This window comes from Indicator indicator, chromosome 27 (genome assembly GCF_027791375.1).
Source record: "Indicator indicator isolate 239-I01 chromosome 27, UM_Iind_1.1, whole genome shotgun sequence".
In the NCBI taxonomy this organism is placed as follows: Eukaryota; Metazoa; Chordata; class Aves; order Piciformes; family Indicatoridae; genus Indicator; species Indicator indicator.
This window is the reverse complement of record NC_072036.1, coordinates 11,475,460-11,547,214: the sequence shown is the minus strand read 5'-3', so window position 1 is coordinate 11,547,214 and position 71,755 is coordinate 11,475,460. Positions and strand designations below refer to the sequence as shown.

The following is a 71,755-nucleotide window of genomic DNA, read 5'->3' as shown; positions in this document are numbered from 1 at the left end:
TTCCTCTTGCATGCGCTCACTAATCTCAGATCTGAGCAAACACTCTGTTGACCTCAGTTAGAAGCGGATCAGGCTCCTAAAGAGGCACGTTTGGGGTTTTTTCTTTCTCTTCCCCGCCCCCCCCCCCCCCCCCATCAGTAACTCAGAAATGAAGCTGCACTGATCTTGCTTTGTTATGAACCTTTTTTCTCTGTATCTCTCTGACCACAGAAATTAGACAGATCTTGGATGTGCCTATATTTAGTGTATTTTTTTTTTTAGTGTATATATTTTTTAGTGTATTTTAGTCTAAGAGGGTGGGAGGGAGAAATGCATTTCAAGAAGGAGACATTGTGATGAGTAAGAACTTAAATCTAAAATCACAAGTTTTAAGAAAATAATCAATTTATAAGAAATACATTTCTTTAACCTTGAAGTATGGTTCCTTTAAGAGCAACAAGAAAGGCTGTAAACCACTCAATGTGATTCAGCCCTGCTTTAAATCCACGTTCAGCCCCAAACGCTACCTTCTCTTATTTTACACAGTGCTGACACACTTGTTTATGTTTAGTTCTCCCTGCTGTTCCCAAGCATCCCTTGTGCTCAGGTAATGATGGAAAAAGCCAAGAGGGGATTTCTGGACCAAAGATAGTCTGCAATCTAAAGAGCTGTCAGTTAGACCTGAAAAATAATTTCTAAACAGTGCAACTTATGCCTAGAAATGGAAATCAGTAGGAGAGAAAACTTTGCTGGGGAAACTTTGAAGGGAAGGAGAGAGCAGTTTTCTTCAGTCTGTCAAGTGGGGACGTGTGCCTGTTGCACAAAGCAAGTGAGGTTCTCAATGTGAGCTTCCTTTCTATCACTTGTGTGCTTGCTCCAGCCCGAGGCATGTATGTCCCCACCCACCTTGTGGCAGCAGGAGCCCTTTCTCCAGCGGCAGCAGCCCTGGTTTCTCTATCGCTTTTCCAGCAGTGCCAGCACTTCTCCTTCCTCTTCCCCTCCCCCCGGCTTTTTTTTTTTTTTCTTTAAAAGAGAAAAGTGTCAGTTTGATCTTCCTGCTCAACAGACCCCCATCAAGAAACTGATATGGACCTGATAAGGTGGTATTTATTTTTTCTGCTGTGAGGCTTTACAAGTCCTGCTTCCCCTGCCCAGCTTTCAATACTTCCCGGATACTTCCCCAAGCTGATAGCGGCACCGGGAATGTTTGCTCTGAGATGCTGGTGTGGTGACAGGCAGCTGATAAGATGTAGATAATATTATCCACAGTGCCATTGTGAACCTAGCAGGCCCTCTATACCCCAAAATCTGGGTGGACATTTAGAAAATGAGTTACCACTTTACAGAAGGACCAAAGAAAGGAGTTGATTTTTAATGCCAAAGACTGCAACATGTTCTTAATTTATTTTTGAAAATATACAAACTGCCCACATATCTTAAACTACATTCGCTTGCTGCTAGCCTGATGCTTGTTTGAGAAAGGATGCTGCTGTAAAAGGCAGTTGCTGTGAGCACAAGCATGCTTTGAAAGCAGCTGTTTTCTTAGGTACAGTTAGTAAATGGCTGTTTCTTTGCCTTATAGGGTAATGTTGCCAAAGGATAGATTCCATTAGGGCAGTGAATAGTGAAGCAAAGAATCCATGCTGAAAGCTCTGTGGTTGCTGCTTCTTCCCATCTTCCTTGCTGAGTTCAACTGGTCAAAAAAAAAAAAAAAATGTTTTTTTTACCTCAGCTAGTGAAGTGAGGACAGTCGGTCACAAAAGGAGAAGTTTGGCTAAGGGGCTGCAACACTTTCAAGTCACAAACCTATTGGCTTGTACCCCCTAATGGAAAACCTTGCGCATAACTAACCACAACAATATGAAACCTTCTTGTAGTTTTCCCTCTATAATAAAATATCTTAAAAGTCATCATTTCAAGATTATATAACTATTACCCCTAAGAGATTAGATAAAAGCAGGCTTCTTTTTCTATTGAAGACATCTCTCAGTGTCTTGTTTCTGTTATGCCTAGATAAGAAGGTAGAATCCTTCAATACAGTGTGTGTGTGCCCTGAACTGAGCCAAATGGATGCTAGCTTCTGTTTCCTTCTAAATACATATTTCTCCCCTCCACTAACTCCCCTTATTTTTTAAAGTACATTTCATTTTCAGCTGGAGCCAACCAGTCTTCCTTTCTTTTGCTTTGCTTCAGCATTTTTTTATAAAGCACAGCTGTAAGCAGAGGAGTTTTGCATAGAGCTAATGCCACAGAAATCTGCAGTAAATAGCCTGCTTTGTTGTAGATGTTCCTAAGCAGTATATTTAATGAGTAATGATCTGTTTACTGATGGAGAATACCTTCTCTTTGAAGAAGGCTTTCATCCTAGCCAGCCATGGGGTTTTTGGTACTGTAAGTAATTGAACTGGCTGGTGAAGTGACTGCTGCGGTTTGGCAAAAGCTGATTTGTCATGCCTTGTTACTTTACTGAGGAACATTTCTGGGAGCCTGCCTTCTGCAGAGTCCTCCTGTTAAACTTGCCTTGTGAACAAATGCTCCTCAACTGCAGTTATTAGCAGTTATTAGCAAAACAGGTTACTTGTAAGGGGAAAGAAAGGTGAAATCAATTTGCAAAGTGGAAGCTAGCACTCTGCAGATGACTCAGTATCCCATCGATTAACAACGCTTTTATTAACACTTAACACCAACAGGCATTTCTTCACTCAGAAATTCGTTTTTGGGGGGAGATAAATGGCTGCTCATCTCTGAGAGTGGCCTTTCCTTCCCACTAAACTGGTAGGAGTCAGATTGTGTTTTGAAAAGAGATAATGACAGTGGCCTATGGCCTATCTAATCATTACCTTGTCTTTATGTTTCAGCACAAACCCACGTGAATCCAAAGCAGCACAGCACTGATAAAGATGAGCTTTATCAGAAAAGCGTCCCAAAGAAGGAGCACAGCGTGAAAGAAATCCTGAAAATGGAATCCAATCCTCCAAAGGGAAAAGACTTCTTCCAGACCAACATTTCACCAGTTACTCCAGAGAAAGACTTGGACGATTTGCGTAAGAACTATAGCCCGGAGAGGTGTTTCTTCCCTCGAGTTGTTTACCCGATCCGACCTCACATTCCAGATGACTATCTGAAAGCTTCCCTAGCATATGGGATGGACAGACCCAGCTACATTACTCACTCGCCCATCCAGACGTCTACCACGCCAAGTCCTTCCGGGAGGAGCAGCCCAGACCAAAGTTTAAAAAGTTCAAGCCCTCACAGCAGTCCAGGGGTCACGGTTTCCCCTCTGGCACCCACTTCCCAAGAGCACAGAGAGCCGTACTCGTACTTGAACGGATCCTATGGCTCAGAAGGATTGGGGTCTTACCCTGGATATGCACCCCCTGGCCACCTCCCACCTGCCTTCCTGCCATCCTATAACCCTCACTATCCCAAATTCCTGTTACCTCCGTTCAATATGAGCTGTAATAACCTGAGCGCTTTGAACAATATCAACGGCATCAACAATTTCAATCTCTTCCCGAGGATGTATCCTCTTTATGGCAACCTGCTCAGCGGGGGTAGCCTTTCCCACCACATGCTGAACCCCACCACCCTCCCCAGCTCCCTGCCCAGCGAAGGAGGCCGTCGCCTGCTGCAGCCTGATCATCCCAGAGACTTCCTCATCCCAGCCCCTAACAGTGCCTTCTCTATCACGGGCGCTGCTGCCAGCATGAAGGACAAGCCATGCAGCCCCACCAGCGGCTCACCCACGGCTGGCACAGCAGCCAGTTCAGAACACATAATGCAACCTAAACCTACCTCAGTGGTGTTGGCTGCCACGGGCGGTGAAGAAGCCATGAATCTCATTAAAAGCAAGAGGAATGTGACTGGGTACAAGACCCTCCCATACCCACTGAAGAAGCAGAACGGGAAGATCAAGTACGAATGCAACGTTTGCTCCAAGACCTTCGGCCAGCTCTCCAACCTCAAGGTAGGCAGTGGAGAATGAGGCAGCAGCCACCTTGAAGGGCAGGCTGCTAGGAGTCTGGGCTTGGGACAGCACCCAAAAGCATGGCTGTAAAGACAGTTTTAATTCTGATGCCACCTAATGAACTAAATGTTGTGTCTTGGCAATGGAAGCCTTCTGCTAACTTCAGGGAAGCATTTTTGTTACAGTTCTGGAAACTGCAAGTTGTTAATTGCTTTGCTTCTCCCTAGGTGCACCTCCGAGTACACAGCGGGGAGAGACCATTTAAATGCCAGACTTGCAATAAAGGCTTCACGCAGCTGGCTCACCTCCAGAAGCACTATCTGGTACACACGGGAGAAAAGCCTCACGAGTGTCAGGTAGGTAGCACCCTGCAGAGACCTCCTCTCCCGGGAGGCTTAAGGGCTGCCAGGGCTCACACATACCCCTGGTGGTACGTGGGGAGGGCTGTGACAAACCGGTGACTGTTCAGAGCTGAAGTCTGTCCTGCAGCTGTTCCCAGCCTTGCTGCAGCAGCCTCTGCGAGACAGCAGGGCTGCCTCCAGCCTGTGAAAGACATCTGCTGGTGGAGTTTTGCCCTGGGCCACACTCACAAAGCTGCTCAGCAATATTTAAATAAAAGAGGAGGGGATTTTTTTCCCCTATGTGAGAAAGCACGAAGATACATAAAGCTGCTGCTTCATCCTCTTCTATCCTCCTAGCTGTCTGCCATTTAAACCATCAAATCCCCTCCCACTCATTCACTCTTTCTCTGCCAACCCCCCTCCCCATATCAGGTTTGTCACAAGCGGTTTAGCAGCACCAGCAACCTCAAAACCCACCTGCGGCTCCACTCTGGAGAGAAGCCTTACCAGTGCAAGCTCTGCCCAGCCAAATTCACCCAGTTCGTGCACCTGAAGCTGCACAAGCGGCTCCACACCCGGGAACGGCCCCATAAGTGCATCCACTGCCACAAGAGCTACATTCACCTCTGCAGCCTCCAGGTCCACCTGAAGGGCAACTGTCCTGCCGCCCCTGCCTCCGGCCTCTCCGTGGAGGACCTGAACCGCATCAACGAGGAGATCGAGAAGTTCGACATCAGCGACAATGCCGACAAGCTGGAAGAGGTGGAGGACAATATCGACTTGACAGCCATCGTGGAGAAGGACATACTGACCGTGCTCAGGAGGGAGATGGAAGGAGCCAACCTGAAAGTGTCTCTGCAGAGGAACCTGGGAAACGGACTTCTCTCCTCAGGGTGCAACCTTTACGAGTCGTCGGATATGTCAATTATGAAGTTGCCTCACGGTCACCCACTACCTCTGTTACCTGTAAAGGTCAAGCAAGAAACAGTTGAACCAATGGACCCTTAAGGACTTTTTTTTTTTTTTTTTGGTGGCAAAAATGATTTTTTTTTTTTTTTTAATTTATGACTTGGCAAGTCAGGGTGCCTGTAGCAGTTGCTTGTACATAGGTTCAATGCTGCAAAGCAATCTTGGCTTACAGTAGTTTCCCTACGCTCTCCAGCTGAAAAGAAGGAACTCCAAAGTTACTGTTTTCTCAGGGCATATAAAAAAAAAGGGGGCAAAGGACTTTGCATTGCCTCACCAGTTACTAAAAGACAATCCTATCCATAATTATTTTTACAATGATAGTACTTCGTAATTTATTATGCAATTAATCATTCGAAAAAGCAATAATTAGGAAAATGTTTACAATGACTGGAAAATTCATTGTAATTTTGACTTTAAGTGTTTTTATTTTTCCTTTAATGGCCATTCTTTGTAGAGGTTGTGTTTTTTTCTTTTCTTTTTTTTTCCTGCACATCTGTTTTAAGAACCTAAGATTGGGGTTTCAGTAAATGTGTTTTATGTACCGATGTCTTTTAAACAAATGTGGGTTTGTTTTTTTTTTCTCTTGCCAAAGTTGGACATTTGACACACAGAATCCTACATCTGTCAGTTTGAAAATACTTTTATGTGCAAATCATCCCAAAGGAAAAAAAAAAAAAAAACAACAAAAAACCAAAACCAAACCAACCAACCAGGAGTAGCAGCAAGCAGGGAAGACACTGCTACCCCAGCCTCTACTGAGGGTAGGAGAAGGATTCTCCTACCTGCAGCTCTCCCTGGAGCAGCTGTGGCACAGCAAACACCTCCCTGCCATGGATAATGTTTAAGAAAGAAAAAACTACAGCCCCACACATTATCCTGCAACTTTATGACCAAAGCAATGCATCAGCTCAAAGTGGCTCTTCCAAAAGAAAAAATCTCACTTTACATTCTTTTGTTTCCAAAACCAAAACCCAAGCATATTCATATTCTGCCTAAAAGGAGGTTTGGGGCAGGCTTCTTTCTTCCTATTCTTTTTTTCCCTTTTAATGGCCAGAGCCTTCTAGGGATAAAAGAGAGATGGTCAGCAGAAGAGGTTCAGTTTTACTTGTATTTTCCTCTCCCACTTTGCCTGGGTAGAAGTGGGGACCAAAAGTCCTTTCCTGGCACATACATTTATATATATATTTTTTCCCTTCCTGTACAACTCAGATTTATTTTTTTTCCTGTTTCCTCAGTATTTGTGTTTGTACATTTTGTGGTTAATTTAATTAAAGAAGAAAGAAAGAAAGAAAAAAAAAAGGGCATTGCAAAAGTTGTTGAACAACAATTACCTCAGTGCTTGTGTCCAGTGGTGCAGACAATGCTGGTTTTTTTTTTTTTTTAATCTAAAGGCTTTGCTACTTCAGAGAAGAAACCAAAATGTGCACAGGGAAAGATAGAATGCACGTCCTTTTAGCTTTTTTTTTTGTTCTGCTAAGCCCAAAGATGATGTGGTGATGTTTGAGGTGTAGCAAAGAGTACGTGTATATTTATAGATATATTTATACCACTATACTATATATGTATATGTATATATATTTATACCACTTAAGTTGTGAGCCAAACCGTGTAATAAAACCTATTTTTCATCTAAGTGTGAAAATCCAATCTTAATCCACTTCTGCATATACTACCAGTGACCTCGAAAAACCAAAAGGTTGTGCTAAAGGCATTGTTTTTATCACTTGCACAGCTCCCCAGGGAAAAGCCTGAACTGGCAAACACCTATCATAAAAATCATAGAATTGTCAGGGTTGGAAGGGACCACAAGGATCATCCAGTTCCAACCCCCCTGCCAGGGACAGGGACACCTCACACTAGAGTAGGTTGCTCAGAGCCACATCTAGCCTGGCCTTAAAAACCTCCAGGGATGAGGCTTCCACCACCTCCCTGGGCAACCTGTGCCAGTGTCTCACCAACCTGATGTCACCAACATCACCTACACCAACTCGGTGGGAATCACCCTGTCTGCAGCACAGGGTAGGGATCATCAGCCCCCTACTCACCCACCTGTGTGTACTGGGGGGATGGAGGTGGGTGGTCAGTGAACAAACATCCCAAAAAAATGTCACTGAAACAACTTGAACTGAAGCCAAATATGCCCGGTGTGTGGCATGGTCACAAAGCACAGCGAAGGGCAGGATGGGGTTAGTTGGGACGAGCCCCTGGGCTCGTTTTTACCCTGCCATTAACGAGTTGTAGAGGCAACTCAGCATAAGGAGCATTACTACACACCACCCCCACACATCTCTCCCCTTTTGTCTGGTTATATCCTTAGACATTTGAAACCAGCTCACCTCAGCAATCCAGGATTCGGTGATCATCTTGTTGCTGGGTTTTTTTTCCTTCAGCAAACTTCATTTTAATGCCTTCTGTTAAGCAGAAACCAAACGATCCTGAAATCCAAATCTCTCAGCACAGCTTTTGAAGGACCTACAGTTCATTACATTTCCACTCCTGCAAATTGTGAGGCTGACATCTTTTAAATGTAGCAATAGTTCATACTCCTAGTAACTTAACTTGTAGGATAAACCAAAGTATCACTACTCTGTCACTGGACACACACTTTTCCTGTTATTTGCCTGTAGTGCTTTCTTGTATTTGATACAAACTTTACAAGAATTTATACGCAGCAGCTTTAAGAATTGTTACTTCTCTTTATTGTTTCCCCCCCTTCCCTTAGAAAAGTTTTACATGTGAATGTAGCAACAATCAACAGTATTTTGGGGTTGTTTTGTTGGGGGTTTTTGAACTTTTTCCTTTGTTTTTTTCTTTTTTTCTTTTTCTTCCTTTTTTTTTTTTTTTTTTTTGGTGTCTCTCTTAAGAAAGACTCTGACCAAAGTTACCAGGCTTTTTACTTTGCTAGAACAACAAACTATCATATGTTTACGTATTGGTTTACATCATTATTTATGTGCAAATTGTCAAATGTAAATTAAATATAAGTGTTCATTGCTTTACTTACTGCTTCCCTTTGTCTTCAATCTCTCTCTGCGCTGGCTGCGGGGGTGCAAACAGGGCTGCAGTGATGCCTCCACCAATGCTGGCTCCTGCTTTCTGGGCTCTTGATTTGTCCTGACTGAAAGCTGCAAATGGCAATCACAGAATTGTTTCAGTTGGAAAAGACCCTCCCAAGATCATTGAGTCCCAACCATCGACCCAACGCCGCCATGGCCATTAAACCATGTCCCAAAGTGCTGGGCCTGCATGTTTCTCACTGAGAAGGCAGCTCCCCAGGGCCAAGGGAGCTGCTGTCTCCCAGCTGGGGGGTGAGAGGGTCGAGGGACTCCCAGTGCTCTTGTAACCACCTAGCTGGTGACCAGAGAGATTCCTCCCAGAGATGCACAGCACAAGAAGTCAGTGCTTACAACTTGCAGCAAGGGAAAGCTGGGCAGGTGTCAAGAGGACAGAGAGAGTTTTGTGCTGCCAGCAGACTTGGTGAGAGCTTAGTTGCAGAGAGCCTGGGACAACCTGATCTAGAAAGCTGCCATGTGAGCAGGAGGTCCTGCTGGAGACCTGACTCTGCTCCCAACCCCTGGTTTTACCATTCTGCAGTAGAGAGCTTGAGCTGAAGGTTGCATCAGTCACTCTGTAGTCCAAGAGCCTGCACGCTCTTCAGGACTGATGGCCAGAGCTTTGTTCAGTGCAGTGCTCATTTGGTTTAGCTACTACCTTGGAAAAAAAAAAAGACAAAACAAGAATAAAAGATTAATTTTTTCTTAAACCCCCAAATTTTCAGTGTTTCACTTGAATGCTATCTATTGCCTTGCCTCTATGTGACCAGGCTTCTCATTTACATAGTTCCAAATGATTGTCATTTCTGGCCCAAAACCCTAACCACTGGGACCACAATGACACGCTCAAAATGTCAGCTTGAGACCACTTAGCCCTGTCCCAGCCTGCTGGGAACTGCACTCCAAACAAAGATGGATCTGCTGTCCCTGCTCACCAAGGAGAGGCAAACACAACCCAAATCCAGGAGCAGGTCAAGTGTCCGTTCCCCCACCACCACCTCAGCTAAGTCAACATTTGCTACTTCCATCATTGGCTGTGAGATCTAAACCAGAGAGGCCATGTGCTGCCCTGCCCTACCTGAAGGATAACGAAATAATGTTCCTGCTCATATTGAGCCACTCAGCACCGTATGATGCTTTAAAACTATTTCACTGTCCTCTTAAAAAATTCATTTAAACATCTGTCTGAGGAACTTGAAATACTGCCAACCCCGAACTGTGGAGTTAAGAAAACCAGAGCACTGGTGTCATAAACGTGCCAAATGCAGCATGTTATATTCCTCTAGTCCACAGAACCATTGCTGTAATGATTTTGGGGTAAAAAAGAAAAAAAAAAAAAAGCCATGGGCTAACAGTTACCACCATAAATCAAACTTCATTACTTGGCAAAGCCTTACGTTGGGGCTGGAGAGTTATGTCCTGGGGACACTTGTAAGCTTTAGAAGATGTTTAATAAAACACATTACATACAAAGACAATGCACGTTTACAGATCACAGACCAGCCAGGCTGAGCCCAGCAGCTGCTGCCCTGCTTTCTGGCAGCTCCAAGCTGGCTGGAAGCTGCTGCAGCCCTCTATTGCCACCAGAAATAGGGTGGGGTTCAGCCATGGTGACACCACCACCACCAGGTCAGCTATCTGCAGCGGTGCTGGCAAGGTGCAGGGGGCATGGCTCATCATTTTGGGTGCTGCCATAAAACACAGCCCTGCAAGGCCATGCACCCCAGCACACAGCCATGGGCTGCCTGATGCTCACCTTGCTGCTCTTCATAGAGCCATAGCAGGGTAGGGGTTAGAAGGGTCCTCCAGAGACCATCCAGTCCAACCCCCCTGCCAGAGCAGGATCAGCCAGGGCAGATCACACAGGGACACATCCAGACAGGTCTTGAAAGTCTCCAGAGAAGGAGACTCCACAACCTCTCTGGGCAGCCTGTTCCAAGGCTCTGTCACCCTCACAGTAAAGAAGCTTCTCCTCCTGCTGAGGTGGAACTTCTTGTGTTCTAGTCTGTTACCCCTTGTCCTGTCACAGGACACCACTGAAAAGAGCCTGACCCCTCCTTCTTTACACCCACCCCTCAGATATTTACAAACATTAACACTGCTGGTGTGAAAGTGCTGGGGGAGACAAAGCACAGCCCGGCCAGGAAGGAGGTGTGCGCTTGGCTGCCATGGCTGTGCCAGCTGAGGTGCTCTGCCATGGGACAGGGTGAATCAGCTCAGACTCAGAGCTCAGGAGGATCTTGCCCTTCTGCCTGGTTTATAAGGCCTGGTGTCTCTCAGCTGGGTGCTGGGGGTGACACTGCTCATTCCCAGTGTGGGCACTGGTGACCTTGAGGTCGAAAACGAAAACCGTGACTCATGGAGGGGCTATGAGCCCTTCGGGGTCGAAGCAGCAGCTGCCGGTGTGCAGCTGCAGCCCGGCACGTGCTGGAACCACAGCTACCCTCAGGATGCAGCCCAAAGCCTCTGCTGGCCTCCAGAGGCCTGACATTAGCACCAGGGAAATAGCTGTGGCCATAATTAAAGGCAGCCAGGAAGCACTTGGCTAATTACCGTGTGAGCCAGGGCTGAGTGGCTGCGGTGTGGCCACAAAATGTCCCTCTCACAGGGCAGGTATCTGCCAAACACCACCCAGCATGGGGGCCTAAGGAGAACTCACCTTGGCATCAAGGTAGCTGCCCTGGCACTGACAGAGTTGCCTCTGTGTGGGGCTGGGGTAGACTGGCAGGGACAGGAAAGCTGCCAGGGCTGGGCTGTGAGGAGCAGAGGTGGGAATCCTGGTGGCTACAGGACAGTCCTGAAAAGCAGGGACACACAACTTTTAGCCAAAGATGTGACACTTCCCAAAGCCATGGGTGTTTCACTCTGTACCAGGTGCTGGAACAAGGCCATCCTGCAGCCATTCCATCCAGCACAGGGCATGTGTGAACTTCTGCTCCTTTCTGATTCCAGGGCTGGGGGCAGAAACCTGTGCCCAGGGCATGGGGATGGTGGCACTGATGGAGATCTCTAAAAAGAGAAGGCCACCCCCTTCAGGAAAGGGAGATGGGCACTCAGAGCTCTTCCTGCCTCATGAGCTGGCAGCCAGGCCCCTCGATGGCACCCAGGTGCAGTGGCCCTTCCCTCCTCCTCCTCCTCTTCTTCTTCGGCTTGGTGCAGAGATGCTTGGGATGCCAAACCACTTAGGTAGGTGTGACCAAATAGCCCTGTTGCAGGGAGCCAAACCAGTATGACTTCCTTCTTGTGCAAGGATTAATGAAGGCCTTCAGCTCCTCTCTTTTTTTTTTTTTCTATTAATTGTGAATAGGCAAGTCCTTGATCATTTCCTTATCCAAGGCCTGGGTGAGATTCCTTACAACATTCCTGCCCCAAAGTGGCTGCTCCGTGCTAGGAAGAGAAGCAGCAGTTCCTGCAGTGCTGAAACCAGGCACAGCAGGGTGAAAGGCTGAAGACTCAGCTCTCACATCATGATACTGGTCTCAGGGTTAGGAAGACCCCAGCATTCCTGCCTTTACCAGCTGGGATTTACAGCTGAAACCCTACTTTAAAAGAGCAAAGTGGAGAGTAGCTGTGGTTGGAGAACCTTGGGCAGGAAGAGGAGCATGGCAGGCAATAGGCCACATGGAATTTCTTGGATAGAACAGTCTCAGCTCCCAGCTTCCCTATGGCAAACCTTCAGGAAATATTTGCCCTCTCCCATCTGAAGTCTACCTTGTGCACTCTGATGGCCTTTTTTTTTTTTTAAGGACAGGTCCTTTACAGTCAAGATCACAGAATCAGAGAATCACAGAGTGCATCAGGTTGGAAGGGACCTCTAGAGGTCATCCAGTCCAATGCCCTGCAGCAAACAGGGACATCCCCAACTAGAGTAGGTTGCTCAGAGTCCCATCAAGCCTGACCTTGAATGTCTTCAGGGATGGGGCCTCCACCACCTCCCTGGCAACCACCCTCATAGTAAAGAGCTTCTTCCTGATGTCCAATCTAAATCCTTCTCTAGTATAAAACCATTGCCCCTTGTCCTGTTCCTACAAGACCTTGCAAACAGTCCCTCCCCAGCTTTCCTGTAGCCCCCTTCAGGTACTGGAAAGCTGCTATTAGGTCTCCCCAGAACCTTCTCCAGGCTGCACAACACCAACTTTCTCAGCTTGTCCTCATAGCAGAGGTGTTCCAGGCCCCTGACCATCTCTGTGGCCCTCCTCTGGACCCTCTCTCTCAGGTCCACGTCCTTCCTGTGTTGAGTGCCCCAGAGCTGGATACAGTGCCCCAGGTGAGGTCTCACCAGAGCAGAGAGGCAAAATCACCTCTCTTGACCTGCTGGCCACTCTTCTGCTGTTGCAACCCAGGATGCCATTGGCCTTCTGGGCTGCAAGTGCAGATTGTTCTGCTGTTCCTGTCAGCCTCCAAGCCCCATGCAGAGATTCTTCAGTAAACAGGGAAGGTTTGGGTTCTTCCGGCTGTGCTGAGGCCATGTCCCCAGGCAGGGATCCAGTTAACCAGGATGGGTGGTGTCCCGCAAGAGGTCTCACTTTGCTGGTCCTGAAAAAAACAAAAGTTAAAAATGTTGTAGAAACTGCAACCAGGTGCAAAAGGGAGCAAGGACAGATGAAAAGTGAAAAGTTGCCTTTTCAGCAAGCCGTTAGAAGCTGCTTGGGTGTCCAGGAGGGAGCAGAGAGTGGTGCTCACAGTCATTCAGAGAAGACCTGGGGTGTGTGGTGTGTGTGTTTTTAATGAGACCAGAGGGTGCAGAGTGGGGCTCCTTTCCTAATCTATACTGCAGCAATTTGTGCATGTCTGTAGCTGTGGGTGTCAGGAGCTTTCTACTCTGAGTGGTGAGTTTCAGTTTGATTCTGCTCTCAAGAGCTGTGGGGACAGTTTGCAGTTGCCTTATCAATGCAGGATCCAAAGAACTTCATGGTGTGCCCAGCCCCGACACTGAAAATGAAAAAAAATATGCTTTCAGCACAGAGAATGAGTGAGGTGATAGCCACAGGGCTTTTTCTCACCAGACCATCCCAATCTGCCAAACTCCTCATGCCCTGATCAGCAGGGCCATAAACTGCCTGGAGAACTGCAGCCTCAGCACCACCCTAAGAGCTCCAGATCCTGGGGAACAGAGCTGGGACCCCAGGCCTGGGGCTCTTGTCCTACATTCCAGCTGCCCCAAAACCCTGCACCACCTCCTCTGGCCTCTTGCACTGATGCCCCAGCACTGGGGGCCTGGCCTGGCCACTGCAAACTGGGCAGCTGCAGGAGGTGCTTGCCCATCCTCATTCCTCCTTTGGCTGGCCCTGAGCAAGCCTGGCCGTGAGCCAGGGACCAGAATTGTGCCCATGATTGGAAACAGCAACAAGGAAGGGCAGGACAGGGCATGGCTTTTGGGAAGCAGCTTTAGTTGGGCTCCAAAGACTTGTGCTTTCAGCAGTGAGCTCTGGGCTCAGCCATGCAGCTGATTTCCAAATGAATGTTGCTGTCTTTGCATCTGCTCCTAGCACCCCAATGTGCATGCTGCCCACACTACTGTCTCCAGACGAGCTGTGACTGAGAGGTAACTGGTGGCATGATGTCTTCAGAAAGTTTGGACCAGATGATCCTTGGGGTCCCTTCCAACCTGGCATTCTGTGAGATTCTATGCCCCACATCCTGCATCCCTGCACCTGTTGCCCATGTGGCCTCCAGCTCAACAGCAGCAGCCCTGGTGTTCCATCACCCTCCAGGGAGGCCTGTTTCCTGCAGCTGCTGCAGAAATCTGCAGAAAACTGCCTCCCCCCCATGTCTGGAGCCACTGGGGAAGAGTTCAGTGCAGCTGCCCTGGGACACCCAAGGTTCCCCTCTCGATTCCCTGGGTGCCACGTGCCACAGTTCACTGGAAGCCTTGCTGGCCAAGTACCTGAGTGTTCCTCTGATGAAGTTATGACCTACATAGCAGCTAAGAGTGATGTGCAGATTTCCTCCCTCCCTCAGATCTGCTTGAGGTTTTTAATCTCCCCCCCAGATACACCATTCAGGAATGACTGTGTTGTTTGCTGCACAGTCACTTGTTTGGTTTCAGCTCAAAAAGGGAGCCCAGGAGCAACAGCAGCTGCAGGCAGAGCTGCCTCTGCCCTGCCACACACAGGTGGTGCAGGCTGCTGTGGGGCAGGGGCAGCATGGCATGGGGGGTCCTTCTGCTGTCCAGGGCAGGGTTATCCTCATTCTGCTGAGGGACAGAGAGGCAGGCTGAGGAGCAAAGGGTGCAGACCACACTGGAGGCACAGGGCTCTCGTTGCCTTCAAAACCATAAAATGCACTGGGTTGGAAGGGGCCTCTAGAGATGCTCCAGTCCAACCCTCCTGCAGTAAGCAGGGACATCCTCAACTAGATCAGGCTGCTCAGAAACCAGAAAACAAAGGTCTTTCCTCACCCTCAAACCTGTTTTGAAGTAGAATATACCCCTGAAAAACACTCTAAGAGCCTTGTTAGACATAGACAGCCTCAACCTCAGCCCTTTGCTGCTGGCCCCCTGTCCAACAACTCCCTTTGCACCCTTTAGGCACAAAGGAACACCTCAGCCCCCAAAATACACTCAGGGGTGGCCCCAGTCAGAGTTCTCATTTCCCCTAGATTTGGGATATTTAAGTCTGGCGATGCCTATTGATGCCATCCCTAATGAATTTCTTTAAAATTAATTAATTATCAATCTAATTAATTGTCAAAGCAACTGTCAACAGTTTAGACCGACCCAAACACCAAGGCAGTGCTGTGCATCCACACAGGGGAGGGAACACATCCAATTCAAGCTTATCTAAGAAGATTTAAAGGCAGGCTGCTTTTTAAGTCTCGACATTTCAGAACTTCAAGGCCAGAGCTAAATTTTGCATCAAGGACAGGAACCCAGGAGCCAAGAGGCCTGGGTTCAGGTTTTGTTACCTCCATTAACTGGTAGTGAGGGCTGGAACAAGTCAGTTGACCTTCCCATAAAACACCCAACTCATTTGTAGAGTAAGTACGAGACTTGTGCAAGCTGTCATGCAGGACTAACATTTGTACCTTGTTTTGAGGTCCTCCACTGTGTATTTTCCATGTTCATAGAGAGAACAAGTAGCTTGTAGCACCATCTGCAATACCTTAATATTGAGAAACCCTCACTTACAGGCTACAACTACCCTGAACAGAACACAAAACCTCTCTCTCTACCCCAAGGAGCTTACAAGCACTATTAGAAACCCAACAAACCACAGTGGCTGGGTGCAGAGCTTACATTTCCATTTTCTCTCAGCATTTTCCCACGAGGGGATGGCCTGTGAGAGCACAGAGCAGAGAGTCAGATCAGGCCCAGGTCGGTTGCTCTGGCAGGCCATTTGGCAAGACAAGAGTGACATAAATTAGAGTGAAACCTCTTCACCTCAGCCTAAGTGAAAATGTGAAGAGGGTGGGAGGGAGGTGAGGAGGAAGGGGGGATATTGATCTGTATCTACTCAACAGTCAGACCAGTGGTGTGGTGGCAACAAATAAGGCATGCCTGTGCTTTTTCAGTAGCTAATAATCTATAGAGAACCATTTCCTTTTCTGCTCTTCAGATAACACATTTGCCACCTCAGCTGCATGCAAATAATTCATGCCTCTGCTTAACTAATTCACATCTCCGGTGCAGACTGGAGAGCAGAAACCCCCCACCAGCATCCACTGACCTGCAGCACTGGAGAAGGAGCCAGCACACCCAGAACTTTCTGAGAGGCTTAGATCATTAGAGGATGACTGCACCCCACTCTCTGCAGGAGAAGCATGGCTTGCCATGGCGTTAAACGGCTTGGTTCTGCTGGTCTTCAGCTTCTTTGTCTCTGCTTCTGGCTCTTCGACAGAACGAGAGGACACAGTCTCAAGGTGCACCAGGGGAGATTTAGGCTGAAGAAATACTTCACAGAAAGAGTGACTGGCCACTGGCATGGGCTGCCCAGGGAGGTGGTGGAGTTACCATCCCTGGAAGTGTTTAAGAAAAGCCTGGATGTGGCACTCAGTGCCATGGTGTAGCTGATTAGATGGTGTTAGGTAATAGATGGACTTGATGACCTCAAAGGTCTTTTCCAACCTGGTTAATTCTGTGATTCTGACCCACGCATTGAGTTGCAGGCTGGAAGTGCCAGCATCCAAAGAAAAGCATTTGATGTCTCTGCACACAGGCCACAGCTGGTCAACAACTCATCCCAGATTTAAACACCATAGATTAGCTCTCATCTGGTGCCAGAAGTATTACACATCATTAAAAGCCTGGGCCCCCAGCAGTGTGCTGCAAGTGAATGAAACTTCACCTCACATTGCTTGGAAACAAGTAGGCAGAAGGCTGGCCACGTGTCTGGGTCTGATGGAAACCTTGCTCTAATCAAAGCTCTGATGCTACTTTCCCTCACTCACACATGCACACCTGTCCCAGCACCAGCAAGGTTGGAGTGTCAGCATCAGAATTAATTAAGCCTGTCCATGTGTAAGCTTCAGGAGCCTCACTCACTCCAAGCATCACACAGAGGCAGTGGCTTTGCTCTGCTCTGCCTCAGCAGAAGCACAGCCACAGAGCTGAAGGAATCAGTACATGCTGCAGGCTGGACCAAAAGGAAATGGTCTGCCTCAGTGAAGCTGCAGAGGGGTGGGTGACACCCAGCAGTTTGCATCATACAAGGAAATGATGGAGGAATCAGAATCTATTATTCTGGGATTACTGGGTGAGTTTTCCTCCCAGCCTTATGAAAGGGTTCTGTTTCCCTGTTGACAAATGATCTACAGCACTCTCTAAACAGGTAGGAGCTCATCCACTCACTGCCACCATTGTCTTACTCTTTGATTCAGAGGAGATAAGGAGACAGGTCAAACACCAGGGGATTGCACCCCCTGGGAAACACTCAGGTCTAATATGTTGTTTGCTACAGCTGATGCTCAGATACTTCAGATATGTTTCCTGTCCCTCAAGACAATTTCTTCTTTATCATTTCTGTACCATCTTGGTCAGTTTTCACAGAGTCTCAGAATGGTAGGGGTTGGAAGGGAGCTCTAGAGATCATCTAACCCAACCCACTGCCAGAGCAGGTCACACAGGGTGGTGTTCAGGTGGGGTTTGAATGACTCCAGAGAAGGAGACTCCACCACCTCTCTGGGCAGCCTGGTCCAGTGCTCTACTGCCCTCAAAATGAAGAATTTCCTCCTCATGTTTAGATGGAACTTCCTATGTTCAAGTCTGTGCCTGTTACCTCTTGTGTCCTGTCACTGGACAAAGTTTTGGCTGTGGCCTGTGCAGCAGCCCATAGAGACTGCCTTGCTGCAGGGATAACACAAAACATCCTCTCTGGAATTCTGGAACAGAGAAGAGCGAAACCAAAAGACAACTTTGCTGCTTCAGAGACCTTTTGCCTTGGTATACGATGAAATTGAGTTGTGTTGGTCTCCTCCCCTTGCTCTAATGATGGAGGTGGCATTAATGCTCCTCAAGCTGTCCTGCAGCTTTTAAAACATAGAGAGCAAATGGCAAAGTTACCTTGCATCTCCTTCTGAAAAGTAAGTTGGGCCTTCCTGGGCACAAGTGAAATTAAACTGGTTGTTGCTGTTCAACTTCTCTGTGCTCTTTCCCCACATGGATTAGTCATGACCAACTCTGCTCTGCAGCTGTCCTTGCAAAAACAAAACAAACAACAACAACAACTACCAGAAGAGAGAGAAGGGTTAAGCAGTCCCATACAATCTACCCAATAAATTTGTCATGTCCTTTATATAGAGCTGTCCCTCCTGTTCTGCCTGTTCCCTGACATGTCTGCAGTTTGAACACTGTGGGCAATATTTGAGCAATTAGGGCATTCCAAGTGGAAAGGTTACCCTCAAACACAGGGTGTGCTTTGTCTTGTGCCTTCAGCCAGCCCCCATGAGCATGGATTGCACAACAGCTGTGAAGTAGGAAGCTCTTCTTTCAGTTTCATTATGGCCTAGATTGGTCTAGGCCAGCACTCCAGGGGTTAGGATGGACAAACTCACCTTGACTGGAGGTGCTACCAGCTCAGAGCACAGAGGGAAATCCATTGCTGATGCCCTGTTCCAGGTGTTCAATGCTTTGGTCCTGCTGGCACTGGTGCTCCTGGCAGGAGCTCCTCTCCTATGGAGACAGATTTAGAGGGTTGGGGCTGTTCAGTTGGAGAAGAAAAGGCTCCACAAAGACCTTATTGTGGCCTTCCAGTATCTGAAGGGGGCTACAAGAAAGCTGGAGAGGGACTTAAGTGTGTCAGGGAGTGATAGGACTGGGGGGAATGGAGCAAAACTAGAAATGGGGAGATTTAGGTTGAATGTTAGGAAGAAATTCTTCCCCATGAGGGTGGTGAGAGACTGGCACGGGGAGGTGGTGGAAGCCTCATCCCTGGAGGTTTTTGAAGCCAGGCTGGATGTGGCTGTGAGCAACCTGATCTAGTGTGAGGTGTCCCTGCCCATGGCAGGGGGGTTGGAACTGGATGATCCTTGAGGTCCCTTCCAACCCTGACAGTTCTGATTCTGAAAGATAACCCATGAAAGAAACCCCTCTGATGGAGCAGGGAGTGGGCCTGGCCAAGGAGGTGAGAGGTTTGTGGGATATTCCCCCTTCTTTTGGTTGAGCAGCACTAGGATCTTGGTTCGGCTTTTGGTCAGGTCTTGGAGACAGCAGTTTGTTTGTGGGAAACTCTGGGCAGGAGCCAGCAGGGCTGGAGAAGTCCTGCAACCTTTTACCAGGTGGGACCTGCAAGACCACAAGTCCACCAGGACAGGAACAAAACTGCCTCCCAAGCCAGCCAGCTCAGGAGATGACATTCTCAGCCCAAACCATGGCTGAGGTGGGACAGCAAGCATGAATTGCAAATGACAGCCCCACAGAGGAGCTCCCCAGGTCACTGGGAGGCCAGCAGCTGCCACAGCCCAACTCTGCCAGTAGCAGGGCACACCCAGAGGCCACCCTGCCCACCCTGCCTGGCAGGGATGCTTGGCTGCATAGTCAGGACCTGGCTTAAGTAAGAAAAAAAACCCAAATCTAAGCAGCAGAGAAGGAAGTTTTGCAGGTCACAGCCACCTGCAGTGCGGCCCATCCACTCTGAGCCTTTTCAGGAGGTCTGCAGCACTGGTGGACAGAGGAGGTCAGGTCTGAGATGCCTGGCTGCCCCTTTCTGTAAGACCTGAATGTGCCTGAAGGACCTAACCTGTGCTTGGGTGCTCCTGCAAGGCCCCACACACCTCACAGGGTCCCTCAGGGGCAGCCCCATGCTGGTAAAGACTGCTGAGAATTGGGCACTCAACCTCTCCCCTTGTGGCTGGTGGTGTTTCCCTGGCTGGGATGTTGCTGGTGTTCATCACAGAGCTCTGGCAGGGAAAGAGAGAGTCATGCTGCAACCATTAGCAGACTTTGCATTTAGAATTTACCTCAGAAAAGGACAAAGGCTCACTCAGCTTCATGGAGGCTTTGTGCAAGCTCAGGTCCACACTTTCCATTTGTCACACCAGGGCTGGTCTTCACCATTGTCTTCCTCTGACCCAGAAAAACCTGCTGGTGAAAATCATGTTAGAAAATAATGGAACTGAGAAGTCATTGCAGGCACATGTGTGTCTCATTACACATCACTTTGGTTTCACTATATATTTTACACTATGTAACATAAATTTCACTCTGCCCCACAAGTATTTCAATATGTGATAGGCAGAAAGTGGCAGTTTACACTAAAGGTTTCAGTATGTGCTAGGATATTTCAAATACTATAAATTCTCCTTTTAAATGAAAGCTGCACTCTGCAGAGCAGTGAGAAATGCAGTTGGGGTTAGTTTACCCGGAGTGGGTTTGGTTTTGTTTTTTTTTTGTTTTTGTTTTTTTTTTTTTAATCTTTCCTTTTCTTACAGTATTTAGCACTGAGCTGTTTACTCTTATCACACATATCACTGGATGATTAAGTGAAAATTCCTTGAACATCCACCACACAAGACTTGGGCAACCTGAGTTCCCCCCCTGGGTCTTTTCTCTTAACTCAATTTATGCAAAATTAGCAGACACATCATATTTACTAAGACTAAGGGACCAAAGAAGCTTCCTGTGTGAAGCTTGTTACAGGTGTAGTTCTTTTTTAAAGTGAATTCTCTTTGAGCAAGGAAGCTTGGAGGGACCTGAAATCCCCTGTAAGGTGGGTTAAGGGTTCTTAAAGCAATGAGCAGATACATCAAGGGCCTGCAGTGAATCACCTCTTATTGCAGATGAGGGCAGGTTTAGAATGGAGATTAGGAAGAAATCCTTGACAGTGAGGGTGGGGAGACACTGGAACAGCTTGCCCAGGGGGGTTGTGGATGCCCTCTCCCTGGAGGTGTTCAAGGCCAGGTTGGATAAGTCCTTGAGCAACCTGGGCTAGTGCCCATGGCAGGTGTGGAACTGGATGATCTTCAAGGTCCCTTCCAACCCAAACCATCTATGGATCTGTGACCACCAATTCAGTCACAGGCAGCAGCAGAGGACTCTGCACTGCTAATCATGGCTCTGAAACTGCTGACCAGCTGACCACACAAGTGTTGTGTTAATCAAACCTTCTGTCAGGAAAGCCCATCCCGGCTCCTGAAATGGGCTGTTCCCTGTGCTCTGCACACCAGCACCCTCCTCTGCCACGTATTGGAGGTCAGCATATTTCCACATGGGACATCCTTCAGCACCAGAGGGTGCACAGATTGCCTTCAATAGATACCTGCCATGAACTAAGAGCACAGCAACAGCAGTCATGTGGCTCAGTAAAGCCAAGACACATCTGCAGCAAGGACCATCACCTGCAACCCTGGGCAGAGCTATGCTAATGCTTCCAGAGTGCTGCAGCAAAGCTGTTCCCCCACATCCAGTACCTACCATCAGAAATGCAGGAAGCAAGCACTAGGCTGGCATCTCCCTTGTTCTCCTCTGAGCACAAGCTACAGTACCATGAAAAATTCCATTTTAATCACAAGCCAGGCTCAGCAGAGAGCACAGAGCCATGCTGAACTGCTGCCCAGGAGGGAAACATCAGCCAGCTACCTCTGCTTTGGCTTCTGCCCCTCGAGATCACAGAATGGTTGAGGCTGGAAGGGACTTCTGAGAATACAATCACACAGATAACTTCTGAGGAATTTTCAGTGGATAACTGCAAACCACTAATGATCTGCACTGCACTGCAGTGGTTAGAACAAGTGGAGGCCTCACCTGCTCCAACTCACACTCAGAAGACAAGTGTGACCCTGCACTGGTGTGACTCTGGACAAGCCACTTAGGGAGTTACAGAGGCCCTGGATTAATTCAGAACTGGGGCTTTTGACCTAACTCTTTGCCCCACCAGAGCCCTGGCAGACCTCGTTGGCTCCCTGCCAAATAGTTCAAGCACCTATTAACCAAGGAGAAGGTAAAGAGCTTGGGCTGTAATGTGCTGGATTTCAGCCCAGCAGGTTCAAATCTCCTAACCCACAAGAGCAGCTTATCTGTGTTTGGAGGTCAAAGACCTCAACAAAGCCCTGCTAACAGGTGCCTGCTGGCACAAACCCAAGCATCGGCTCCTCAGATTACAGAGGTTTCTTAGTTTCTAACAAGTGGGGCAAAAGGGCTGCCAAAAGCCACCAGTGACATACTCAGGGCTGGCTTGAGCCTGCTCATGCTGATTTATTTGGAAAAAACAAGACACTGAGTGCTTCCTCAGCTGACAGCAGCCAGAACTGAATGCATCCAGGATAGAGCTTGGCTACCCTACTCTGCCAAAATTAAAACCCCAGACCCACAGGACACCTTCATTGTAGAACCAACCAAACTCTGTGTGTAAAGCTCATGAGCTGCATCAGATGTTTCCCAGTGAGTGGGCTGAAGGAAACAAGAATGTTTTGTGTCAGATGTGGGACAGTCTGGAGATTCCTGCTTCTGTCCCAGATGGGGCCTGGGTGCAATGGGAGCTGCCTCCTCATGCCCAGCCTGAAACCTTCAACCATTCATTCCCCCATGTGCTCCTCTGAGGCAGCTCAAGAGCATCCCTGTGTTAGGCTGGATAAAATGTGGGCTCATGTCTCCATTCAGCAGGACATTTGGGATGAGATAAAGGTGATGTTTTTAAGTGCATGTCCACATTCCAGCATGACCAAGCCTGAGCTGTTCCTGTGTTCCAGAAAAGGAGAAGAAACAACAGTGCAAACTTTCCCATATTCAGGTACTCCTGTGTTAGATCTGGGCTGAGATACACACAAAGCAATGTCTCTATGTCCTAGATTCCACTGCTGATACTGCCAACAAAAGCTAAATTACAAGGATTTTCCTGTAGCCAGGCTGCCAGTCAAACAAGTTTGGGAAGGAGGGAAATATTACACACATCCTTCAAGTCTCCTCCTGAGCACTGTGAGGCTGTAATTGTAGCTTACTCTTATTACTGATCACATCTAATTGATGTTGAGCCATCCTTTAGCCATCAGGAAAGTTACATTATCTGAGCTCTTGCATTACTTTCACTAACTCATCCTGCCCAAAGTTTTTAGCACTTCTTGAGTGAAAAGGCAGAATAGCTACAGAAGTTCACAAAGCTTCTCAAAAACACTTTCAAGCTGCACAGGGGGAAGTTTAGGCATGATCTTAGAAAGAAGCTCTTCCCAGAAAGAGAGATTGCCCAGTGGGATGGGCTGCCCAGGGAGGTGAAGAAAAGCCTGAATGAGGCAGTTTAGCTGATGAGATAGGGTTGGGTGACTGGTTGGCCTTGGTGGTCTTGGAAGTCTCTTCCAACCTGGTTGATTCTGTGATTCTGTGCAAACATCCACCAACTCCTCTCTCAAATCCACACCTTTGCACCTGACCCAAAGAGGATTCACTTGCAGGCTCAAACATGATTTCAGGAAAATACATGGCAGCCTAGCCTGCAGCATGCACTGCTGTGCTTTCAGAAGCAGCTGAAAGACCACTACCAGCATTTAGCAAAGGACTTTTGCAGCCTTGCTGACTGAAGCAGCAGCACCATTCACAGCATGTAATCAAGCTGCTGAGTTCCCCTTGGTTTGAACGTGACCTGCCTTCCTCTTTACTCAGCTATGGCCAAAGCTAATCTCTGCTCATCACAACCCTTCTGTTTTGAATCAGCCTATCTCCATCTATGCAAATCTGAGAGGGGAAACACTCACAGCTCAGCTGCCATTCCTGACAGCTCAAACATTCCTGCCCAGCGTCTCTTTGTCTCTTCCTCGCTCATGTTGCTCTGTTTGAAGTCAGCTTGGACAGGTTTTCACACGAAGTTTTCATCAGCCTCATTTCCTCCAGCTCCAGCTGCAAAGCACTGCCATCAGCAGGGAATCAGAGAACCATTAGGGTTGGAAAAGACCTTTCAGATGGTTGAGCCTAGCTGTAACCCAACTAAATTATATTGTGAAGTGCTACATCTCCATGCTTCTTCAGCACCTCCAGGGATGGTGACTCCACCACCTCCTTGGGCAGCCTGTTCCAATCCCTGACCACTCTATCAGCAAAGAAATTTTCTCCTAACATCCAATCTAAACTTGCCCTGGCACAGCTTCAGCCCATTTCCTTTTATCCTATCACTAGTTAGCAACATGCAAGAGCCTTGCAAGTGACACCTTAACAAAATCCTTGGCATGGTGTGAAAGTTTTGCACATCAGCACTTTTCAGCATTTTCATTTTTCCTGTTGATTTGCTTCAAATCAGCCTCTCATTTTTTTCTTTTTTTTATAAACAGAACAAATATTGGTGCTTCTTTTAGCTCTGATTCATATCAGCTTGAGATTTTAGGCTGTCAGATAGTGATAGGACTGGGGGAATGGAACAAAACTAGAAATGGGGAGATTCAGCTTGGATGTTAGGAAGAAGTTCTTCCCCATGAGGGTGGTAAGACATTGGAACAGGTTACCCAGGGAGGTGGTGGGAGCCCCATCGCTGGAGGTTTTAAGGCCAGGCTGGATGTGGCTCTGAGCAAACTGATCTAGCGTGAGGTGTCCCTGCCCATGGCAGGGGGCTTGGAACTGGCTAAGCCTTGAGGTCCCTTCCAACCCTGACAATTCCATGGCTACATAGACTGGTCTCTGTCTTCCATGGCTTGGTGAATAGCTGTGGAAGCTGTATCTTGATCAAAAGGACAAGGAGATTCCCAAATATATAAACTATTGAGAAGTAAGCATGCAAAAGAGGGAAAGAGATGACCTTTCATCAAGGGTCATGAAGTCTGGTACCTGGCTCTCTATACCCAGGCATAGCCTCTGAATGCATCCAAGGTGGGACCAGCCAAGCAGTTCAGACTCAGTCCCATGCACAGAGGATGTGCTCAGGCTGAGTTACCTGGCAAAGGGAGTCACAGGTTTAGCAGGAGTAGCAGAACTTCAAATAAAAATGAGATCACACTATTTTGTAAAGAGTCTCAGTAGCAAATGCATCAGGCAAAGCTCTCACATTTGCTAGAAATGAGATCTGAACTGCTGAAAAAATCTGCAGCTACTAAACTTGTCAGAGCATTCCCATGAATTTCTCACTGAGAAGTGGACTGGCTGGAAGCAGACAGGCTGGGCAGCCACTCTCCCATTGTTAAAAAGAATTGGGATTGTTTCAAGACTCTCAATTAAGGTAACAAACTAATTCTTGTGGTCTGGTCTAGTCAAAGTATTTTGGATATTCTCTGTTCCTGAGGGTCCAAGGAATTCTATTGTTTTGTTTACCAAAGAGGTAAACCAGTAGATCTGCATGATGAATCCCCACATAATCACCCTCTGAGTCAGACCAAATTGGAGCTCTGTCTCAGAGTGCAATATTCATCCTCCTCTTCTTATTTACTGGGGGGCTGCATTTGCCAGACACTATTTTCCAGAAGGGAAAGTAAGCTCCAGATTCTAAACCAGTGGGAAATGCTGCCTGCCTCTAACCATACACACCTCAGCCTTATCAAAGCAGTCAAGAAGGTGCTGTGTTGGGTTGGTTCAAATTAAGGGGGGGAAGGGAGAAGCCAAGGAAAAGATGCTTTTAAAATGTTATTTATGAGATGTGAAAAAGTTGCCTTCTCCTCTCCAAACCAGAGTGCTAAATACCAAAGATGCTGTGAAAGGGGAGCCTCTATTATACAACAAATAGTTGTGTGCTTCGGGTAGATTAATTCCATTGAACGTTTTGGTTAAGCACACAACCAACCAGCACAGCTTTTTTTTTGTTGTTGTTGTTGCTGCTTCAACAACAGAGAGAGAGAGAGAACAAAAGGCATTCAACCCAACCAATTTCTGTTTATAAACAGATTAATTTTAAGAGCGCTGTGTGGAGGCTTAAAAATGAATTTGAAGCAGCCAACCTTTGCTGCACGGTGCCCAAGTGCACTCTGTCCAAGTCATCCACAAATCCAGATGCAAGTTGTCACAGACACTTCTCTGGAGAGCTCGTGAAGTTAAAAGTCAGTGTTTCCTATTAATTAATAATTGTTTTCAGCTGCTCTGGCAAGTGATTCAAACAAAAGCGTCTGCCTTTAATGTTACGATATGAAAGTTTTCCTCTTCGCAGGCCCTGAGTGCCAAGTGGGCATTGCCTCATTGGCAGGAAGGTGTAATTTGGGAGTGCTTGGAACAGCTGTAAGCAAACAAGATGAACAGATAGTGTACCTGCCACTGCAGTGATTTCCATACCATGGCCATTAAAATCACCCACCCAGCAGTTTCAAAGAAGCAATCAGCTGGGATAATTGAAGCAACACTTCCCATGTCTGTGGAGTACCATCCTAGGAATCACAGAATCATTTTGGTTGGAAGAGACCTTTCAGATCATCAAGGCAAACGTTAACCCAGCATGCCAGGTCACCACTAAACCATGGTCCTCAACACCACATCTACGTGGCTTTGAAACTCCTCCAGGGATGGGGACTCCATCACCCCCCTGGACAGCCCCTCCAGGGAAGATGTTTTCCCTAATGTCCAAACCTAAACCTCCCCTGGTGCAACTTGAGGCCATTTCCTCTTGTCCTATCACTTGTTACTAGGAAGAGGAGACCAACACCTACATGGCTCCAACCTCCTTTCAGGGAGCTGTTGAGCAATGAAGCCTCTCCTCAGCCTCTTTTTCTCCAGGCTAAACCATAGCAGTTCCTTCAACCCCTCCTCATGAGACCTGTTCTCCAGACCCTTCACCAGCGTCATTGCCCTTGAGCACCTCAATGTCCTTCCTGTAGTGAGAGGCCTAAAACTGAACCCAGGATTCAAGGTGCATCCTCAGCAGTGCTGAGCACAGGGGGACAAGCACTTCCTTGGTCCTGCCTGCCACCCTAATTAACTGTCCTGGCCAGTAGCTATAACTGACCTGCTTCCCTGTTTAAAGCATGGAACAAACAAGGAAAAAAAAAAAACAACAACAACAAACCAACAAACAAACCAAAGGAAGAGCTGCATTATGGAAAATTGTGGCACATAATTTGGGGAAGGAGGGAGGGAAGACTGCAAGTAGGTAGGCTTCAGAGAAGTGCAATGTTTTTCCCTGTCCCCAAAAGACACCAAGCCTGATTTGTGAAGGCCAGCTCCTGCTGCAGCACACACAAGATATTTCAAGGAAATTGCAAGGCAAGCCACTAGGATTCTGCCCTCTTACCACTGAGATAATTGAATGCACAACCAGAAGGAGGCCATCACCAATTCCACTAAAGCCTGACACTGCAATTTCTTAGTGCAGGGCATCCAAGCACTAAATGAAGCTCCTTTTTCAAATGATGTTCTTGACATTATGGCTATTTGTCCCTCTGATTTCCTCCACAGCTGCCAAGCATAAATTTATATCCAATGAACCAAGGCTGGATGGTTCCCAAAAAGGGAGCAGAACCTCAGACTGGCATAGGAACTGCCTGGGTGGTTCAGCAAAGACCATGGCTCAGCAGAAAGGTAGAAGCCCTTCGCGTGCCTCTGTATTGAAAGGCGTCGAGATGCAAAGTGCAGAAAGGCTGCTGATTAAAAATGAGACATCCTCTTTCTGCTGCCTTCACAGCCTGATCATGAATATTGACATATTTTTTCTACAACTCAATATAATGGAATCTTATTCTGAGTGGGAAATGAAACAGAAGACAAGCCTTGTGACCAAGCAGTGGGTTTGGTATTGATTACGCACGTTGGAAGTACACTCTGCTGCTCTGCCTCAGGCAGTCAGAACGGTGCAAAGCAAAACTTCAAGACCATGGAACAATGATTTTCATGACACAAAGGTCCTCAAGTGTCTCCATCACCCACTCCCTGAATAAAACAGCAGTGCTGGTGATTAGGTTTTCCACAACACAACGTCCTCCAGCAGTAAGGAGAAGGACGTGTGCAAGCTGTGCCACCACGTCCTGCAGGACCTCCCAGTCCATCCCAGCTCTGAGAGGCCCAGGCCTAGGATCTGCTGCAGAGGAAGAAGCTCTGAAGTGATTTTTGTAAATATAGGCCTCCTTAAGCAAGGTGCTACAAGGATTAAATTCACCCCTGCAAGTGTCCTGCTGGCTCCAAGGAGCAGAGGGTGACACCAGAGGTGCCAGACGTCTTGCTTCACAGGTGAAAGCCACCACACCACCACGCTGATGGCAAGGGCAGAAAGGAAAGCACAGTGGGATCTGCAAGATGGTGAGTGAATGAAAAACCTGGGTGAGATCAAGAATCCAGCTCTGTCATTTCACTCCCCACAAAGTATTTTTCTCCTGAGCCCCACCTTCACTGTTTTCATTCTTCTCATTTCCCTCTGCCCTCCTCTGCACCCTTCTCTCACTGTTTTCCCACTGGGCTGCCCAGCTGGTGGTAACAGCCAGCAGAAACAACCTCACAGCTCAGAGGTTGAGGGAGAAGCTGTGCAAGGAGGGTCACAGTGCTCCAGGATGAGGGTTTCAGACACACTCACCGAGCAGTTACTGAGAGCAAGCCTGCAGGGGAGAGATGGCTGTGGGGAGCAAAGGGCAGGGTCAACCTCAGCTCCAGTCAGCTCAGCTCAAGCATCAGCTGAAAGAAAAGCTGCAAATTAAAGAGTCTGCAGGTAAGGGGCAGTGACAGTGGAAACAGTGAACAAACCACTTCAGAGCTCCAGGACAACTCTCACTGCCTGCTCTCTGCCTCCCATCTGCCTTGTTGTGATTCAGATAACCTTTGAAATGAGTGAGTGAAGGGAGCTCATTTTGTACTGTGGAAAAACTCCAGCGAGGCTGTGAGTACACAGGGCTGATGGAAATCAACCCTCTGAAGTGCAGATTTTAATTACAGCTCTAAGAGCACATAAGGTGCAGCTTTCAGCCAGTTTCCACTCTGATCTTTAATTCTGAGTGGTGAAGGTCCTCATGAATCCAGCTGAAAGAATTACAAACTGTCTTTTCTGTGGCAGTTAGGACACTATTGACCCACAAAACATACACAAGGAGAACTGCACACCTCTGGGTGAAGGAAGACATCCTCAGCTTCTGCATGTGCACCCTCTCCATGTCTCTTCCTGCCAGGGAGAGGTTTAATGAAGAGCACTGCTGATTTCCACACATCCCCCCTCCCAGCCTGGTTTTCTTTCAAAGAGGACCTAACTTCTGGTAGTTTTTAAGACATGCATGTGACAAAGTCCAAGCAATCCTCCAAATTCTAGTAGGTGCAAATAGATCACAGAATGACTTAGGTTGGAAGGGACCTCAGAGCTCATCTACTCCAACCTCCCCACCATGGGCAGGGACACCTCTCAACTAGGCTTGGCTGCTCAAGGTCTCATCCTGCCTGGCCTTCAATACCCCCACAAAGCAGGCATCCACAACCTCCCTGGGCAACCCATTCCACAGTCTCACCACCCCTGTACTGAAGAACTTCTTCCTAAGGTCCAGTCTAACCCTTCTCTCTCTCAGTCTCAAACTACTCCCCCATGTCCTGTCTCTAGACACCCTTATGAAAATCCCTCTGCAGCCTTCCTGGAGGGTCCGTTCAGGTATTGGGAGGCAGCTCTAAGATTCTCCTGGAATCTCCCCTTCTCTGGGCTAAAGTGCTCTCTCTAGGCTGATTTCCTGTATGACATAGGGGCTTTTACCCTTTCCACTAGGAACACGATGGATATTAGTAACTAGATCACACACTTGTTCCCACATCTTCCATTTTATTGTACCTGTTGGTCTATGTTAGTGAAATAATGCCGGGATTAAAGCTTTAAACATCTCCTGTGGAAAGTGCTGGTTTAAAACCTGCCACATTTTGGCAGTGTCAAGTGCAGTGAAGCTCCTTCAACCTCCAACCCTAACACGGTCTTTGCCTGCCTCTCTTTCTCCTCTGAGTGTTTTTAATCCACAGAAAGACGACGAAACCCACAAGGAAATCCAGCCCTTTAATCTTCATATAATTGCTCCTTAATTTATACACATAAAAAGTCTGAACTACACAGCACTCATCTCCAGGTACCTGTTTGCATAGCTGTGTTTGAAAGGAGTTTTCTATTCTTTTGTGTTCTTTAATCTATTGTTTAGAGAAACTGGTTTGAGTTTGATTTCACACTTAAAATGTAATTACTTGAATCCTAGAGACATGAAAGCCAAGGGGAAAAAAAAAATCTCATTGGAAACTGTTCTTCCACAAGCTAATTTGATGGCATAACTTGAAAGTACAGAAATCTGCAACCTACTTCTGAGCATCTGAAACTTTTTTACCTCCCAGGTTTACTGTGACATTTCAAAATGTCACCAGCACCGTCTCGAAACCAGAAGCTTCAATGCTTCCTATCTGCTGTAATTCAGAAATCCACTCTACATGTGGATGGGAGCTTCCAAGAACCTCTGTCCACGAGGACAGGCTGAAGGAGCTCAGGCTCTTTAGCCTGGAGAAGAGGAGCTTGAGGGGTGACCTCTTTCATGTTTATAAAAGGCAGTGTTGGGAGCCAGACTCTGCTCAGGGATGTCCAATGATAGGACAAGGGGAAATGGGAGCAAGCTGCAGCACAGAAACATAAGGAAAAACTTTTTCCCTGTGAGGGTGACAGAGCCTTGGAGCAGGCTTCCCAGAGAGGTTGTGGAGTCTCCTTCCCTGGAGACATTCAAAACCTGCCTGGATGTGTTCCTGTGTGACCTGCCCTGGGTGATTCTGCTCTGGCAAGGGGGTTAGACTCAATCTCCACAGGTCCCTTCCAACCCCTAACATTCTGTGATACCTTTTCTCATCTTAAGGAAAGAAAAAACACCAACAGCTTTAGGAGTCTCTTTCTTATCCAGATAAACAGAGACTGCCAAAATCAGTGGCTAAAGGCACTTTCCAAAATCCTTATCCTGACATAGCAATAAATTTTGAGTCAATTTTTTTTGGTTTTGCCCTGAAATACACTTTTGCTACATTAAGAAAATAACATTGCTTTCTCAGCAGAGTAATTCTTGCTGGAAGGCTGAAGCTGGAAAAAATGGTAGCACTTACCAGAGATGCACTCAGTCCCCAGAGCATCCATTTGCAGCAGCGGAACCACAGCACCAACACCGTTATCAAATGATGCCAGAAAGAGAATCAGCACTGTTCATATCAGACTCACACAAACAGGTAACCAGTTCCAACATTTACAGATGGCAGCATTTCAATAAACACATTCTGTAAGCTACTCACAAAGCTGCAAGGCTCTTTGGAGAGCTTTACTTCATCAAGTAAACCAACTCTAAGAAGTTACTAATTATTTAAGTATGAATTAAATGGTTTTGTCTTCCGTGACAAAAGTTGTTCCTGCGCTGGAAATGAAGACAGACTCGAACTTCAGTTTATTTTTTAATAAAGTTTCAATAGTTAAAATAAGAGGAAAGAGTAGGTTTTTAAAGCCAAGCTACTTCTTTGTTCCATGCTAGGCCTTAAAAGTTTGAATTCCTAGCAAACATGGGCCAGGAGAAAACAGCTGAACACTTCAAATGCTGGTGTAGAATAAACTATCCAGTGATAGTCATTCCAGCTTACCTTAAACCAAAGGAACCAAAATTTCCAGTTGTTGAAATGCACTGCTTTTTATCATGATTAATGGAAAAAATTATCCCTACAAAAAGACTTTTTAAATGTTTTGCTTGTTTTTTAATATGAAGATTCTACAAAATATTTGACTTTGCCCATTGGCAGGACTTTGAAATCCTCCAGGCTATGTAGATGTGTCTGCCTGAGGAAAGTTTACAAATCCCAATCCAACAAAAAAACCCAAAAAAACCCTCCACAAACAGAACTGGAAATTAGAAGAACTCAACCAAATCATTCCACCATAAGGCTATTCTGTTTCAGTTCTGCACAAGCACAGAGCAGCATGGTTTGCTTTGTTTTAAAAACTCCTCCTGACCCACAGAATGCAGCACAGGTTTAGCTCTTACCCTCTCCCTTCCATTTCCTTAATGCTATTTACATTAAAACACTAATTTGTCTACTGACTTTCTCTGCCCTTAAGGCTTTTTTTTTTTTCTTTTCCCAGCCTCAATTTTATCCTTCACTCAAGGAAATCCTCCCCCTCTTGTTTTTAAAGAGGTTTTTGTTTCATTGATTGATTTTCATTTTCTTCCTTTTTTTTTTTGATACAGGTAAGGATCCAACCATAAAGGGAGCATGGGAACAGCACAGGGAGTTACTGGGACATTTGCAGGCCAAGACTTTCAGTAGGAACTTGGACAGCTACTATTTTTTGTAAGAAAAATGTCATGCTTGATTAACATTTGATAATATTTGACATATTTGATACAGGTCTACCTCAACATAGTCTTGTGCCATCAAGAGCCACAAAATGCAGACAAAGCAACAGAGCACAGGGTTTGATGAATTCAGCAGAACACACACACAAAAAGAATTCAAAAGTGTCTCAGCAGCAGCTGCAATGGTAACAAATATTTAGAAACCAAAGCAGCCCAATAACTTAAAAATACATCTCCTAAAGTAAGCAAAAAAAAAAAATAAATCTCTGCAATGAGATTAGAAGCTTCCAAATTTCAGATTGATTGCTCAGGAGACCACAGTAGAAAACCAAAAATCAAGAGGTAATGAAGTATTAGGTGGGAAATGGCTTTCCAAAATTCCAAGTGATTAAAAAAGCAATACATCTGTTCACCATTCCAGGATTGAACTGGTTTCCAAGCCTATGGGAAAAACCAGCAGGATACAATAATTTGCAACATCCATTTCCTCCTCCTTTTTTTTCCTTCAACTTTTCAAACTAAATTAAGAAAATACTCTTAGAGGAGAAAAAAATAAAATAAAATAGAAAAAGAGCACAAAGAAATGCCATGACAAATTACCCTACATCACTGCTAGCCTAGGAAAACTGCTTTGAATACCACACTGGAGCATTCAGTGACAGCACACAGAGCAAAAAGGATTTGTAGATGATGAGGTCAGGGCACGGTTTTTAAATGACAAAACATGCTGGCTGGGTTGACTTGGAAAAAAAAAACACAACAACAAAACCTCTCTCACTGCTCGTTATCAAAGTGAAAAAAAAGCTCATTTGCATACCAATAGACATACTGTAAACATGAAGTTCTCATTAAGGAAAGCTGGGTTTACAGTAATCTGATCCGGTACAAAAAGCTATTGGTAACCCAAGCTCGGCGGTGCCTAACTTGCTAGAAAATTAAACCAACCTTTCCACTCTCCCAAGTCGAAACACTGCTGCTTTAGGAAACAGCCCTGTTTATTTGTTAACCAGAAATACAATCAAGTGGCACATTTCCATCTGACAGTTTCAGCTTGGCTCTATTTTACAAGAAAGCAGCAGGCTTGCAGCGGAGGTCCTGTAAATTCTTTCATATCGCAACTGATGTAACGAGAGCGGTGAAGAACAGCGGCGACGATGCAAAGTAAGATCAGCCCCCATTGCCCTTATCTGGGGATAGGATCTCTCTTCCTGTTTGGCTTTTGCAGCAGTGAGGACTTCTGGGTTTGTTTCAGGGTTGTTTTGTTGGGTTTGGGGTTTGGTTCTTCCTTGTGTGTCTTTTTCTTCTGGCCAGGCTGCCTCTGTCAAGACTGAGAGAAGCAAGGAGTTGGTGTGGCTGGAGAATGATCCTCGCGCCAGCGCCGCCGAGTTTCAATCAGTAGGTCGGGGAATGATACTAATGTGGAGAAAATTATCTGGATAGCTCATATGTTCACTTAGCCACTGTAAGGGTGTTTCCAGCATTGGCTCAATTCCATGAATCATCACTTGAGTCTTCTGCTCTCCATCTAATTCAAAGAAAAAACAAGAGAGAAACCTCTGATATACCACTCAAGGTTCACAGAAAGATGAAGCAGTGTTTAATTGGTGCTACAGGGCTTCAACACATAACAGAATGAGAAGCAGGAAATATTGATATGGAGAAAGCTGAGATTTCTATCACTTAAAAGAGAAACTTGGAGCTAAAGTTAATTCCAAGAAAAAAAAAAAAAAGCTTTACAAGGAAACTTAATGAAAGTGTCACTCTTTATTAGTTGCAATTTTCCCTCTCTACAGTGATCACAGCTTGGCATCAGCACAGTTAAGGCAGAGCCATCTCACTGAGCTCTAAACCAGATGAATTTTACAGGCTTGAGACGTTGAACTTCAGAACTCACCTGGAGTACCATGTCCAGATCTGAAGTCCCCCGCACAAGAGAGCCATGGACCTGCTGGAGCAGGTCCAGAGGAAGGCCACAAAGATGCTCAGAGGGCTGGAGCACCCCTCCTATGAAAACAGGCTGGAAGAGTTGGGGCTGTTGAGCCTGGAACAGAGAAAGCTCCAGGGAGACCTTAGAGCTGCACTTCCATATCTGAAGGGAACCTACACGAAGGCTGGGGAGGGACTGTTCAGAAGGGCTGTGGGGATAGGACAAGAGGCAATGGTTTGAAACTGAGGCAGGGGAGATTTAGGTTGGACATCAGGAGGAAGTTGTGTACAGTGGGAGTGCTGAAATACTGGAACAGGTTGCCCAGGGATGTGGTTGAGGCCCCATCCCTGGAGACATTCACAAGATCAGACTTGATGCAGCCCTGGGCAGCCTGCTCTAGTTAGGCTGACTGCAGGGGGGATTGGACAAGATGACTTTGGAGGGTCCCTTCCAACCCAATGCAATCTGTGATTCTGAACTTTCTAAAACATGCTAATAAAGCTGGATTCTGAACACTGTGAGCTCCTGAGAAAGCTGGACTGCACAGACTGTGTCACACATGCAACACATAAAATACTCCTGAATTAATGTTGTTTTGCTAAGCATGATTTACTCAGTGTCCAGCAATATTTCACATTTCCTCAGAAGGCTGACTGGCACCAGCTTTTTCTCACTTAGTTTCATCTCTTAGCAAAGCCAAGTGAGCAAATGATTCCCAGTATGACAAGAATATTTTCTAAGAATATTTCAATTCTTTTTATTTATACTTGTCCCGGAGGATGCAGGCACTTTGATCTTCTGACTCAAATGATGGGAACCAGCTAAAGAAACTGACATTAACTGTCATGAAATGAACTAAAAAACCTCCCAAATGAAAATTTATTTCAGAGTCCTGAGAAGAGAAGAACATCTGAAATATGCTCAAATAATAGTTAGAGTTAAAAAACAAAGTAGGCAGCGACCTCTTACTGGTTGTATGCTCTACTCTGCCACTCTCACGTGGACCTACCACAGTGAAATCCACATTCACTGCTCACTATCTTCTCTAACTGGCATTTCATGACCCCCTCAGCTGCCTGTACTACAGAACAAACCTCCTTGCTCCCCAAGAGTTGACTCTAGCAGTGCAGGTCCCATTACTGGCTCTTTCATTCAATCACCCCAACTGTAATGTGAATTTCTGGTTTACAGATAAAATCTTCTCTGTTTGCCAACCCAAACCATTTGACAGCTGCCTGAAGAAATTTGTATTACAGCTGGGTGTCTATGGCAGCACAGAGTAAATCACACCAGAAGGAATCATCGCCAGCACAACTATAGGGTGGGAGAGGAAGGGCTCAAAAATAGTCTGGAGGAGGACTTGGGGGTGTCAGGTGATGATAAACGCAGCAGAAGCCAGCGATGGTCCCTGGCAGCCCAGCAGGCAGCTGTGTGCTGAGCTGCATCCAAAGCAGGGAGAGCAGCAGCACAGGGAGGGGATTCTGCCCCTCTGCTCTGCTCAGACCATACCTGCAGCACTGCCTCCAGCTCTGGTGTACTCAGCATAGGAAGGAATGGAGCTGCTGGAGAGGGTCCAGAGGACACCACGAAGATGATCAGAGGGCTGCAGAACCTCCCCTACAGGAACAGGCTGGGAGAGTTGGGGCTGTTCAGCATGGAGGAAAGAAGGTTCTGGGTAGACCTTAGAGCAGCCTTCCAGTACCTGAAAGGGGCTACAAGAAAGCCAGGAAGGGACTTTTTACAAGGGCTTGTAGTGATGAGGGGCAATGGATTGACTCTTAGCAGAATCCAGTACAATAAAAAATAGGTTAAAAACTTTGGAACCTTAGTAACATTTTCTTGTAATTACAGGAGAGGCTTATAAACGAGGAAGACTTTCTCTGGCTTCTCTTAGATGCTCCTCCATGTCCATACCAACTTGATGCCTCTTGCTTAAAAAATGAAACAGTTAATCCGGATTTCCCCATTCCCTGCTCCCTCTTCAACTTTGTCCCTTTCTCATACAAATATTTTTTCCCTTTCTGTTCCTCAAACTGAGAAAGTTTCAGAGGTCAATGAAGAATTTGCAGTTTAATTAAAGTCTAAATCTCTGCATTAGCATTGTTTGTGCCTTAGTATTATCTCTGACAAAGCAACACTTCTCCTTAATTCCTTTTCCCCTGGAGGCTTGACTAAAGAGATCTTATCTACCAATTCTGTATTTACTGTAGCCCTTCTTTCCCACAATCCATTGGGTTTACTTAAATGCTTCTCTCCTTTTGTTACTAATGATCACAAACCCTCACTTCAATCACATTTACCCATTCTTTTTCCTCATCTTCCACGGTTTCAGTAACTTCCCTATCTTGCATCACACTGAGAGATGGCTGCTCTGCTTTATGGAGCAAAAAGCTGCCAACAGCAAACACATTAAAAACATCAATGGAAAATATTCTTTTCCCAACAGCTGGCTAGTTTGAATCCAGCATTACCACCACGATCTGAGTTCTGGATGATTTGCTGGCTATCATGAAAGCTTCATCCACCTGGTTTATAGATGGCTTTAAGCCTGAGGAGGGCAGATTTAGACTGGAGATTAGGAAGAAATTCTTTACAGGGAGGGTGGGGAGACACTGGAACAAGTTGCCCAGGGAGGTTGTGGATGCCCTCTCCACAGAGGTGTTCAAGGCCAGGTTGGATAAGGCCTTGAGCAACCTGGGCTGGTGGGAGGTGACCCTGGTTGGAACTGGATGATCTTTAAGGTCCCTTCCAACCCAAACTGTGCAATGAGTCTATGAATTACTGTTCATAGTCTTCAAAGCTGTAGCTTATTTTGTATGTCTCTTGCACCACAAGTGCTCTCTTTTCCCACCCCTTATGCTAACACAAAGCCCTCTGGACTGACAAAAGTGTACAACATATTGAACACAACATATATTTAAATGAGTGGTGTAAGACTTAATGACAAAGATGATTAATGTTTTTTTTTTTTATATGATTAGACCAGGCCTATCAAAATGAGGACAAATAACCCTGGCTCACCTGCAGAGCACAGGGTCCAGACCTGACAACAACATTACTGTCAACACCCATTTCACAATACTCACTTACGTGGTAAAAAAAAAAACCCACCAGGATTTCCTCAAAACCAAGAAGTTCTTTTTTTTCCCCCCAGCCACTTCAGTGACTTTTTTTCCCCTTATAAATCATGATAGAGTTCCATGTAAACCCTCATAAGAACTAAAGATATATTTTTTTTTTTTTACTGTGTTGCAAATTAAACTCAGGAAGGACAAGTGGAAATATCAGCAAAACAAAAGCACAGCAATACATCTTTCTTAGGAAGATTTTATGCTGTGTGTACACAGTAACTATTCCTTCAAATCAGACTATTTTTAGATTACTGAAGTGATGCAAAAATACTAATACTGGTTTGGCATTTACAAAGCTCAAAACTAATTAAGTCATCTCCTAACAGAGTGGCTGTCCCAGGATTAGTTTTCTTTGCCTTCCTTGTGGAAATTCATGAATATAGAAGGCATTACAGCTCCCAAAGGTCACTAGTAGCAAGAGAGAAGCATGAATTATAAAAGTTTTGGGAAAATTTTAACACTATTCCATCTCCAGAGGCAAATAACTATGCTTACATGTTGTCTACTAAGCCATTTTTGAGACATTTCAGATCACTTAATTTAGACACCAGCTCAAAGGCTGTGCCATGTTTCTTTGCTCAGTGAGCAAGCTTAGCTCCAGAATGAATCCAACCACCACCCATAAATCAAATATGGACACTTTGCTTTTACATATATTCTGTTAAGAAAACATAATTAGAAATTAAAATGCATTAATTTAGGCTTTGCTTTTCATAGAATCACAGAATTGTCAGGGTTGGAAGGGAGCCCAAGGATCATCCAGTACTAACCCCCTGCCATGGGCAGGGACACCTCACACCAGAGCAGGTTGCTCACAGCCACATCCAGCCTGGCCTTAAAAACCTCCAGGGATGAGGCTTCTACCACCTCCCTGGGCAACCTGTTCCAGTGTCTCACCACCCTCATAAACCTAGTGAGAACATTTCTGCAATCATTTCTGGCATGTGTATGTGTAACAGCAACCGAAGCACTCCAACAGAAAAACAACCTTGTGTTTTAAACCAGTCTTGCTTGCTCAGCTGAGTACTAACAGGTGCCCATTTCAACCAACACATGCCAGGTTTTCCTCACTCTTCTGTGAATTCCACCCTGATCTCCCAGTAGTGAGCCCTGTTACTAGAAGTGACTCCTTTTCCATAGCAATCCTATCACGCTTTTTACTTCACTTTAATTGGGTATAAACCACCAAACTCCTTATCCTCTCCCTTGAATTGGAATATTTACCAGTTCAAACAGAAACACAGATGATAGATTAGATCACAGTCAGCCAGGCAGGCTGTTCAGCATCTTCTAACCAAGAGCTAGAACACACAAAGACTTCTGCAAAGCCGACACTAAAAGGTGCCACAACAAAAGGTTCCTCTGACCTCAAAAACATAGAGGCTGATACATGACATGAAAGCACAGGACTGACTTTCCCTTCCTGCCTACATAGCCCACCAGCCCTGGGGAAAGCCACTGGTGGTGATGTCAGCTGAAAGAACTCACAGACAGAAATCCATGGTCAGTAGGGCATTCAGAACAAGTCCTCAGAGTGATTCTGTATCTGGAATAAACACTGAGATCAACTCAAACAGTTGGCATGACTCCTATTCATCATTTTCTCCTCCATGCAGTTTTCCCTCTCTCTTTCTCTCCTATCATCCTCTACCTCAAGTCTGTCACAGAATGTTAGGGCTCGGAAGGGACCTCAAAAGATCATCTAGTCCAAGCCCTCTGCCAGAGCAGGATCACCTAGAGCAGGTCACACAGGAACACATCCAGGTGGGTTTGGAATGTCTCCAGGGAAGGAGACTCCACAACCTCTCTGGGCAGCCTGCTCCAGGGCTCTGTCACCCTCAGAGGAAAAAGTTTTCCCTTCTGTTCCTGTGGAACCTCCTCTGCTCCAGCTTGCACCCACTGCCCCTTGTCCTATCACAGGACATCCCTGAGCAGAGCCTGGCATCCTCACATTAGCCACACTTCTGAAATCTAATAAAAAACGTTGATTAAACCAATCCCCACAAGCAGAAGTTGATTACACTTTTGAGCAGTTTAGGAGAACCTGGGTTACACTTCTCACCTCATGGCAGACAGCAAGTGTGTAAACTAACTAGAAAACTTTTTTCTGTTGCATGGAAAAATGTTCTTAGAGCAAGTGGATTTGGCTTCAAACAGCAGGCAGCCAGCTTGCTCAGGCAGATTATTTTTAACAGCTTTCCACGTGGTCCAAAAGAGTTGGCACTGCCAGCAGTGCCATCTCCACCAACCAAAGGGAACTTCCCATCTGTGAAGGAGTTCATGTAGCTCAATAGAAAAGTAGCTAAGAGGGTGGAAATGAAATCTTCACTTAACTAAACATTATTGTGGGAGTTTTATTGTTATTTTGATTCATCTATATCCAATGGAAGATTTAATGAGATTGTTGTAATAAACCCCAAGCTAGTTCATGACAGAAGTCTAAAATATGAATTCTAATATATGCAACATTTTAGTAGTTCAAAGGTTTTAGAGAACCTTACAATGACTGAGCCTGAGATGCTTCCCATCCAACATCTAGCTTCAGGCAGGGAAAAAATTAATTTTAAGATGAAACTCTCTTCAAGACACATTCTTACACCCCTTCTCCAGTGCCTCAGCCCTGAAACCAGCAATAAACCCGTGCTAGTTTAGAAGAGACTGGGGTTAGCCATGGAAGCTTATGAAGAGTTTTGTGCCATATGCTGAACTTTGGCTCTGCACACATGAACCCAGTGGCAGAGATCAGTGCAGATCCTGCTGCTGTTGCATGGGAGAAGCCAAGCACACAATGCACTTCTACACACAAGGCACAGGCAAGGTGGGCATCAAAAGATAAGCACTTGTAGGTGTGACAAACGGACCTCAACTCATCCATGAGATGTTTTCCATTGTTGAGGGAGAACTAAATCACTTTTAGGAGTTGTGGAGCTAGTTTAAACAGCAGGCAAGTTAACAGCAAGTTAACCCTTTCACATACCATGACCTTAATTAGATTTAAGGTTTCCCTTCCCTCTAAACTGACTTCCAGAAATTAAGGCTTTCTCTGTATACAGCTAGGGAGCTAAATGTGATCAATATGGATCCTGAAAAAGACATACTTGATAAAGATTTCTCTCTATAAAGATTGGTACAAGGCAAATTAATTTGTTGTAAAAGACCTCTTGTTGCTAACATTTTGAGAGGACTTTTATAATGTCACTGTTTTCAAAATATTGTTATGTCCAGCATATTCTCTATACAATATTCCCTCTGCATGTGCACATCATATACTTTTAAAGGTTTTTTAATGGCATTCTTGAACTTTCAACCCCTCTTTTGTTTCAAGTCTCTATAATTCACATCATGCCTGCAAATATTCTTCCATTCTAATGCCTGTCCATCTTTCGTAGTGAACTACTTCAGCTCATCAAAAGATGATTCCCAGCAAGGCAAAGCAAAGCAAAGCAAAGCATCACTGCTGCTTCAAACTCACTGTCAGCACAGAAGAGATCAGCACACTTCTACTTGTTTTCACCAAGCCATAATGCTAATTGTTACTTTATCTATTTATCTTAATAAATCAAATTCAAAAGTGGACATTGGGGACACAATTAGAGCTTTAAGACATTTGCCTGAAAAATGATAAGTGATATATACAAAACAAAGGCTTAATGGTTGCTATTTCAGCTTTTCTACCTTCCCCAGTATAACTGGAGAAAAATACACTGCTTTTGCCTTTTAAAGAAGTGCTACATGCAGCAGTATTATGTTGATATTTAACAAAGCAAACTTCCCCTGCAAGCTACACATGAAAACGGAGACGAGCTCTTCAATTAACCCCTGAGGACGGACAGTTTTGTTCCATGTCTGACAAATTCCCCAGCCCCTGCTAAGTTGATCAGTAAAAACTCAGCTAATTGAATCCATCGATGTGAAAAACCACAGGCTCAAGTCTGTACTGCATACATCAAGCTGAAGGATTTCTGCTTCAGCCACGGCGGTAATAGTCAGCGGGGTCAGGTCAAAGAGGGTTAAAGTGAGTCAGGATATAGCCAAAGGAATACATCAAACACTGATTTTTAAAAGGGCAATTAATCTTAGACAGAAATGCTTCCTGGGGAATGAGATCTCAATCTTAAGAGCACACTACATGATGTAGCAGTAAAAATGTACATATACAAGCTTAGAGAGCTTTCATCCTGTGATCACAAACAGAAGGGGAGTGCTGTTTATCAGAGAAATACAAACCCTTGCTCAAATCCTTACATTAGCTTCTTCCGGGCCCTTACTCCTGCAAAAAGAAATCCTCTAATGAGCAGGCAGGAGAGTTTGTACATGAAATAGGTTGGTTTTTTTTTTTTTTTCTGTACATGTACTGTAAGTTCTTTCAAATAGGTAGAAGACTATTTAAAGATTTCTACCATAGCACAATTAAATAACTTAATCTTGAAAAAAATTCAGGAAGGGGTGGGCAGAAGAATGAGTGATAGAATACCTGAAGGGCTCAACACTGAAAAGTAACATTAGTAAATAAATAAATAAATAAATACTCCCCTCCCCAAAACAGCTGCCCCTGTTCAGACTTGAGACTGGATGTGAAATTCTATCAGAAGCTCATTTTAATTTTTTCACCCCCAACTATCAAGAGAGATTCAAAGCTGATAGATTACCTGACAATCTTTAAAGAGACTGACTGGTAACTTAACTATTTTTTTCTATTTTTGAGTTCAGAAAGTACTTGTCAACTCTTCGGTACAAAAGTAGATCTATAAAGCACATACAACATCTACAAAGAGAATTTGCTAGGTTGGTGTAGTTAATTAGTCAGCAATGTTACCAATTATCATTAGCTACATGGACAAAACAGTACCTGAAGGGGGCTACAAGAGAGCTAGAAAGGGACTTTTTGCAAGAGCTTGCAGGTATAGGATGAGAGGGAATGGATTGAAGGTTGAGATGGGTAGATTTAGACTGGAGATCAGAAAGAAATTCTTTACAGTGAGGGTGGTGAGACACAGGAACAGGTTGCCCTGGAAGGTCATGGATGCTCCCTCCTTGGAGGTGTTCAAGGCCAGGTTGGATGAGGCCCTGAGCAACCTGTGCGGGTGGAAATTATAGAAATTATAATTTATCCACTGCATGTGAAATTACCAAAACCTCTGATTAAAACAAGGCATTCAAGAAGGGGCTGCTGAGTCCTTCAAGAAGAGAAGAAGATTCAGCAAACTGTTTATTAGTGGATTACTCTGCTTTATGCTATTGGTAAGGTTCATACTTCTCTGTTTGGTTTTTAGTTTTTTTTTTTTGGTAGATCCTCTAGTTTTGTAAGTTCTCTTCTGTTTAGCCCTGTAAAATGTTTATCTCCTGAAAAAAATCAGCCTACACTTGTACATCTCCATCGAGGCAGACTAGAACAAGACTGCATGAGAGAAGCAAAGCAGATGGGAATGAATTTACTCAGTCTTTCCCTAAAGGTTCAGTGCATATTTTAAAAAGCATAGATGTAGCTCATAAAATAGACCAGGATCCACTCTTTGAACCCCAGGCCAAGTGCCAGAGAACAGCTCCTGCCTATTTAAGCTAAATTATCTCCCCCCTCCATATTGCTTACTGAGTGAGAATGGTCCCCAGACTGCTAATTCGTGAACACTGCCCAAATTTTCTGGGAGAGTCTTACTTGGCCTAAACCAAAACTCTGCTAGAGAGCTGCTAACAGTCATAGAGCACAAACACCACCTCACATGCTGGCCTCCATTTGTTCACTAGCATAAATAAAAACACTGACACCAAAATCTCTGAATCTGGCTGTGCACTGCTGTGTCCTGGTTGAGAGTTTCCCTTTGCAAGGCTTCACAGAGGTTTACTGCTCTCTCCTGAAAATTTGGGTAGAGCCACTGAAGCCTCCAGTTACACTTGCACCAGTTACAGCACTAAAGGTAGCAGTGATGCTACAGCATATAAACATTAGCAGAATGATCTTTGCTGAAAGAAAAGCAAACCTATTTTGGTGCATTCTCTATGACACTAAGCATAAAAGAAAATATCCTGTAGGTCTACTGACTTTGTGTACTTCAGCTGTTGCTGACATGCCTGCTTCTGTGAGCAGGGATATATGAGAAACTGGAAGAAAGGTTTGGGTTTCCTTTTTTTTCTGTGAAGTTTTCAATGGCTCAGTCATCGAGAGAGTGAGTGACCTCTGTGATCTCCTTGGGGTGAGACAGACTGATTTAGATCAGGATTCAAACCCATCCATTTCTTCCCTCTGCTACTGACCTCAGCATGACCAGGTGCAAGCCACATCACCCCTCTGTGCCTCTAATTTCTCCTTCCTTTTTCTCTCTCTTCACTCATCTTTTGTCTAAGTGATAAATTCTGTGGGAAGACATTGCAAAGTCCATACAGAGCACAAACAACCTGAGGTCTTCTCCTACAACACAAACAAATGTTCCTTTTAAAACAACCAAACCATTTTGTCAAAACGCTTTTGATTCCAACAGTTTTGCCTCAAAATCATGCATGGCATTACCCAGTTTCTTGTAATTTCCTCCCCCAGTCTTTCCTTGACTGCTTAGACTTGCAGATCCACAGTATTCCATCAGGCATTTCAGGGTAGGATGCTGATGCTCACAGGAGCAGCTCCATTGCAGCCCAGGAAGCACACTACCTTAGGATAAAAACTCTGCAGAGAAATTCAGAAATGCTGCCTTGGGGTTTCCAAATAGAATAAGCTGAATTTGGAAAAAACCCCAAACAGTTATTTTGCTCTGTAGAAGATTTTACTTTCTCCATTTCATGCCACTGTCAGCATCAGGCTTACACTGTGTGGTGCCTGAATAAAGTCATTTGCCTTCCACCAAATTTAAAGAGAATAGGCTGGGGTCTGATACTAATAAAACTTATTGGGTGGCCGACAGAACAAATGGAGCTGAAGCTGAACAAACTTCCAAAGGCTTGCCTGACAAACAGGATTCTTTCCCTGCTTGCTGTTACCTCTTCCTACATTCTACCCTTTTGAATGTGTGCATGGCCATGCCCAGGAACCAGTTGTAAGTCACTACGAAGCAGCAAACTACTCGTGATGGTAGGAAAGTTGCTGGGTGGAATCACAGAATGGTTTGGGTTGGAAAGGACATTAAAGATCATCTAGTTCCAATTCTAATGGAGAGACTAAGTTAGACTAGAACACTTGGAAGAGACCTACAACTAGTCCAGCTGCCTGGGCAATTCAGGACTGACCAAAGGTTAAAGCATGTTAAGGGCATTGTCCAAATGCCTCTTAAACACTGACAGGCTGGGACCACCCTTTTGGCATAAAAATGCTTCCTAAGGCCCAGTCTACACCTCTACTGATGCAGCTTTGAACCATTCCCACACTTCCTACCACAAGGTATCAGGGAAAAGAGATCAGCTCCTCCTTCTGCACTTCCCCTCCTCAGGGAGCTGTAGAGCAATGAGGTCACTCCTCAGCCTCTTCTCCCAGCTAGAAAACCCCAAAATCCTTAGCCACACCTCACATGGCATTCCTTCCAGCTCTTCTGCTCTCCCCTGGATGCATTCAAGGACTTTCACATCCTTCTTCAGTTGTGGGACCCAGAATTGCAGCCAACGTTGAACAGAGCAGGACAATCACTTCTTGACCAGCTGGTGTTTGGTGCACCCCAGGATGTGGTTTGCCCTCCTGGCAGCCAGGGCACACTGCTGGCTCCTATAGAGCCTGCTGCCAAGGAGCACTCCCAGGTCCCTTTCTGCAGGGCTGCTCTTCACTCCTTCCCCAAGTCATGCTTGTGCCCAGTGTTACTCCATCCTAGGTGCACAGCCCAGCATTTGGGCATGTCAAATTTCAAGCCATACACCAATAGTGACCAGGGCTAGTTATAGTCCTACATTTAGGTAGCCTGGAGAAGTAATTCAACACTGTGCCTCCACGGCACTGCGACCAGATTGCAGAGACTATAAGGAGCCAAACTTACTAGCTAGATATGGGGAGCAAAAGCTTCCTAAATTTGTTCACCACTAGAGCAGCAAGGACTGGGATGGTGCTGTGTAAAGCCCAGGTCCAGCTCATTTGACCTCAGACAGGACAAGCCCAGCTATACATCATGTCAACTCAAAGACATTCACTCTGCATACATTTACCCCTTTCTATTGCACTGTTTGTCACCTGCAACAAAATTAAGAGTCTAAATGACAAATCTAACCTAAATTGAATTTTCTGTTTGACTAATTTACTGAACAGTCAATGCTTAGAAAACTGAAGGAGAACAAACCCAATTAATATGCAGCCTCTTATACAGCATACATTAAAAGAAGCTGGGAGTTAATTGGAAACAGCTGATCCCTAATTTTACAAAATCATTCAGTACAGCGAAGTCTTAAGAGAGGGGAAAAAAAAAAAAAAGGCAAGCCCTGGAAGGCTTTTTGATCCTTGTTTTATTTCTGAAAGAACTAATGACACTGTTATAGAAAGGGGTCAGCTCACACAGCTTTTCTGAATGAGCAACAATGCTGTGAAAACTGGGCCTGATTGATAGCCTACTGTTTGCGTCATTATGGCCAAATGTTTACCATTTGAGCCTTCAAGGAAGCATGAGACAAAAATCAAAACAAGTTTTATGAAGACTTCAACAACACTGGCAAGTTCAAATTGCATCCAGAATTGTTTAGACATGATAGCAGTGGAAGAAAACTGTTTCCTTCTGCATTACACAAGTTTTTATCTTTGCATTATGCACAGTGTCTTACATTTCATGTTCTGGAAGAGGAAAGAGGTCTTTCCCTACCCCAGAACAACTCTGGTTTCTATCATTTTAACCCTTTCCCTCTTCACTGCATTATGCTGAACTCTTCCAGTTGTTGCTCTGCAGTTAGAGAAGACCACACTGTGTTCATCTCCTCCTAAGAAGATGAGTCACCATTTCTAAATGAACTGTTTACAAGATTAGGATGTTCTTCCACAGGAACTTCATAAATGTCTATTAAACATCTCTTTTTTATTTGCTTGTGCTTGTTTTGGGTTGGGTTTTTTGTTTGGTTTTGGCTGTTTGTTTGCTTTGGGGTTTTTGGGGTGGTTTTTGGTGTTTTGGTGGTAGCTTTTTGGGGGGGTTGTTCTGTTGTTATTTTTTGTTTATTTGTTTGGGGGTTGGGTGGTGGGTTGTTTGGTTTTTTGTTTGGTTTTTTTTTTTTTGTTTGGGGTTTTGTTTTGGTTTGTTCCAATTGCTGTGAATTATTCACATGTTTGGGTTGGGGTTGGTTTTTTTGGTTGTTTGGGGTTTTTTTTGGATCAAATTCTATAAACTGAAGTTCAGAACTGCCATCACTACTTCTGGAAACAAAGGTCCCTTAACTGGCAACAGGAACACCTACCATCAAATGCACAAACCCATGAGGAAATGCTGCAACAGACAGAAACCAGTTTTATGTATCTGTCATGAATGACATTGGGGTACCTGTTGGTGGAAGCAGGTAGCCTGATCTACCTCAGCTCAGTGAGACAGAGGTTATTAGCCCCATGGCTGTTCTTTCCCTGCTGTCTATCTCCTTCAGGCACAGACAACTGATATTCAGCAGTTTCAGGAAGAATACCCAAGAGTACTGTGTTCTACCATACCAGCAGTATGAACTTGTGCCATATTTGCAGGCAACAACTTACTCTTAACATCTCTTCTTTACCTGCACAGAAACTACAACTATACAGTCTCAGAGACCACAGCCAGCACAGACAATATCAAGCTTCCTCTTAGCCTGATCCTGCACAGCACACTGAATCCTCTCACAAGTTGTAATTCCCAAGTTATGTAAAAGACAGCTTCATTTTCTGGAACTGGAACTACTGCTGACGATTCCACTTGACCACCCAAGAACTGTTCAATTAAGGGATCAACTTTTGTCTGTGCAAGTGGCATCCACAAGCATAAGGAAAAAAAAGAAAAGATCAGACAACAAGTTTACAAGCTGCAGCATGAATAATTTGAAGAATCTGATTCTAAGCCTGGAGTCCTCCTGAATGGGTGTTTCATATTAAAATCGGAAAGACATTTACCATGAGTTAGATGACCTATGGAAGTCCCTTCCAACCCAAACCATTCTATGAATCTACAATTAAATAAAGGTCCATTTTGAGGACAGCTATGGTTTGGTGTAATCATTGCTCAGGTTGCTATGTTTTTGAGCACTTCAACAAACAATAAAAGCCTTGAATAAATAGTTCTGTAAGCTAATTTAAATCAAACACAGTATCTAAACAGCTGCCCACAGTCTGCGACAAGCCAAAGTAATATTGACACAGTGTTTTACCAAGATAATTTTCACTATCAGGGTTTCAATGTCATTTTTCAACCTGTTCTACTTTTGACATTGTTCTTTACATCATCTTTTCAAGAGCTGCTAATCAATTTATGTATTCACTCCACACAGATAGGTTTTTTTTTTTTAATTGAAATACTTTTTTTCTCAGCACGGTTGAAAGAGAGCCTTAATTATATCCATGCTTCTTAAAGCAAAGGCATATAGACACTGTGGGTGGCTCTTGAAACCCTTCCCTCCCTCTTCTTGTGGTGGTCCCTAAGTATCTGGCAGCAGGAACAGCTCACATACACGGCTAAGTCTGAAAATCATACATCTCTCTGTTCCCACGGCACAAGGCGCAGTTACGGATGTCACCACAGACAAGCAACCACCACAAGGACTGGGAAGCTTCCAGTGCAAGGAAAAGTCATTGGGAAAGAGAAAAGCAGAGAGGAAAAAGGAAAGAAGCTGAACAGATTGAGAAAGAGGGGAAGAGAAGCTCGTGTTGATTACGTTGTACTGACAAAAAGATGCAGCTAATGTCACCGACGCATTTCGCTCAAGGCGGGCAGAGGGGGTGTGGTAAAAAACAGTCCTGGAAAAAATATCTACATTACTTTCTGAAAACAAGAGTGAAAAAGGTTAAAACCAGCTTGCTTCACTAGTATCTGTTAGGTCTTTAAGGATATCTTTGATGAGATATTACTTCTTTTTATTTTTTTTTTTTTACTTTGCTTAGCAAAATGAAGTAGGTCTGAACTTTAATAACATCAAGTAAAGTCTGAACATCCAGATGTGGAAACCAGTTTGCCATCATTTTCTGATATACCTATATTAATGCATTCTATTTTGCTCTAACATTAATTTAAAGCCTTGACTAGAATAGATTAAGACAAAGCACAAGAATAATAATTTGAATATATCAAGAAAGGTCCAAAGAGGATGAATTTTAATGTCATGAAATTCAAACAGGTAACCACAAGCTTTTTTAACTTCAGAAACCAAACTTTCCTGTGGAAAAAGACTATATTATCATCATTTTATAGATCATATACCAAAGTCCTAGAGACATTATAGCCAGAAGTATCTTTTTTTTTTTTTTGGAGAGTGAGAAAGAAGAAGAGTAATGAGAGGCCTAAAACTTGACTCCAGAGACTGTTTGGTGCTTGCAGATTCGAAGTACCAGAGCTCTTGCTGATTCCAAGTACAAGTAAACAGAACACTCACATTGATCACTGGATTTTTCTGGTGCTCCCCTCTAGAAAATGGATAGGTTTGTACCACTCAGCTTGCCTAACATCACATCTGAATGAACTCCCTTGGGGAGAAAGAACTGAATGCAATTCCCAAAGGCTGCCTCAATTATAATACTTCCTGAAGTATCTTTATTCCCCATCCATCATTTCAACAACCATGATAGTGATTTTTCACTACACAGCCCTGACACTAAAGCATGCCCAGCCACTGCAGGAAGACCAAAGTCACACAGAAAACAAAGCAGAAGTAGAGAGTGCTTAGAAGTTGTGTAATCATCAGTGTACACGTGTACAGAAAGGAAGATTGCACAGGCAGTCCACAGCTCTGACATCTCCTAAATTTCAACTTCCAATGGATACAAGTACTTGAGAAGAAAATAATTTAGGTTTAGGTCCTCAGGTTTCCAAAAAGTGCTTGCAAATTAAATTCTCATATGCCCAGAAAATGGATAGAAACACTCAGCTCTACAACCTCCACTGCTGGAGCATCTTAGTGAGAGAGGAAGCTCGTTAAACCATCAGTGAGCCAGCACCAAGAGAGAAAATGAGTTGACTGAGTGGGTTTCATGGAGACTCCAGCAGCAGTGAGATGCTGAGATTCTATAGCCTCAGCAATCTAGTCCCCACTTGATGGAAAAACAAAGCAGTGCTCATTAGGATTTGTGCCTGGGATTGGCCAGACCCAGATGCAGGACCTTGCACTTCGATTGGTATCTTGCTTTATGCTTTGGACAGTTGGTTGAAAGCATTACCTAAAATTATGCTCTAAATCTATGCAGCTTTAGGAAGAATGGACACATGGCTAGCAACATTCCATATTTATATTACCTTTCGTTAGTTTTGGGAACATTTTCCATGTGTTAACAAGTATTAAAAGAAAAAAAGTCACCATACTTCTTGAGAAGAAAAATTAAAGAGACAGTTTCAAACCACCACAAAATCCATCACAACTCTTGGATTTGGAATTACACAACTTCTGTGTACAAGAATTTTACACTGACTTCAAGTTTAGTGCTTTGCTGTCTAAAGGTGCTGATACTGCACCAATAATTCTGTGATCTTCTCTAGAATATCAGACACTTCTCAAAACAAACTGTGAATTATTGACTGGGGAAAAAAAAGTGTTACCCATTTATAGCTACTGACAAAACAACAGCAAGAACAAGATGAAAAACCTTCCACATCAAATAATTTTGATGTTCTTTTGCAGGCTACATAATTTCTACACTTAGCCTGCTAAAAAGTTCCAACAGTTGTCATTTTTGAGGTTAATATAACACCCAGAAATGCTTCTTTTTCTGAGTAAGTGCTGATCAAAAAATGTTTACAGTGCTGTAGTAACTAATTGGTATCTTGTCACACAACACTACTTGATAACCATACATAAAACTACTACATATTTCCACAATCTCTTTCTCTTCTGGTTCTTTTCTAAAGGTTGGGCTCCAACATGGGGGAGAAAAAATATTCTGAAAACATCTTTAATTTCTATCAGTTTTGGAGTTTTACACATGAGAAGTTCATGCAATACAAAATTAAAGCTAACAACAGAAACCTTTTGTGGGTGTTGTTTTAAGAGCCCGGAAGGAGTGAAATCTGAAGCTCTGGCACTGAGACACAGTTCTGGCTCCAAAATGCCCATATTAAAAAAAACAAACAAGCCACAAACAGTAATTGTACAGAAAAATTAACTTATTGGACAAAAGTTATCACTACAATACCTTCAGGGGTGATAGCACCAGGACAGACATCTTTTAGCAGATCTCCCAAAGTATGCAACTCTCCTCCTGAAGCAATTGGTCTAAACAGCTTCTGTATAAAAGGTCTCTCTGTTGTGGCCTGGTTTAATAACAAAAGTAACAAAACCAACAATTTAAGGTCCATATGTAGTGCTACTATTTGAGACAGGCAGAAAACAGAACAGAACAAGAGGTTGCAACAGGTGATTCTCCTACTCTGCTCTTGTGAAGAAGAGTAGCTCATGGCACCTACAGATACACTTTTTTTAATGGTTATGTTAAGATAATCCCTTTCTTTGAGGAACAGAATAAACAAACAGGGTCAGAAAACATCTGATGCTGAAAGGACAGAATAAGATTTTTTTTTTCCTGACAATCTGACCTCTCCTCACAAGGTGGGCACCTGAGCCAGAAAACAGAAGTTAAAAACCTCTTATTGAACCACATCATTTTTAACCAAGCTCTAAACAGTTGCTGACAAATTTCTGCTAGCAGCTAACTCCAGAAAGCAGCTGATGGGTACTGCATTCTGGGCAACTGGGCTCCAGTCAATTCCACTTTGATCATATACTGTCTGCACTGGAAGAAGCAACACAAGTCACTGTCCTTCCAAATTTAGTTTCCTACCACTTTGAAAGTGGTTCCTGCCCTACTACGGTAATTAAAAACTAGAAATAAAACAACACAACATCAAGAAGGATTTTATCTTCTGGTGCAGGCTTTTGGAGGGGGGAAAAAACCAAACCAAGACAACCAGGGATATAGTGAAAAACTTGAAAGTTAAAAATTAAATTTGAAAGGAAGTTAAGATGTGGTCTCTGTCACTACCTACCTACCTACATGAAAAGCCACAAGCAGTAGATTAACCATGACAACTTAATTGTCATTCACCTCTCTGGAACAGCAAAGCACCTCAAAGTAATTCCAGGGCAGTACAGGGCAGAACTGTTGACACACAGCTACTTGTTACTTCTTGCCAACAGTCTCCAAAAATGGAAAAATTGTCTTCTCCCACTTTTTCTTTTGACTGATCAGAAGGAGCTAAGTAGCTGCTGCAGTCAATTCTCTGTGTCCCGAGGGCAGCAGAGTGGGGATACAAACAGTGCTAATGAAACGTCTGAACATCTGAAAAATGATGGGAGGCACACAGCCAGCAGGGTCCACCTCAGACAGATCCACACTTGAGAAGTGAACTCTGGCACATTACAGTGCAGCAGTGTAGCTTCAAAACATTAAAAAGACAAACCCCTAAAGCATTTTTATAAGCAAACACATTTCCATTGAGTTTATTTTTTAAATATTAATTAATTATTCACAGAAGTCTAATCACAGCTGCCAAAAGTTTGCCATTTCATAGAATCATAGAAGGGTTTGGGTGGGAAGGGCCCTTGAAGATCATCTAGTTTCAACCCCCCTCCCATGGGCAGGAACTCCTTTCCCTAGAGCAGGCTGCTCAAAGCCCTGTCCCACTGGTCTTGAACACCTCCAGGGAGGGGGCATCCACAACTTCCCTAGGCAACCTGCTCCAGTGCCTCACCATCCTCATGGGGAGGAACTTCTTCCTAATGTCTCATCTACATCTAGATATCTTCTTCCAGTTTGAAGGCATTACCCCATGTCCTATAACTCCACACCTTTGTAATTAGTCCCTCTCCAGCTCTGGAAGGATGCTCTAAGGTCTCCCTGGAGCCTTCTGTACTCCAAGATGAAGAGCCCCAGCTCCCTCCACCCGTCTTCAGAGGTGCTCTAGCCCTCTGATTATTGTAGCCCCCTCTAGACCCACCCAGGAGCCAAGGGATAAAACAAGTCTCTTCAGATATCTAGTGGAGTATTTCCAATAGGAAGATGGCCACTGCTCATACCTGCAAAGAAAGAGAATCTTTGGTCTGCTCACAAATTTTCTAGCCGTGGATCAGTTACTCACTGAAGCAGCAGAAATGGAAATAACACCAGAAAAAAGATGCAGGCAAAGGTGATCATCATTAATAGACTCTGCATTTCCCAAGTGCATACTGCAGTTTCTAATTATTTATTAATAAATTACAATCAACTTATTTCTCGTTGTAGTAATTTATTGCCAAGAGGGAAAACTACATAGTGCACTTTTTAATTATTCATTAATAAATTATAACCAATTTATTTATCATTGTAATAATTTACTGCCAAGAGGGAAAAGCCAAGGATGGACTCTCCAAAATCTCCCACATAGCTGCTGAGTGCTGCAAAGCAATATCCTCAGCTGCTATCAGGAAGCATTACAGAAAATGAATTCAATTTTGCATTTGAAGTGTTGAGCACCACAGATGTGGTAATGTAAATAAAAATCCCTGCTCTCCATCAATGTTAAAATGATAAAAGGAACTGCATGTTGTTTATACAAAGCTTGTTGTTCACAAATATAATCCTACAGGCAGGGTATTAGCCCAACGTGCTTACACTTCACCCCTCTCCTGCAGCAGATGCTTTATGCCTTGAAAGAGTCAAAAGAAAAGTCCCATGCTACAGTTAGAATGTTTACAGGGTAATTTTTCAAAGCATCTTAGGCATAAATAATTTTAGAAAAAGCTTACCAGCACTCTTTTTGAAGTGTGGTAGGTAGTAGGAGAAGCTCAACTTGACTACAGCTTTCTACTCCAGCATTTACTACACCACCACAAGAAGGAAGGGCCAAGGTGAGTAACTGCTTACATAATGTTGTGTTTTGTACAGTATTTGCTTAATCAATAGTGCAAAGCTGTGTAACCTATGACCTAACCCACGAAGACATCACTGTGTTAAGGGCCATCAGGCCCTCTTGCTACAAAATACAAAGCTGAGCCACTAACAAAGTGTGTGTCAAAGTGAGAAATCAGTTTGTGTGTGCTAAAGCAAGTGAAACAGAGAAGCAAAATGATTGAGTGATCAAAGGGAAGGCAGTGCTGCAGTTAAGTTACAAGATCTAGCAGTAACTCTGCAAGTGACTGAGTGCTGCATGCACTGTCTTCATCCCAGCCTCTCAACATATTCATATTCTGAAGAATTAATACTCAATGTTGTGGTGAAAAGGGCAATTATTTTTCATTCCATACATAATTAATTTCCCTAACACGTTTAAGATGACATACAAATATACAAGAGCATTAACTTAATAAAACAGTTTAGGGAAATGGAGCAACAGGAATTCAAACCTCATGGTTTACATTCCAATTTGTAGCAGGAACATTTACATAAACTTATTTATCTCCACCTTCAGTACTGTAAAGCAATTCAGAGGAAAGATGCCATCCAGAGGGACCTGGCCAGGCTGGAGAGGTGAGCTGAGGAGAATCTCAGGAGGTTCAATAAGGCAAAGTGTAAGGTCCTGCACTTCGGTTGGGGCAATCCTAGATACCAATCCAGGCTGGGAGTTGGTGAAATTGAAAATTACTTGGGGTTCCTGGTGGATGAGAAGCTAGACATGAGCCAACAGTGTGCACTTGCAGCCCAGAAGGCCAACAGCATCCTGGGCTGCAGCAAAAGCAGCGTGGCCAGAGATGGATTCTGCTGCTCTGCTCTGGGGAGACCTCACCTGCAGTGCTGCATCCAGCTCTGGAGTCCACAACCTGTGCTCCAGCCGGTCCAGAGGAGGATCATGAAAGTGATCAGGGGGCTGGAGCACCCCTGCTATGAGGACAGGCTGAGGGAGCTGGGCAGACTGCCAGCTTGACAGACAACCTGGGCATATTTATGTAAGCTTCAGTCACATCTCTGACTACAGCCACAGTTTATAACCTCAGAGTTTGTCTTTGAAACTCTGACTGGCAGCCCCTATTCTGCACTGAGATTCTCAAAGGCATAAGGCTGATCTTGCACTTGGTTCCTTAAGCCTTTTAAAGGAGCCCCATGGATGTTCCTTAATGCAGAACATGTAACAAAATCATCTTTAATAATGGCTTTGGCCTGAGCTGGCCCATTTCACTTTGCACTTAGATGGAGCAGAAATGCTTAGACATTCAGGGAACCTCAGCTGTGGTGACAGTGACCTTCAACCCAAGGTGACAAGTTCACCAACTGCAATTACTTGCAGCACAGAACTAAGTAATCAAGTTGAGAAAAAAGTACTCACAGCAGGACAATGTAGCCCACATGCAACAGTTGATAAAAGGGGTTGGGATTTTGTATGATTTCTTTTTCTGTCTTGTTTCATTTGGGGAATTCTTTTGTTAGGGTTTGTGTTTGTTTTGGGGGAGTTTATTTGGGTTTTTTGGGCTTGTTTGCTTTGGGGATTTTGTTTTCTTTTGTTTGCCTTTTTTTTTTTTCCCCAATAATGAGACACTAGGAAAAATATTTGCCTACAAAAGCTTTTAAAACTTCTCATTCATGAAGCTTTGGTTTTGAAATAATCTAAAACTGGAGAAAGTGTGCTAGGGTTTCTTCACTGCTGAACCATCAGTTCTTAGAATAAGCCACTCTGTGCACTCAACTGATGAGGAATCTGAGATCATTTTTTCCCCTCTTCAGCACCAAATCGAGCTGAGCACAGCTGTTACAGAGCAACCAGCATTTCACAGCAATCTCACATTCACTCAAACTTCCCCTTTGTAAAAGGAAGTTTGTAAGAAATTGCCCTATTTGCAGCAGGTCCTTTATGAAAACATTTTTTAATACACAGGAACAACAACAAAAAAGTTAAATAAGGTATTGCACACAGGTCTAGTCAAGAAGATTTTGCACTAATCAAGAAGATGCTGAAACTTGCTGTGCTGTGTTGCCCTCTTCAGGTCAACAGCACTTTTATTTTCTAGTTCTTTTGCTTGTTAAGTCATTCCATTGCTACTTCTTTCACAAACATTTTCAGATTTGCAGTGTCAAGTAGCAGGCTAACTCTAAGCTACCAGTGCCTCGAGTATTTTTGATCTAAAAATCCTATAAAAATAAACTTCTGGCCTCTAAGTCTCCCAAACTTCAATATTAATCTTGAGGATGATCAAAATACTGTTTAAAAAGATGACTGAAAACCAACTTCAGCACTGACAAGGACAGAAAATAGTGGTTAAAAAGACAACTAAAAACTGACTTCAGCACAGTTAAGGACACAAAAATAGCGTTTAAAAAGATGACTAAAAGTCAACTTCAGCACTGCTAAGCAAGCCTCACGATGAGTGGCTTAAGGAGCTCAACAGATTCAGTTTAACAAAGAAAACTGAAGCTGTTGAAATCATTCCTAATCAACTTGGGGGCTAGAAAGTCAGATGACTTCAAAGTGGTGCAAGGCAAAACAAAGTCTAGAAACTGGAGTTGAAGCCAGACAAATTCAGCCTTGAAATGCAATGGAGGCTTTTCAGCCCAAACAAAAAGAGATTTTAATAACCTACCATAGAAGGATAGATTCAGTGTTACAAGAAAACTTTACAGGGGGACACAGTCGATGTGTTTTCATCAGGTTTTGAGTAGTTGTCATAGCATGGGCCAAACTGTGATGCTGATTTGCATATTTGTAATGGGTTTTGCAATTGATTATCTGAGCTCTGCCAATTAGCATGGAAATACAAATAAAACAGTCTTCAACTGCCTGAGAAACAGCCATGCTTGAGCTTCTGATTCATTTATTGAGCCAGACACTAATAATGCCTTAGAATACCTCATTTCCCCCTCCCACCTGGCTGTTTTTAAGAGGACAGGTCACAACAGACATTTAAACCTATTTAGACATCTCAGTAGTGCAACTCTGACAGCAAGAGCAAAGTGCTGGATTTAACCAATGCTTTAGTGAGTGTGCAGAATTTCACTCACGTTACTAAGGCAGATAAACATCATAACAATTTGTGACTGGGATTTAATCACAGCATCTTAAGGGAGTTGTGATAGAAAAAAATCATTCAAAGTTGAGACCTATTATGTAATTGGGTAATAAAATTAATAACCTAATCAAAACACTTAGAAAATAAAGGCATAGGAAATGCTCACTGGCACATCCCAGTACCCAAACAAAGGAACAAGCAAGCAAACAATCCCAGATCATCCCCTTTTGGGCTGGCAAACATACTACAGCCAGCCTGTGACTCAAGAAGAGCTTGTCATGAATAATTGGAATTTATTTTCTTTAACAAAAAAAAAAAAAACCAAACGACTCTTATTCTCCAGAATGCAATGCTAATGACAACTTTAAATCCTATATACTCATAGGGCATCCACTTCTTTCTGGTGTCTGCTCCAGAGGAAAGAGGGATGACTGATAGAGAGAGCAAGTGGGTGAGAATGAGCCAGGGAAGGAACAAGATACTAATACTCAGGGAATGAGCAAGACAGCAAAACTTAGGGAGTGAGTGCCCACTAAGTGTGCAACAACTGAGACTCCATCTGCAATACTGACAGCAGACACTGGTTCATCAAGGTAGTCTCCATCAGCCTGACTAATATGCCCCATCAGAATGCCTGGAACCAAAGACTGATGCAGACTTCCTGCTGCCTATCAGCCCTACAGTTTGTTGAAGTAGAAAGTGCAAAACCAGCTGGCCTTATAAACACAGGGCAAAAGCCCTCAAGCTGAACCAGCTCTAGCACTGCACAAGAAAAGCAACTCTTAAATGCATAATATACTCCAAACATGACTGTGGTTTTCTCTCTTGCTGTTAAAGGGCAAGTGAAAAAAAAAAAAAACACTCTAGTGAAGTGACAGGCCAAAAGGTAATGAAGTTATCATGCAAGTGCCAGCTGAAGACACAGTACCTTATACTAGTCAAGTGATCAAGTGGGGCACTTCTTATAAATGCAAGTAAAAGTCTCCCAAAATTAATCATTATTTTTAAATCATCTCTGGCAGAAAAACAACTTTCCACCGATGCCAAAGTTTCATCTGGTGCCAAGTTCCTTATAAAACACTTTAGACTATGACAGCTGGTAAGAAAATCTCCACTATCTCTCAGCAAACTTTGCAAACTGCAAATGAGTTGATCCCTAGTGATAGCCAATCTTTATCTTCTACAGTAGATGTCAGGATTCTGGTTCAATCTGAGCTGCTGCACTTCACAGAAGAGGTGCTAGATAATGGCTTTTAGAACCACCTGTGGTTGGTTTAGTTCTGACTTACTCAAGCACAATGCTTGCATTTTTGCCTTCTCTTCTCCCACACAAGATATGATTCATATTATTCTTCAGAAATGTATTTTAATAGACAGACTTTACAACTGAAAGAGCCTTTGAGTTTTGACAATATCAAGCATTTAGTGAAAAGCACATCAAACCACTTCATTGCATGCATTTTTTCTTGCATGTCACAAGGGATCGTTGCTAAGACTGATGGTTCTTAGTTGGTAACATAACTTACTACGTTTCTTTGAAGGAAAACTGATTCATCCACCTCATACTTCCAAAATACAATCTGAGCAGGTCCCTTCACAGAATTTCCTTCCAATAATTTGGGGGTATGGAGACTAAGAGGAGGAATTCTATCACAGAATTAACCCAGGTTGGACAAGACCTTTAAAACCATCTAGTCCAACCTATCACTCAACACCATCTAATCAACTAAACCATGGCACCAAGTGCCTCATCCAGGCTTATTTTAAACAATTCCAGGGACAGTGACTCCACCACCTCCTGACTTCCACCCACTGAAGGCAACACCTAGCAATCTCCTGCCATCCCCCTTAAGTGGTGGTACCCTTAAATGTTTAAATTACAGCTAGTCAAGGTTTCCAATTGAAAAGACAATGAGAATCAAGAGAAGCACTCCTGGTTAAAGGGATAGATATGAATGAATTGGACTTAGTTTTTTAAAAGCAAGCTTTCCTTGCATGAAATCATGTGATAGCACAGCAAATTTCCCTCATGGCTTAAAGGTCTCTACCTTATTTAGACAGCAAACCCTCCATTTGGCAAACCCATTTACATGGTTTCTACGAAAAGGCTCAAACACCCCCACACCTATCAGAGAACAAACAAACAACTTAGTCAAAAAACCAAACAAAATGCTGTGAGTGAGCTACTTTTCCTGACAGATGCTTTCTGATGCTCACACAAACCTTGCCATCTGTTGTGATCTCTGACAGAGCAAGTGACTTCCGTTCTCAATCTAAGGTTTCGCTATGATGCTACAAATGGGACATTAAAAGTTCCTTCAGTCCCCTTGTAAGGCTGTACAGATTTACAGGGTCACTAAAGTCTGTTGTAAAGTAGTATCAGAATATTCAGCACTATGAATAAAGGTGCAAAACTTAAACATGCCCAGATGAAACTGTTTCAAAGACAAAACAGCACTGAACTGTTTCATTTACAAAGAAGCCACAGGAATTTTGTGCTAGTTTTAACCATACTCAATTCCTAACTGCATCATGACCTTAATGCTATGAAAACTAAGGAAACATTAATAATTTAAGGTCCCTTCCAATCAAAACCATTCTATGAATCTATGAATTTATAAGGATTCCAAGGAATATCTCTCCAAACAGACTGCTGAGAAAAACAGAGCCTTGGTGTATTAAACCTGAGAAAAGATTCAAAGCTGGTCATGGATTGTCAAGTACTCAATTAGGAGAGAAAGAAGGACACAGAACTATTGGAGCAAGTCCATAGGAGGGCCACAAAGATGATCCTAGAGCTGGAGCACCTCTGCTATGAAGACAGGCTGAGGGACCTGGGATTATTCAGCCCGGAGAAAAGTCTTGGGGGGACCTCATAGCTGCCTTCCAATACCTGAAGGGAGCTTGCAGGAAGGCTGGAGAAGGACAAGGGGGAATGGTTTGAAGCTCAAGGAGAGCAGGGTTAGACTGGATCTTAGGAAGAAGTTCTTCAGTAGGAGGGCGTAAGACTCTGGAATAGGCTGCCCAGGAAGGCTGTGGATACCTCCTCCCTGGGGGTGTTCAAAGCCAGGCTGGATGAGGCCTTGAGCAGCCAAGTCTAACTGAAAGGTGACCCTGCTCATGGTGGGGAGGTTGGAGTGGATGATCTCTGAGGTCCTTCCCAACCTAAGCCATTCTATGAACTCAATCCAAAATCTATGCCACTGCTTTCACCTTACCATGCCAGCAAGAAAAGAAGCCTGTGCAGTGGGCAAGGGAAAAAGGTTACTCCTGACATATTTGTCTTGAACCCTTCAGAGTTTGGTAGAAGTAGGTTCATTGCATTGTCTCCTACCTGATAAATTCTAAATGGGATGTATCGAAATCCACTCTCTTCTGCAGGATACTCCATGAGTTTTCGATTTATTGCCCAAAACTGCTCAAATTTATCTGTGAATGGAAAATTAGATTTGATTAATAATTAGTCAAATATGTTATTTTTCAGGTAAATGAATCAGTTTAGCAAAGTAGCCTGAGGCAGCACCATTTCATCGTGTTCAGACACTACAAGAACAGAATTTTTCCTGCACTTAAAAGTGTATTAAAGACAGGTCTGGAGGAGTAAAGGCTTTTTTATACATGCAAATCAATTATTCAAATCAAGCAAACAACTAATAGCAAAAGGGACAGAAAGGAATTTGAAGAGCTAAGATAACATAGCTGCTGCCAGGCAGCTTTAGAAGGGGAAGAGCAAAGGATAAACTTCCATACAGACCCCAATTCTCCAAGACACCAAACACAGCAGATGTCTCTTCAGAAGGAACACAAAACTTCCAGTTCCCTCCTAAGCACAACGTTCAGCTGAGTCTCAAAAAACCTGGTGGTGCAACTGTACCAGAACTCAGCTCCCCTGAAGCAAAGCAAAATTCACATATCTATTCATGGAACAAAGAGCCTTCCTTCTTGCTTCCAAAACTGCTGATAAGAATTAAAGCAACTGCAGAAAGGTGAAAGTCTGAGGTTTGCTTTGCTCCAGTGTACAGCACAGATGCTTGTCAGCGAGCTCAAAGACACTCTTACTACATACTGCAGGGGTTACAACACCTTCCTTTTCCTGACTAAATGTGACAAGACAGGAATTGCCAAGAAACTGTGAAGAACTCCTGCCAGGCATCTGCAGGAGCATTTCCTGATACTTATCTCAAAGTACCTCCACACCCTTGTTTCCCCATTAGCAGCAAGTGCCTCTTGACAAGCACTTACCTGAGCTGCAGTCAACACCACCACACAGCACCTGCCTCAGATGAGCAGCTGCCTTGACTCAGGCTGCTAAGCCCACAGCTCACTGGTTGGGAAGCTCAGCAGGTGACAGTGACTGTACCAAGCATTTGGGAACCCCAGCCTATGGAGTCAGGGGTTTACTCCTACAGTGTCTGACACAAAGAACTGCATCCTCCTCACTAACTCAGTCATCAGTCTCTTAAATATTAGGAGATATCCTACTTGAACGAAAATAAAACAAACAGGAGGATGACCCTGCTGACTGCAGGGAAGTTGGACTAGATGACCTTTGGAGGTCCAACCCAAACCATTCTGCTTCTCTGCAAACCAGAAATGGTAAGAGGAGGCATGTAAAGATTATTATGAATCCCCAGCAGCTGTTACCAGCACAAGACTTTGCCACAAATTCACTATTACAGCTCTTCCCCTAAATGCCATCTACAGGCAACTGAAAAAGTTTCTCATGCTGCCTACTGCAGTATTTCCTTTCCAGTAGAAACATTTATACTAAATCACACTTGTAATTGGTAGCTACATTTCTCCAAACAAGCAAAAGTAAGCTCTTTTTCTCCCCCCCAAAAAGTATAAGTTTAATACATATCCTGTAAGTACTGCTATCACTCTTTAAACAAATAACACTTCCTATATTTAAGAACTGAAGAAAATGGTTTGAAGTTTCACAGAAAAAAAAAAAAAAGCAGCCTGCAGATGTATCATTACTTACAAGGCAGCTATTGGCAAATGCTACTTTCTTTTCTTTTTTGTGGTTGTTCATTCTGTTTCACAAAGTGGTTGAAAAATTATTACCTCTCAAACGAAAGCCTATAAAAACATCTTGAAAGATGCAACATGCTTAAAAAGAGTTTTCTTGGTTTCACAAGCTTTTCTTGCTTCTCTTCTATGAAGAGCTGAGAAATTAAAATTAGCATTTGAAAGTATTCAAAAGAGGTTGTTTAAGCTTCTCATTTAAGAGCCAGATTCCACAGGTGCAATTTTTCATGAGGTCCAGTGAAACCTTCTTGAAACCAACCTTGCTGGGCAAACTTTGGGCTTAGTATTATAAACTTATGCTTTCCCTACAACCAAAGATACTCATGGACAAATCATCACCTAACAGATGGAGCCAAAGATGAGCATGGAAAGACAACAATGTCAATTTGCTACCTTACATATCAAGGGTCTTTAACTTCTGGTTAAGAAGTTAATTCCTTAATTCCTACCATTTCAGTGTCTATTCAATTCAATTGGGACTGTTCAGTCTGGAGAAGAGAAGGGCTCTGAGGAGACCTTATTGTGGACTTCCAGTATCTGAAAGGGGCCTACAAGAAAGCTGGTGAGGGAGTTTTCAGGGTGTCAGGATGTTAGGAAGAAGTTCTTTATTATGAGGGTGGTGAGACACTGGAACAGGTTGCCCAGGGAGGTGGCAGAAGCCTCATCTCTGAAGGTCTTTAAGGCCAGGCTGGATGTGGCTGTGAGCAACCTGATCTAGTGTGAGGTGTCCCTGCCCATGGCAGGGGGTTTGGAACTGGATGATCCTTGAGGTCCTTTCCAACCCTGACAGTTCTGCCATTATTCTACTCATATTACAACTCATAACTCATAGTTTCATAGAATGGTTAGGTTGGAAGGGACCTTGAAGATCCTCTAGTTCCAACCTCCCTGCCATGGGCTCAACACAGACTAAACATCTTTATGCTTACAGCTTCTGTAAAATAAGTTTACCAGTAATTAATACGAGTGACAGTTTTAGCAGATGAGGAAGACACATGGAAAGTGACTTTACTACCCATCCCAGTGAGCAAGGTTTGAAATACTTTACTGAGGAGGCCTCTAAGAAATGTAAGAAAAAAATATGAAAAACAAAAGAGGTTTTATTTTGCACTGTAATATAGACTCCTGCCATGTGTGTAAGGTAAGAACATGAATTCTTTTTTGTGATGGCTTTTCAAGTCGACACTTACCCATGCAGAAATATTTGTGAAAGCCACAGTAATATTTGCAATAAAAAAATAAATTTGGCAGAGTAAAAAGGAAAAACTATTAACCTGCTGGGCAACTGTTTTGGAAGTCTGCTTTGTAGGGTTTATGAGTGACAATTTTATTTTACTTTATGGTCCAAGATTATTAAAGCAGTACATTTATATCTCCAGGTATCTCCCAAATAAAGACCATCACCAAAGTACACTAGGCAATATCTATCCGTTTCTTTTATTGCTAGTTTTGGTTTAGGAAAACAGAGTCATGACCCAACTTAGTTTCTTGAGTAACTCATACCACATTTGGATTATCCCAGAGATGGTGACTTAAAAAAAAAGCAATTAAATTAGAAAAAAAAAAAAGGATCTTTTCCATAGACTAAAATTTTGCAGAATTTAAATCCCATATCATCCCATAAATCCCATACATTTGAAGAAATCATTAGCATGCTAGACCTAAATATAATCAATACTAGATGCATTATATTTACCATTCTGTAATCCCATCCACAGTTGCTTATGATCCTTTTTTTGCATCTCATTGATGACTTGACTTTTGTGCTTTAAAGCATCTGCTTCTTTTATACAAGCCATAAAATGAGCTTCAATTACATCCTTAGAATGGCAGTGGAGAAGATCCTTCTCTGGAAAATTCTACAGAGAAAAAGATAAAGAGAAATGAATGTATCACAGCCCTTAGAAGATGAATAATAAATGGTCATTTTAATGAGGTTTAGATTTACACAGAAGCAGCACACTGGAGTTTTCTGCTTCTGGAAGAAGGTAACAAGTGTTCTCTCACTTTGCTGACAAAGATTTTGCAGTGAAAAACATTACAGGAAAAGCAGAAATGCAACCATTTTTCTGCAAAACCAGAAATTAAATCATTCAACCTCAATTTAATCAATACATTAAATAGACTACAGAAATGAATGACATAAATTCCATAAATAAATTAGTGGATGCATTTAGGCCTTTACACACAAGATTCAGGAAATTAAGACTTTTAACATGTTATCAAGCAGGTGTTCAATATTTGGTTAGAGCTGGCACATTGCATGTACACAGCTACTACTCCTCAGGTAACTTTTATCCTCACAGTAAATGGCAAGTACCTTTCCTAATTAGTTTATTAAGGAAGTAAATCTTCTCCAGGTACAAACCCAGATGTATTTGGAAATTAACTAATCAGAGGTTCAGCACTGTATAGGTACAGAGGGTTGTTCTTCCTCTTTTATCAACACTTACTTGCCATTGTCAAATAATACAAGCATTCATTATCACAAATTAACTGTCTTCAGTTCTCAAAGTTTAAAAACCCCGCATGTTTTACCCCCTACATTTACAGAAAGCTACACCAATAATAGGACATTAAAACCCATAAGGGATATATCCCTTATGTGCACAGAGAGCACACCCTGGGGGAGCATCCATATGTTTGTGTTCAGATACCATCAGAGGGTTTTTATTTTTCCAAAATGATTCATTTTAAACCCCCCTCATTTATATTTCTGGCTTCCAGAACATCTCTTAGCAATTTCACAATTTATCCACATGCTACATGGAGAAGTTCACAGATTCATAGAATGGTTTGGGTTGGAAGGGACCTTGAAGATCATCTAGTTCCAACACCCCTGCCATGGACAAGTTCTTCTTCATTCCACCTGACCCAGTCTAGTTAAGACAACCAAGACAACAGCTGTTGTGACACAAAACCCAGATGCAGTCCATCAGGTGATGGGTGGAGGGGCAGGCAGCAGCAGATAAGGACTTCAGCAGAGGGAGAACATTAGCCTTTCCCCTGGCACACCTGCTGCCTCCTCCCACAGTGCTACCATTTCCAGAGTGGTTCCACTACCCAAAACCTGGAGAGCAGTTCCCATGCTGAGAACATGAACAGTGCTAAGCAGGGCACAGAGTATCACAAGAGGAGTTTAACAGGAAGGGATAAATTTCCCTTCTCCTCGTAAAGCCACACCTGGGTAACAACCACAACTCGCCAGACTACAGCTCCTCATGCTTCTCAGACCTCAGCAGCCTATTCAAGATCGTCCTTCTACAACTATTTAAATTTTACTAGAGATATAACTGCAGGTTATTTTATTGCACACCAGGACAAATGAATAAACTGGTTCTCCAATGCAAATAAGTGGTTTTATTATTTGGTCTGCACACAGAACACAGGAGGACAGTTCCAAGTATCTGTTAACTATCAAACTTCTGCTAACAGAAATAAACTTGTTCATGTTTTTAAACTTTAAACAAAGAAAACTGATGGGGGGGTGAGGGAGCAGTTAAAAAACACTCTTTACAGATGTTCAAGGCATCTGATGTTGCCTGCATGTGCTTTGAAAGGAGAAAGCCATGACAGCACAAGTTAAAGCTCACAAAAAATCTAATACTGTTCAATTAGGCCAAATAAAAATCTGTCTCTTTGAAGAATAACTGCACACAAATGACATGAATAACCCAGGCAGTAATTCCTAAACTATTTAGCTGTGACAAACTGTACCACATGAACATGTCTTCAATATTTTTACAAACTTTTCATATATTCTGGTTATGTTTTGACCTTAAGGATTAAGAAGGGTTCATTTAAATAAACTTTCAGGGTAGATCAAAAAGAGGAAGAGAGATTAAGCAGGTGTTTAATCCAAGGTGTTAAGTAACACTGTCTCAGCAGTAAATTAGTTCTGCAGACCTTTAATGTACACCTTTGGGACAAAACTTAGCTTGGCAAGTAGCAATATAAGGACATCCAACTCAGTTTCCATTACTATACTACCCAGCATAAGGACACAAAGCTGTTGGAGCAAGTCCAGAGTAGGGCCACAAAGATGATCCAAGGGCTGGAGCACCTCTGCTATGAGGATAGGCTGAAGGAGATGGAGCTGTTCAGCCTGGAGAAGAAAAGACTCTGGGGGGACCTTAGAGCTGCCTTCCAATAGCTGAAGGGATCCTACAGCAAGGCTGGAGAGGGACTTTTTGTGAGGCCATCTAGAGACAGAATAAGTGGAAATGGTTTGAAGCTGAGGGAGAGCAGGGTTAGACTGGAGCTGAGGAAGAAGTTCCTCAATAAGAGGGTGTAAGACTCTGGAACAGACTGCCCAGGGAGGTTGTGGATGCCTCCTCCCTGGGAGTGTTGAAGGCCAGGTTGGATGAGGCCTTGAGCACCTGAATCTAGTTGAGAAGCATTGCTGCCCATGGTGGGGAGGTTGGAGCAGATGATCTGAGGTCCCTCCCAATCTAAGCCATTCTAGTATTCCATGAAATTGCAATTAATTATCGAAGAGATCAACATTTTCCAAGTAGTTGTGATTTTGACTTCAAAACATACCTGGGATGAATGTCTCAATGCATTTCAGAGTCTGAAAGAATCCTACACCAAAGCTAACCCTGCACAAGCACTCTTCTGAGCAAAGATCAGGAGTGCTGTGCAGTCTGACCTAATGGTTTTACAACGTGTAATCAAAATAATGTCTCTCCTGTGACTAAGCTGTCACAAGACCAAACTCTTTTCACTCAGTTCTCTGAAGGGGACCCACATGAAGTACATCAGCATTCCCTGACTTCAAGGATTTCTACAGCATCTCCTATCCACACTCATGCCTCAAAGGAAAGCACTTCTCCATCTTCCCAAACTTCCTTTAACTCAATCTGACTGAATTAAAACCATTATAGAAAGTTCTTCTCCTATCTCTACTCAATTGCATTGACATAGTCTCATAAGTTATCTTGAAACACACTTTTGGATTTTCAGATTATAACAATTTCAGTAATTTCAAAAATATTTCAAATTCAAATATTCAAAAATAATTTCAAATTAAGGTAATCTGAAAACACATAAAGTCTCATGGAAAAGGGTCTGTAGATGAACAGAAAACCTTCTTTCTTCTTCAAGGAATCATCTAGTTTCCCTTCAAGCCACATCATTCACCTATTTATAAAGCAATTATGAAACCTTTTCCTAGCTTCCAAATTTCATGTAACCCCACACTCGTTCTTTACTAATGGTGTTATTTCAGTTTTACCTTGAAATGCACTGTGATGCTCCAAGGAAGGGCTGTATTTGATGCATGGAGATCAAACAGCAGACCTATTGGGTAATGCCTAAAAAAATGAAGACACAGGAAACGAACATAAAAGTTGTACATTTAATTCTACACAAAACAGTTAACATACTTGCATTTACAGGAAAAAACTTGTTTGACTCCTACAATTAATGTTCATTATTCAGAAAAGTTAATTAAGCAAGTATAAAGGACTGACAGAATGCTGGCAGAATCAAGTCTGGAATTTACATGTTCAATATCTAAAACAATTTCCTTCAAGCTGTGCTCACAAAACACTGCTGGTTTTGCAACAGTACAAGTGGCCTAGAGCTGCTCTGTGGAATCCTTCAAACCAGCATTTTTTTAGATAAAATCTTGATAATACTAGGAATAGCAGGTTTGACAAAAAAGTAGACATGCTTTCAGATACCTAGAAGTCATGGGTTTTATACCACACTGACCCTTAATATCTCTTCCCTTTCCCATTTCCTTAGGTGTCACTGTGGAGAAAAAGTAGTTAAGTGAAAAAAAAAAACCCATATCTATGAAAAGGCTGAAAGAGGATACATCAAAATGGACTTTTTATTCTTGCTATCAAATTAAGGAGAAAGGAAGGGGAGGAAAAGAAACGATTAAGTGGAGTTTTGTGTTTCAGTGGTATTCTGGGTTAGGGGAGTTACACAAAGAAGCTGCTTCCTCCAAACATTAATTTCTGTCTTCTTTATCCCCTTTAAATTCACTTAAAGATACAGCCTCCAGCAGTATAAGGAATGTCTATCCCATACCCACAGGCACTTTAAGGGCTTCCTGCAATTTCTCATAAGCAGACACTAGCATGATTTTAATCTTTTTTTCTCCTTTGTGTTTAGCACACCAAGCTCCACTCTCTACTCTTTCAAAACTCTTGACTGAAAGAGCTTCAGTCAGTGGCTTTTCATTTTACAAAGAGATAAACACACCCTTGACTGTAAACTCAGTAGCTTCACCGAGTTCAGTGGATTGATCACAGGACACAGAGCCAAGCAGGTACATAAGTTTTGAAAGTCCAGAGAGCAACAACCGAGAGCTCTGCTCTAACAGCACCTGTGCCAAGCCAGTTCCCTGACCAGCTGAAGGCTCACACAGCAGTGCTTGAGCACCCTCTACGGGTGAGCTAACCCCAAAGCCAACACAGCAGTAAAATGAGAAACAAAACAGTACAGCCTACTGCACTTTTAAAGAATCAATAGGAGGAAAGCACAGAATGTTAGGGGTTGGAAGGAACCTCAAAAGATCTAGTCCAGAGCAGGACCACCTAGAGCAGGTAACACAAGAACACATCCAGGTGGGTTTTGAATGTCTCTAGAGATGGAGACTCCACAACCTCTCTGCTCCAGGGCTCTGTCACCCTCACAGTGAAAGTTTTCTCCTTCTCTGTTCCCATGGAACCTCCTCTGCTCCAGCTTGCCCCCAGTGCCCCTTGTCCTATCATTGGGCATCACTGAGCAGAGCCTGGCTCCATCCTCCCCACACTGCCCTCACATGCTTATCTACATGAAGGAGGTCACCCCTCAGGCTCTTCTTCAAGCTAATGAGACCCAGCTCCCTCAGCCTTTCCTTAGAAGGAAGTATCAAGAAAGTATCCAGATTTTTGGGGGCATCCTACTACAAGAAAGAGTAAAGTCCAAACTATGAGCACTTCATATTACAGTAACAACTAGAACAATAGTTGCAGCATAACTTCTGCCTTAAAGTACAAACAGAATAATCAAAAATACGTTCAATGTTAAACCTTCTTCTCTTTTTCCTAAACACCCTTACCCTTCTTTTGCCATTTTGAAACCCAGTGGAGTGACTAGTTTAGGAAAACCACTGACTCTGCAGCTCAGAAGGCCAACCATGTCCTGGACTGTATCAAAAGCAGGGCAACCAGCAGGACAAGGGAGGGGATTCTGCCCCTCTACTCTGCTCTTGTGTGACCCCACCTGGAGCATTGTGTCCAGTTCTGGTGCCCCCAGCATTAGAGGGACATGAAGCTGCTGGATGAGGTCCAGAGGAGGCCACAAAGATGATCAGAGGGCTGGAGAAACCTCCCCTATGGGGACAGGCTGAGAGAGCTGGGGCTGTTCAGTGTGGAGAGGAGAGAAGGCAGCTCTGGAGGGACCTTATAGTGGCCTTCCAGTACTTGAAGGGGGATACAAGAAAGCCAGGAACGGACTTTTTAAAAGGGCTTGTAGTGATAGGAAGAGGGGGAATGGAATGAAGCTTGAGGAGGGGAGATTTAGACTGGAGATTAGGAAGAAATTCTTAACAGTGAGGGTGGTGAGACACTGAAACAGGTTACCCAAGGAGGTCATGAATACCCTCTCTCTGGAGGTGTTCAAGGCCAGGCTGGATGAGGCCTTGAGCAACCTCACCTAGCTGGTGGTGTCCCTGGCCATGGCAGGGGCTTTGGAACTAGCTGATCTTTTAAGGTCCCTTCCAACCCAAGCCATTCTATGAATCTCTGAGTAAAGGTCCAAAGTTAAGTAACTCACCATTTCAGTGGTGTACCTTCATATTCAAACCATATTTCACTCGCTTCCTCTTGTCTCATAACTTTCTGAAAGTGTTTCTTCACTTTGTCTGTTACCAGTGTCAAGTAGCTTATCCTTGGCAAAAGCAACTGAAAGAAAAAACATAATTGTGGAAGCTTTAAATTTACACAAAATGTACAGATTTTTGTTAATTTAGTAGTAAGCAATTTCATAACCAAAATTCAGTCAGCATTCTTCCCTCCCCCTTTAAACTAAGATGTCTTTTAGACAGTTATTACTGGTTACTATTTTGGCTAGGATATTAGATATTATCTATAGGTATCGGAATCAAAGAAGAAGGTATGGAGAGTAAATCAAAAGTAAGTTGTTATGGAAGGGAATGGATTTGTCTTTTAGCTAATGCTGCCTTAGGCAACTAATCTGCACACACCTGTAAAACAACTACATTTTAGGACTATATAAAACTACAACAGATCAAGACTCACCACTATCACAGTCAACAAGTCAGTTGACATTTGATCTTTTAGGTACCATATGATTTTTCTTTTTCCATCTGTTCCTCCTATTACCATCATCATATTGTTTCTGCCTTCTTTCACAGGAGTCTAATTCAGCAAGGTAATTAAAACACAGCCTTCAGTTTTAAAAGGAGAACAATCTCACTAAATTCTTGTACACACTCAAGTGAGAATTGTTTGGTACTTCAATGACTTTAGTAACAATACAATCATAGAATGGTCTGGGTTGGAGTGGACCTCCAAAGGTCATCCAGTACAACTCCCTCTGCAGTCAGCAGGGGCATCCTCAACTAAATCAGGTTGTCCATAACCCTCTCAAGCCTCACTTTGAGTAATTCCAGGGATGGGGCCTCACCCACCTCCCTGGACATCCTGTTCCAGTGTTCCACTACCCTCATGGTGCAGAACTTGTTCCTAACATCCAAGTGTTAGTGATCTTAGTGTTGCACAAAGCTCTGGTTGAAGTTACTTCTGCAATAAGGTAACATAAAAGTTAGCTCTACAGTAAGACAGCATAAAAGCTTTGTCTCATCTTCCAGTCATTATCCAAGAACATACAAACTCATGCAGAGTCTTCTCCTTTCATCAAATTGACTTTTCTATAATGTAAGATGGTAGTTGGGTTACAGTTGGACTTAAAACAATCTTAAAAGGTCTTTTCCCACCTTAATGATTCTATGACTCTGTAAAATATTAATTATCTGTGATAAGTTTCTCTCATTGGTGAAACAAGCTTAAAGTTTTGAAACTGTGAAAAGTGACAAATCATGCAGCATGGTCATATGCTTTGCTTTCAGAAGGGAAGAGGAATAGGAAGGAAAATGTTGGGGTTTATTTTTCACAGCATGCAGCAGAACACACAATGAAAAGGAAGCAAACTCAACTATGGCACTGAACTATCTCTGACTACCTTTGTCATACTTACATAGTAAGGTTCAGCTTCCCTTTCAGTTATTTCATCCTGATACAGAGTGAAACAGGTTGGTATTCGTCCAAACCATACATCTCGAAGTACATCTTTGTCATCTGTCATTCTTCCAATGGACAGTGAAGCACATGTAGATCACTTTGGTTCTTCAGCTAGAACTGCAACCCAGTTCCCCCTAAAAGAAAGAAGCCAGCAATACTGCAATTAAAATTGTATCTTGTTAAAGGTTCTCCCATAGCTACTCTCCTTCAAGCACAAACAAAGCTGTCACCAAACACCAGCCTGTACAAGAAAAGGATGAGTTAAGGCACTTCCCCAACTACAAGCACACGGGGGATGTCGAGTGAATGAGCTTTTTCTAAGTCTGCACCAACCGTAGAGGCAAAGCGACCTTTCTCGACACCGCCTTACAGTCTCCCTGCAGCTCCCATACCCCCTCGAGGCCTCGGCCCCGGGGTCAGCCACCACGGTCCATGCCCGCAGGCTCGCAGGACAGGCAGCAGCGCAGACAACGAAGCAAGTGAGTGTCTCAGCGGCAGGGCCGCGGCCCGGGGGTCAGTCACCGAAGCCCAAGGAACAGGCCCCAACGTCGCCCACCTGGAACTCGGGGGCGCCCCACCAGCAGGCTTGGGGGCGGCCCACAGCAGCGGCCCGGCCAGGCCAGGCCCCGAGGAGTCTGTCGGTCTCGCTCCCTTCCTCCTTCCCCAGCAGCCACCCGAAATGAATCAGCAGCGCACGGTGCAACGGCGCTCCCGCCTCATGGGACCAGACCAAAGAGCGCTAAGACGGCAACCCCCAGCATGCTCTCTCCGAGCAACGGCAAGGCCGGGGGGGAAAAAAGGGGCGGATCACAGCGGCCCCGCCCCAGCCCCAGCCCACCGCGGGCAAGCGGCGTCTCGCGGGACCGGGAACCGGCCCCGAGCAGCCCTACCGAGGCGAGCAGCGGGAGCGGCCGAGAAGAGGGAAGCGGGAGCGGGAGCGGCCGTTACCTCAGCGGCGGGGCGCGGGGCGTGCAGCGCCAGGCAGGAACGGAACCGAAGCCCCGCCCCAGCCTCGGCCCGCCCCGGTCATACGAGCTATCCGCCGCGAGGCTTCCGCCCGGCGCTCAGCTGGCGCCGGAAACCGGAAGTAGCCTCGGCCGGAAGCGGGGCGGAGCCGGCGGGAGGAAGTAGAAAGGGGGAGGCTGGGCGTTGTCCCGGGCACCGGGGATGCGGTGAGAAGGAGTCGCTCTTGCAGTCGTGCCTGCTGTGAGAAGGAGAAGGCAGCGGCTGTGGGCGTTGTGGGAGCGCCAGGAACGGGACCGGAGGCTGGAGGTCGCTGGGCTGTAGCCGTGACGGGACCCTGCGCCGCTCCTGAGGCGTCAGCGGGGTCGCTCAGCCGATAGGCCTCGCTCTATGCCAGCGCGCAGCATGTCAATGTTGAAAGATTTGGCTGCTAACGGAGTTGAGGATTTTGAGGACAACCTGACCGCTTAAGCTCTCTGTTCTCTCCTACCTGATTATTCTCTTTTCGTGTTCTTTGTGTAGTAGATTTTATACAGTGCG

The 71,755-nt window shown here is 44.1% G+C and overlaps 2 protein-coding genes across 2 annotated transcripts in view; one reads left to right on the top strand and one right to left on the bottom strand.

Annotated features, from left to right (window-relative positions):
* The window catches only part of PRDM1 (PR/SET domain 1), a 20,014-nt gene extending 14,719 nt beyond the window's left edge, over positions 1-5,295 (top strand). The window contains exons 4-6 of the mRNA XM_054393144.1: positions 2,838-3,946; positions 4,174-4,302; positions 4,720-5,295. Of these exons, the coding sequence (XP_054249119.1) occupies positions 2,838-3,946; positions 4,174-4,302; positions 4,720-5,295 (1,814 nt within the window). The remainder of the gene's footprint in view (positions 1-2,837; positions 3,947-4,173; positions 4,303-4,719) is intronic.
* Positions 5,296-32,848: 27,553 nt separating this feature from the next.
* On the bottom strand, positions 32,849-70,316 carry ATG5 (autophagy related 5). Its single transcript, XM_054393105.1, has 7 exons — positions 70,209-70,316; positions 68,766-68,893; positions 66,229-66,307; positions 62,689-62,851; positions 59,296-59,390; positions 50,185-50,302; positions 32,849-33,411 (listed from the first exon to the last, which is right to left on the bottom strand). Exons 1-7 carry the CDS (start codon positions 70,314-70,316, stop codon positions 33,275-33,277), a joined length of 828 nt encoding a protein of 275 aa, XP_054249080.1. The 3' UTR covers positions 32,849-33,274.
* Between the last annotated feature and the right edge of the window lie 1,439 nt (positions 70,317-71,755).

What these genes read in the sequence shown, in the direction of transcription:
- ATG5 (XM_054393105.1), bottom strand. Translation starts at nt 70,316, where the DNA reads ATGACAGATGACAAAGATGTACTTCGAGATGTATGGTTTGGACGAATA. An exon ending in GCATCACAGTGCATTTCAAG is followed by an intron (nt 62,852 to 66,228) that starts GTAAAACTGAAA and finishes TTTTCTCTGTAG; the next exon opens with AATTTTCCAGAGAAGGATCT. An exon ending in TGGTGCTATCACCCCTGAAG is followed by an intron (nt 33,412 to 50,184) that starts GTATTGTAGTGA and finishes TCTTTGAATTAG; the next exon opens with ATGGAGAGCAGAAGACTCAA.